Raw genomic sequence first — 72,089 nt, 5'->3', positions numbered from 1 at the left:
TACCCGATCCCGCGGATTGATGACCTCCTAGACCAACTAAAGGGGGCGAAATATTTCAGCAAGATCGATCTGAAGTCAGGATATCACCAGGTACCAATTGAACCCTCAAATGTGTGGAAGACTGCCTTCAAATCCAAGGAGGGCCTCTTCGAATGGTTGGTCATGCCTTTCGGATTGACGAATGCTCCTGCAACCTTTATGAGGCTAATGGATGACATCTTGCGGCCATTCACCAACTCCTTTGTAGTAGTATACTTGGATGACATTATGATCTTCAGCCAGAGTTGGGAAGAGCACCTCCACCACATCCGACAGGTTCTCCAAACACTGCGGCAACACAAGCTATGTGCCAATTTGGAGAAATGCACTTTTGGCATGACCGAGGTTCAGTATCTGGGATACATCATTGATGAACAGGGGGTGCATGTCGATCCAGCCAAGGTCCAAGTCATTCGGGATTGGCCCTCTCCAACCACTCTAACAGAGCTCCGCAGCTTTCTAGGTCTTGCCAACTTCTACCGCAGGTTTGTGTTGGGATTTTCTCATATTTCTTGGCCCTTGAGTCAAGTCACCAAGGGCGGGGCGAAAGCAAAATTCTTTTGGTCTGAATCTCAACAGAAGGCATTCAGGGAGTTGAAGGATCGCCTCTGCACAGCACCAGTGCTCGCGTTACCAGATTTACAACAACCATTTGAGGTCGAGACAGATGCCTCTGACTATGCTATTGGGGCAGTCCTTACTCAACATGGACATCCAGTGGCATATCACAGTGAAACACTTTCAGACACAGTCCGGAAGTACCCCACTTATGATAAAGAGATGTATTCCATTGTACAGGTCTGCCGACAATGGAAGCATTACATTTTGGGGAAGGAAACGGTCATCCACACAGACCACCGACCTCTGCAGTTCATACAGACCCAAGGGAAATTGCAGAATGATCGCCATCAGAAGTGGTCTACATACCTGCAACAGTTTCACTTGAATATCAAGTATAAAAAGGGCAGCACCAATAATGTTGCAGATTGCCTCAGTCGACCACCGATCATGGCGCTAACCACCGTGCTCAACTCTTGCGGGCACGAGACTTCTGATTGGCCACTTCTCTACAAAAGCGACCCAGAATTCGGCCACACATACAAGACACTCTTGGAGGGTCGGCAGGTTGCAGATTTTCACCTCCAGGATGCCCTATTATGCCACCTCAGTCACCTCTGTGTTCCTTCAAGCGAGCGTGCCAAGATGATTTGGGAAGCACACTACAGTCGGGCTGCTGGGCATTTTGGGGTCGAGAAAACAGTGGCAGTACTGCAAAACTATTTCTATTGGCTGAATCTTCGACAGGATGTTGGGAAGTACATCCGATCATGTACTGCCTGTGCCATTTCCAAACCGACCATTAAGAAGCAAGGCCTCTATACCCCGTTGCCTACCCCTAGTCGACCTTGGGAATCCATCTCCATGGATTACATGTCAGGCCTTCCTTCCACTAAGCATGGAAATGACTGTGTTTTTGTGGTCGTCGACAGGTTCTCAAAGATGGCCATTATGATGGCCTGCAAGAAGAATATCACAGCAGAAGCCACTGCTAAACTCTTCTTTGAACGAGTGTGGGTGCACTTTGGGATCCCACAGTCTATCATCTCAGATCGGGACAGTCGGTTTCTCAGCACCTTTTGGTCCAGTCTCTGGTCAATGCTGGACACCAAACTCACGAAGTCCACAGCCTTCCATCCTCAAACTGATGGCCAGACAGAGGTTGTCAATAGGATGATTGTGCACATTCTGCGCATGTATAACTCAAAGCATCCACGCACATGGGACGAGAGCCTCCCCTACGTTCAGCACAGCTACAACCGAGCTCTTCACAGCTCCACTGGCCATAGCCCTTTTCAGGTGGGTTTGGGATTCCAGCCACTATGCCCCATTGATGTGGCCATGCCACTTGCAGCTACTCACATGAATTCAGCTCATGTCCAGTCCGAAACAGATAAGGCCACCAGCTTCATTGAGCGCATCCAACATATTTGCCAGCAAGTCCATGACATTCTTGAGAAATCAAATGCCAAGTACAAGCAGCGACATGATCAACATCGGGTGCCACACAAGTTTCAGGTGGGCGACAAAGTCTGGTTGCATTTGCAAAAGGAACGCCTTATTGGAGCCTATCGGAAATTGAGACCACTTCGATATGGTCCTTACACCATTACTAAGGCTATGGGAGACAATGCATTTGAGCTCAGCATTCCCCCATTCCTTGGCCTGCACCCACTATTTAATGTGGACCGCCTTCGGCCATACTTTCCACCATTGCTAGACACATCCGACATTGCAGAACAACTCAAACCCACAGAATTAAATCCAGATTGCATGGAACAAGCTGCAACTGATCGGATCATGGACACACAGATCAAGAACACTCGCCAATAGAATATCCAACTGTATCGAGTTGTCAAAGCGGGCCAACTCCTTCAGCAAGGCAAGTGGCTCACCAGGGAACAAGTTTAGCAGAAGTTTCCTCATCTCATGGAGGAGCTCAACGCAATGGGGACCATTGCTTCCTAAAGGGGGAGGAATGATCTAGGTGGATATTGGTGGCCACCTGTCAAGTCCACCTGGACCCCCACCATTGTCTTTCTCAGCATTTTCAGTTTCCTTAATTGTAGCACAACTTACTATTTTTAGCAGTTTTTCGGGTCCTGAACTTCCGGAGCCATTTTGAGGCCCTAAACGACGTTTTTTGGGGAATCTGGGGGCAACACCTCCGTGGACTGGTGTTGCCCATTCCAACAATGATAGTGCTCGGATAGATCTTTATAATGAGCTATTGTACACGTCAAACGGAGATCATATGCCAAAGTTACGACCCCGGGAAGTTGATGTACCAACTTACCCCCAAACGGGGCCCACAGTTTGGCGTTTCATCTCCTAGGGTTAGGTTTTGGAATGTTAAGGGTTTTTCCATTGTTTCTCAACAATAAATAGGCCTTCGAGCCTCATTGTAACATAGTTCAGAGGCATGTAGCCATCACATCTCTTCTCAGAGATAAGCTACCATCGCCCTAGCTAGTTTATTGTCATTTCTGTTTGTAAGCATATTTCAGTATTTTCCATTAATGAAGTGAAGTATTATTTCCGCTGCATCTTTGTGTATATGGTTATCTCTATAATTTGTTGCGTTCCTGTTTAAATCCGGATCACATGACAAGTGAGTGGTCTAATGCTTTTCTCACCTCAAGATTTCCATCAAACATATGAATGGAGTGTCATTTCTCGCGGATGTGGACCAAGGAAAACACGTTTCTCCTCAGCTGTGGGAGATATAAAACATGATACAGAAGAAAGTCTGGAAGACCAGACAATTTAAGCCTGATTGTACCATGCCCTGATGGCTTGAATTTTGATTTGTCTACAAAGTATATTGATCCATCAACATTGTCAGTAAATTATTCAAAAAAATCTCTTCTAAAAGTCATATGGAAAGTTTCTCTTGAATCAAGCAACCAATCATTTTTCCAAGAAGCAAGTGAAGCATTAAATAAGTCTTCATTTACTCCAATATTACAGTGTGCCACAACATAGTGAGCGGATTTAGGTGCTATACCTTTCTCTTTGTCATTAAGTTTACCTTTGGTTTGGTTTCTTTGATGCTCAATTCTAGCCCAAGGCAACTTGCATGTGGATGCATCATGTGATCCATCTCTTTTGCAGCATATGCAATGTAAACCTGACTTTTCTCCTTGAGAGTGTCTACCCCCCTTGCCTCTGAAATTTCTTCCTCTTCATCTTCGACCACCTCTTCCTCTCAAATAATTTTTAGCAAGATTCTTCTCTCTATGTGCAAGGCACACAACCTCTTCAAAATATTGAGGAGCTGTCTTCTTCCAAAAAGCTTTCTCTATTTCAACAAATTTTTTCACAAGAGAGTCAAAGGTAATATCTTTGAGGTTTCCATTTCCTTGTAATGACTCAAGATAATTTGAGTAAGTGGGATAAAGTGCCTTGAGAAAAGCTATCAGAGGAATGCCCAATTCAACATTAGTGACTTTGATATCATGCATACTAGATTTTACTTCTGATGCAAGAAAAAAAGGATCATTATTTTGTAATTCAAGGGTGAACAATTTAATCATGAGTTGAACAAATTCAAGTGCAGAGTGTGAGTCATATATTTCCTTTAGTTTTTGTAAGGCTTCAAAAGCATTTGAAAATGGCGAAATATGGCAACTCACCTCTTCATTTACGGATGCTGCAACCAATGCATAAGCCTTGCTATTCTTATTTTCCCAAATGGCGAATTCCTTGTTTGAGGTAGGCTGTTTTGGCACTTTGTCTCCGTTTCCAACACACACCTTTCCAAAACTCATTAAAAATGAGAGTTTGATGGATTATCAGAGACCACTCAGGATAGTTCTCCTTCCCATTGAGAACCACTCCCACAACAAATATCAATGAGTGCATTTTAAAAATATGTACTGTGTAAAAAAAAATCGCTCTTCTACTGTGTATGAAAATGAGGTGGTAGTCTGTAATTCGACTACTGGTTAACTTTGTAACCTCATCAACAAAGCTGCATCTTTACACAATTTACGGACCTGTGGGTTATGGGCCCTCAACATTTTATTAATTTATTTATCACAGCTGGAATGAACACGATTTCTTTAACGTTTATGACCAGAACCCAAATAAATTTAATCTCCTTTATGATCATTTCGCATCCGCCAGAAATGTTAACCTATACGCATGTTGTGATGTGATTATCGTCTGATCAATCAACCAACGAATGGTTGTGATGGCTGAAACTCAATGAGGTTTTAATCCCATTGTATAAAACCTTATCACGTCCGAAATTTAAATTAACTCACATGCATCTTCCGATGCGATATGCGTCCGATTACCCACTAAACGGATGGTCTGATCACTCTGAACCAAAACGATTTTTAATGATTTTATCGGGTCCACTAGTCGAGGTAACTTACTTGCAAGTTCCCACGCGATCACCATGGATCTTCTTAAATCCAGTTTTGTACATGGATTTTCCCCTTGAGGGTCCCGCTTATCTAACCAATCGTTGTCGATCCCTCATTGACTTCTCCTTTTATCAAGTGCTTCAATTTGCATCATTGATCTCACTTCTCCAGATCAAATAGATATCGCGTCGTCCGCTCACCAACTAACCCAGATAATCTCTGCCGTTGATGTGACCCATCTAATCAAATGGCTGTTGTGCAATCTCGTGTGAAATCTTGCACGACTGATATCACGTCGAGAGCACGCGAGAAAAGTGGTTTTCTCGTGCCACATGTCGCCCACTAAGGTTAATCGCGTGAATTTTAGGAATACCATTTACAACCTTTAGGGCAGGCGAGATACTGCTTCCCACTTATCAATACCACCCACGTTCTTAATTAATACTTTTAATAAAGGTGCTTAAGGCAAGGTTTAGTGCTAAAACTCATTATTAACACTCAATACTAATTGACTGTGTTTTATAAATAAAATGTATGAATAGAGAAAAATACCTCGCATAACCAACCGAACGTCTATAGAAATTGCCAGAGAGGGGAAACAGTTGCGAGAGAGGGACAAACTTGTAGAATGGTTATCAAATTCTTGGGAGAGGCACACCTGTGGAGTGGTTGCAAGAGGTCAGTTCTGAAAAATAGGCAGAACATAGGCAGAAGGGAGTTACAAAGCAGAGAGAGAAGCCAAAAATGGCTCTGGCTTTGATACCATGTCAGACCAAGAGGTAACTCCTCAAATGTAATCGTATTATTCATTTAGGTTGTTCATTATTATATACAAGAGGGAGTGACTATTCAGTTCATCTCCTGATGACTCTTCATTTTATCTATTATTTATTTACACTAATTACAGTTGCTCACCCAATCCCTAGGATTAGGTGTCAACACTTTGAACTAAGAAACCTAGACCGATGATGTGAAGTGGTATCATAGTGCAACAACGCTCTTTTAGCATTAAATGATAGAGTAGGTGATTTGAAGTAAATTTCAGAAGACCAAGGGATTTAGGAAGACCGTTAGTGGAGGAGGGAGTAAGGAAAAGAACCAAGTGTTGTTTGAAGAGATTTTCAGCCAATTGAAGGCTAGAGGTTAGAACACAATATTCTATTGTGGTTGATTGAGAAGTGACTAGAAGAGAAAAGTTGCAGCCAACAAGAGGGGATATTAAAAAAAATACAGCTTGCGAAGAAGAGGTAATATAGAGAGAGGAGACCAAGGATAGATAGCTGCAGAGATAGAGATAGTAGAGAGTTAGTGGCAAAGAAGCTTGAGAAGAATTTTAGGCAAAGAAGCTTGAGCACACCAATACCCAAAACAAAGCCAATGGATTTGGAGCTAAGTTAAAGAAATACCAACAAAGAAGCAGATTTCAGAGAGTTGTTGAAGCAAGGAATTCATAAAGTTGAAGATCTCCATATTGAGAGACTTAGGGGGTGAAAAAAAGCGGCCTTATGTTTTTTATTTCAATCTAGCGAAAGAGATTGGTGATTGCAGGTAGCAGTAGGAGGAAAATGAGTTGTGGAATGGAACCCCTGCAATAGAGAGTAGAGGGATAAGTTGTTCAAGATAAGGTGGAAAGAGAGCAGAATACATAGGAAGTCCTCAAAGAAAGGTAAACAAAACAAGTTAATTTATTGAAAGGTTAGCATGGTGTAACAACTAGAGGAGAGAGGAAGCTTGAGAGGTTCCAGAGGAGGTGAACCCATGATACCAAAAGGCCAAGCCCAAAGGAGAGAAGCTTGGTGAGGTGTCTCATGGAGGCTTGTTTGAAGCTCATAGTGAGGATGGAAAAGCATAAGGAGAATGAGAAAAAAATAACCATTGATGGTCATTTCAATATTTCAAGTGAAAGCCACAAGAGAATGGAGAAAGATACAAAAGTAGATGGCACCAAGAGAAGGAATTTGAGCAATGACGAGTTTGAAGAAGAGAGGAATGAGTTAAAAGAGAAACTTGTTGTGATAAGAATGATGGTACAAGAGATGAAGAAAGACGAATAGGTGTGGATGAAATCTGAAGAAGATACATTGGTCTGTTAGATAGCTATATGCTAGGAAGCTAAAAGGAATTTGAGGAATATGTTTAGTGCTCAATTGAGAAATGGAGAACTCATAGTAACTAAGTATGGAGAGGAGGAAGTTCACTATTGTGAACAAGAGTATGGATAATTCCTTAGAGAAGAGGATAGGGAAAATGTTGAGGAGAGACTAGTTAAGAGTCTTATGGATTGCATGACGAGTCTAGATCAACAAAAGGAGATATTGATATAAGGTGTGGTGGTAGAGGCACCAAATAGGGTTGGACAAGCTCGTAGTTTTAAATCTAACAAATTTTGTGTGAATACAAGTATTTTATATTCTGAAGACAAAAAACCATTGAAAAATGCCATGAAGGAGGAAGAGCAAACATAATTGTCTTTAATAAACAAAGGCAAGGAGACTTTAGAAAATGAAATAAATAGAATCATATTTTTGACAATAAAAAGGAATGTGATTCATAGTGTACATATGTGGAATAAATTTTCAGATGTTAAGGTAATGGTTTTTCCTTTCGAAAATAATTTTTTTTTAATAGGTGGGGAGGAAAGGGGCTTCCTTGAAAACAATAATCGAGTTCTATAAATAAATGTGGAGGATGGAGATCACTCCAACAAGGAAAGTGGTGAATGAAATAAGCTCAAGGGTGTATTGAATGAGTGTAAAAGCTTCATTAAAGAGGGGAAAAATTCACTTGATAAAGTTCCAATAGTGGAGGAATTCATATTGTAAGAAACAAAGGGAAATTATGGATGAATATATAAATTGTTGAAGCATGTGGAAATTTCCTTGAAAGTCATAGAAGGGGATGAATGAGTTCTTTTCCAAGACATTGGAGGAGGAAAACTTTTATGAACTATCATACTAGAAGATGAGGCAACATTGTCTCATAAAGGGAATCAGGGGGAGATCCATAAAACCAAGAAAATTTGGTGATGAAGACACAGAAAGAGGCTAAAAGGCTTTGTGTTTCTAAAGATGAAAAATTGTATGCATGACACAAGGATGGATAGATTTTCCAAAAGAAATAATATGGTGTAGGATTTTCTTCTCAAACATTTAAGCAAGGAAAAACGATTTTTTTCCCAAGAACAATCTAACGAAGCCCTGCTGATAATTAACAAGGACATCCATTACAACAAACAAGAGTAGCCATGTTGAAATTGAAGAACAATTCTCGAAAGATGTTAAAAAATGGATAGAAGATGAGGAGGAAAACCTCATAAAAGGAAAGGGATAACATTCTACTTTAGTGTTGTCACTATATGAAAATGAATTGTAGTTCATAGATGACTAGTTGGATAGTATTGGGGTTGAAGGAGATTGTATAGAGGATGCATCCAATAAGTAGGAAGAAGTTGAGGTGATTCACACATTTGAGTATTTTGTTGATAAATTTCATTGCGTAAAGACTAATGGTAAGATTTTAGCTAAAGGAAAACAAGTGTAAGAAGATAAAAAGGAAGGAGATGAGATAATTTTATCTCATAAAAAAAGAAATTTCTCAGCATTTGAATATAGAGCTAAATGCTACAAAAGTGGAATTGCACCTTGTGTGGAGGAGAAAAATTTTCAACTAAGAATCTTCCAATAACAAGTGAATTCATATGAAAGGAAGACATATAGAATGTTGAAGAATAAATAAATTTCCATCGAAACTGAAGGGAAAGGCTAAATTATGTGCTAAAGAAAACAATAGGCATTATTGTGATAAATTAGTTTTATGTGAAAGATGAGAATTTATCTATCATAGAGTAGCCAAAAAAAAGTTTTCAAGGTGCTTAAACATCTTTTGGATGTCTAATAATGGAGAATGGAAGTAGCAAGGTCATGGAAATGAAGAAGTGGCAATTAAAGCCATGAAAATTTTGAAAACGTTGCAGTAGAAAAATAGTTTGGTTTATTAAGGAGATGGGGTGGACATCGAGATTCAGGAATTGAGGATTCCAATGAAGTAGGTACCTAAGAAATGGTATAGTGGAGAAGAGGAAGAAACCAACAACATAACATGGTTCATTGCAAGAGACTACATAAACAAAGAAAGAGGAAGGAGAGGAATAATATTTGCAGATTTTTGAGTATGAATGCCACCAAGGAGAGACAACAAGTGGGAAATTGTGGTTGCTTGAGAGGGATTGTTTCATCTAGGAAAATTAATAACAATATAATACATGGGATCTTGGAAATACAAGGAAATATACATGATGACCAAGAAATAAAGCTAATGATTAATGGAAATATAAAGTTTGTGATACTAGAGATGTAGTAGGCAAAATTACATGACCAAGAGGTCATGGAAATTTTCAACCTAGGGAGTCTGATGAAAAATATCCAACCCTAGGTAACCCAATTTTTATTAGAAAGGGGTCATGAAATATCCAAAAGGAAATACATTTCCCTCCAATCCAATATGTATAAAATTAGGCAATTTCATGAAAATTCAAGTGTTCAGAATCTAGAACAATCTAGTTTGTTAGGTTGTTAGCTTGTTTTTGTGAGATGGTATTATGGAAAAGTGGGCCTTTGTAAAAATGACATGTTCGAGGTTGAGGTGTTAGTAGGTTTGGACATATACCCAATTTAATTTTGTTTTGTAGGAAATTTTCTAGCTAGTAGTAAAATATACATCCATGTATAATTAGAGTTTGATAGGGTCTCTAGGGGATTAGAGAAGAGAAAATAACTTGAGACCAAAGCTCATGAAACTCAAGGAGAGGTAGCTTGAAAATGAGCATGAGAGCCTTGTAGTTGGAAAAAAAGGCTATAATATTCCTACGTAAATATGCCTTTATGAGTTTATAATAGAATATGAGTTTTTGTCTAGTTATTCCATAGGTTTAATTCCTTTTTCCCCAACATGTATTGATTCCTTGTGTAAGGTGGGTGTGTCTTTGTGTGTGAACATTCCTGAATTTAGATGAGAGGATAAAGAATTGTGAAATTAGGCTAGATATCGATTGTGGGGTTAGAGAACCAAATTGAAAATTGACTGGACCTTGGCAAGCGCCAGGCATATGTATTTTAGGGTTCATCTTGGGAAACTCATGAATCATAAGAAATATGAAGATCGATCTATATTTGGCTCAAACCTATGAGAGTATGAATGAATCAATGTAAGCATGAATGTATAGGGACCAACATTGAAGATCCGTAGAGAATAACTCACATTAGGACTAAATTCGAATTCCATTAAGTTGAGTACATTTGACATTGCCATCCTATTTGTGGTGCATGAAATTGATCATGAGTGTTGAGCAAGTTACAATCAGTTTATAGTAATTTTGTTGTCAGAGGTAAAAGTTTGAAAAGGTAGTAGAATCATGACTTTAGAATGCCTTGCTTGCTAGTGTTAGGGGTCAAACCCTTGCAATCAACAAGAGTCATTGAGTCACCTCCAATAAATTTTTGTCATTCAATAAATCACACTAAACATCAAGATGGAACTATGAGTTCACCCCACCACTGCCCCTCCCCCCCACCAAGTTGATGTCGCAGGGTGGAGACCCTTGCAATTCATATCCATAGTCAATCTTTTTTGTTGATCATAAAACTAGGATCAAGGACCCACAAGATGTGGAATTACACCATGTTTTGGGTCATAGACTAATGGGATTTGATCATGACTATTGAATCAAGGCTAATGTTGGTAGTGTACCCTATCAAAATTGTACCATGACATTCAGGTTAATCCCCAATCTCCAAATTATTGACCCGTAGGTGATGATTATGTGGGGAAAAGATAGGGGTTTTAACACCATTGCAAGTTTCCAAAAAATGTTATAAACCAGACAAATGAGAACATTCCAATGTTAGATTGAGAAACCTAGACCAACTATGTCATGATGTCATGACTTCAAGCCTAGTTTTTTAGAGTGAATGGTTCCTTTAGTACCTCAAGATGTATATTCCTCATATGGAAAATAAATATAATGGTATTTTTCATGTGAAAAAATATTGGTAAATCTTAATTTTAATTAAATAATAATGTATTTTATTTATTTATTTTTTTTAACTTGAAACTTGGGAATGTGATGATTCTAATCATTTTGTGGTTATATTGGAACAAATTTCCTCTCACGTCAGAATTGGAGGAATACCTTATCATATAAAAAATAGTGTCTCCTCACACTGACTTCATAACATATGCCCCCTCAATAGGTACACTTTCTATAAGAGGATTTGCTATTTCACACCTATAAACTATATATTTTATAATAAAAATGATCTAAGATAAGAATTTCCTTTATAATCACGTAGAGGAGGATATTCATAGTCTAAGGAATGAAGGTATTATCCCCTTGTTTTGAAACTTTAATTCTAGAACCACATATAATCAAACCATTCTTCTAAGTAATGATTCAAACCCTAGTCCTCTTTGGTTGCATAAGTACCTTGATTTAACTATCACATTTAAAGGAAACCCCTAAGATCTAATGGACAATTTAAACTCTATAGTTCTCAAGGCCTTATAACTTGAGATATAATTTGAAATGGCATAATTATGTAGCCAAACTCCAACTAAATGAGTTGTATTTATGGGTTTGGAAGTAATGTCATGGATAATATGATATTTGATATGAAACCAAAATGTAAAATATGACCTTTTAAATGACCATTAGCCATCAAAGATCGTTAATATTAACTCTAAAATTTGTCATGCAAAACAAGGATATGCATGAGAATTGTGAGAGTCAAAGCCACTTGCTTTTTTATAAGAGAAAAATGGATCTCTTATTAATGTATTTAAATAAGTATTTACACATATTAGATTATAAGGATAACAATAAAAAAATTTATTATAATTTTACTACAATCCTCTTTGCTACCATTAGCAAGTTCTCTACCAAGGTGTCATATGAAAAGAATAATAGAATTGTGAGCCCTTGGTATGATTATGATTGTAAAATTGCTAGAAACACTATCGAAAAAACTTAAAACTTGATAAGATAAATACATAAAATTTCTTATTGAAGGAAAAACATAGTTACTGATCAAACGAGAAAATTACTAGTACCCGTTTTTTTGAGGTAGCAAAAATCACTCGATTTTGAAAAGTGGTGATTCAGAATACACCTTGTTTTTAGAGTATATTTTTGGCACTTTAAATTTTCTTATGTATCAAGTATGAACATTTTTTTAAAATGTTAGTGATTTTCATGCTAATTTTGAGAAGTGTTGATGTAGCATCAACATATTTTTTTAGAGGACGTATTTTTGTTACTTTAGATCTTTTTGTGTATCAAGTATGAACATTTTTTTTTGTTAGTGATTTTCATCTTGATTTTGAAAAGAGTTGATGCAACATCAACCCATTTTATTTAGAGGACTTATTTTTTACACTTTAAATTTTATAATGTGTTAAGTGTGGATTTTTTTTTTAAATGTTGGTGACTTTTATGTTGGTTAAAAAAAAAAAAAAAAAAAAAAAACAAACAAACAAACAAACAAACAAAACAAACTTGTAAAAATAAAAAATTAAAATTAAAACTAAAAACAAATATCAAAAAATGAATAAAAAAATATTTCAAAAAGAACATATAATTTAAGGGCAAAAAAAATAAAAACAAAATCTAAAACAATTTTTTATAAGTTAAAAAAAAGGAAAAATAAAAACCTCATAATAGCAAAAAAATTTAAAATAATTACCAAAAAATTTAAAATAAAAGGTTAACATACAAAAAAAAAATTAAAAGAAAATATTAATTTAATAATAATAAAAAATCCCATTGGCCAATGGGCCCGGGGTGGCCAGGGGGTCGATTCCAAGAATCGGACCCTAGCCACCCCGGGTCGATTGGGCTGCAGGGTGTGCGGGGAGGCAATTGCATTTTATATATTCGATTTTTTTTTGTCATGTTTTTTAAAGTTTGTTTTATGTTTTAGTAGTTGTTATTATTTTAATTGTTTTTTTTTTTTCAATATTTGAATTTTTGTTTTCTATTGTATTATTTTATGTTATTTTTTAATTGTATTTCTTTCTTTCAATATTTGAATTTTTGTTTTCTATTGTATTATTTTGTGTTTATTTTATTGTATTTTTTCTTTCAATATTTAAATTTTAGTTTTATTTTGTATTTTTGAGTTTTTTTTTATTTATATATTTATTTATTTATTTTCTATAGGGTTTGTGTTGATGCTCGTCTAGCAACCCAATCCCATTATGTGCAATTTGATAGTTGATTTTAAAATTTTCGTTATAATGAATCGAGTCTGCCCCATAATGTGTCAATTTCATAGTTGGTCTTTAAGTTTTCATTACAATGGGTTGAGTTCACCTACACTACGTGTCAATTTGATGGTTGATTTTTAAATTTTTGTTGCAATGTATCAAGTTGTCTTAGGCTAAGATTTTAAAATCGTTATACATTTAACATTTAAAAAATAAATTTCTCTTCATATAATAACTCTTTCATTCAAGTGTTCATTTTTAAAGTTTTTTTAATCATAAAATTTTTCCATAATGTCATGCTTGAAATATTTTGAAAACTTAATATTTTTTTGTAGTCATAATCTTTGGTTTTAATTCCATGGTTGAAAAATTGTCGAGATTTTAATGTTTTTCTAAGTCATGATATTTTATCTTTAATGCTATGGTTGAAAACAGTAATAAGTATTTTTTCTTAGCAACATGCCTGAAAATTGTTGGAATTTTAAGGTTTTTCAAAGACGTGATATTTTAAATTTAATACCATGTCTAAAAATCGTTGGAATTTTAAGGCTTTTCAAAGAGATCTTTAATGTCATGCTTGAAAATTGTTGGAAATTTAAAGTTTTTTAGAGTCATGATATTTTATTTATAACATCATTATTAAACAATGTTGAAAATTTACTCTAAAAAATAGACGTTATTCCAACATCAACACATTTCATTTTTAGGGTGTTTTCTGTACAACAAATTTTGGTTTTGTTGTCATTTTTAAAAAATGTTCAAAATGTACCCTGAAAAAAATGTTATTCCAACATCAACACTTTTCATTTTTAGCCCATTTTTTCATTTTTTTGGGGGTTCTTGGGCTAGAGTAACCGTTTTGAGGTAATACCATTTGATCGGTAACTATGTTGAAAGAGAAGATACTATATAAGTTGAAATCAAGAGAAGTTATTGCACCTCTCTTAGTATAAATTTTAAAAAAATGGAGGAAAGTGATTAGGGATGCTCCTGACGAAACCTTAAAACTTGATCAGATAAATATGTATAAATCTCTTATTAGAGGAAAGAAAAAAAACTATAAAGGTTAAAAAAGAGTGTATTTATTTCCCCTCTCTAAGTCCGACCTTAGAAATTTTTGGATGAAAGTGATTAGGGATGCTCCTAACGAAACCTTAAAACTTGATAAGATAAATACATAGAAAAGTCCTATTAATTAGAAGAAAATACACTACATAAGAAAGAGCTATTATTGTGCCTCTCTAAGTTTAACCTTAGAAAATTTTGGAGGAAAGAAATTCGGGATGATCCTAATGAAAACATAAAATATGATAAGATAAATACATTCAAAGATATTCTTAAAGGTAAAAAGGATACTATATAAGTAGAAAGCAAAAGTTATTATTGCACATCTCAAATCTTAACCATAGAAAATTTTGGAGTGAAGAAATTAGGGATGCTCTTTATGAAATATGAATACTTGATAAGGTAAATACATGCTAATCTCTTATTAAAGGAAATAAAGATATTGTATAAGTAGAAAACAAGAGCAATTACTTCACTTTTCTAAGTATGACCCTAAAATGTTTTGGAGAAAAGTTATGACTCACAAAACTAAAGAACTACAATGTAAAATTTAGATAAAACTTATATTTTTAAATTTATTTAATTTCAATATTTAATAAATAAATTTAGATAACTTTGAATATATTTAAATATACAATTTTGAATTAAAAAAGATGAAGTAAAATATGGGCTTTGTATTTTTAACGTGAATCAACCTTAGGGTAGATTTGACTATCTAAACGAGTCGAAATATTTAATTTTACCACATGGTTACTGAGGTATGTGGAATTAGAGGTTATGGATTAGATGTGATGAATCGTTAAAATGTCTTGGATATTCCATCATAATTTGTCTAAGTCGAGAGGAGACATTCCGAAGTTCAACAGAGGGTTCACTTGGATGGGTTAAATGACTACCATATGATAATTATATATTTATTATTAATTGATATTTCACAATTCGATTTTTCAAGGGTAAATCATTATTTCTCTAAGGTTGTTTTATTTCCAATAGGGTTATTAAAACGAGATAGTGGTTGCACTTTCTAGCATTGAGGTTGAAATAAGTCAATGTGGAGTTGAGCATGGACTGCAATATCCTGTTTAGATCCATTACGAGTTTCATGTAGATGAATGCATGGAGAATGCAAGAAACCTCAAAGTAAATAGAGGTCCAACAGTGAGATGAAACCATGAAAACTAGAAGGTGTGTGTGACAACAATAACCCAAACAAAAAAATAATCCATGAAAACTAGAAGGTGTGCCTCACAAGAACCACCTCCCCCTACCTAAAAAATAAATTGGTTGTAATACTTTTTTAGTCATGCATACCAGGGGAGTACACCTAGGTGATAACTGAGCACATCATACAAATTTACATAGTCAAGTTTAAAGGAGGGATGTTAAGGTAAACTTTACTCAGTGAAAGAGTCAAATTTTTTAGGTACATAGTGATGGTTTAGTTACATGTTTTGGGGCCTAGTAGTATTAGATAACATGGATTACATGTGATAACTAATTTAAAAATCTTAGAGATTCTCTGTTGTAATGTAAATTTAACAAGAATTGTCTTGGTTGAGCTAAGATATTTTCTATGTTGATTGCTTTTAAGACAATGCATGGGTTCCTTTAATCCATACCATAATAATATATTTATTTTTGACTAATTTTTTTATAGATTATAACATACATGATTTATGTGTGTTATTAATATGTATGCAATTGTTAAGATTATTTGGCCCTTATATTTCTTTAGTTAAAAAAATTTAAACCCCTATTTTGTATTGATGCAATGGAGGATGGTGGTTCCCATTTACTTCCTCGTAGTTTCCTTTTCTAAAAATGTATGATTCACTAAATTGAGCTAGGGCCTCGACTACACATACTAAGCCCACATAGAGTTAGAGGTCGACACCTCAGGTTGGTTGGGGCTCAGGGTTCTTCTCGCTCACTAAACATGCTCACACCTCACTACACAAACTTGGCCCCACAACGTATATTTATGGCAGAGAACTCATGTCCAATAAAAGGAAAATGTTATATTCCAAGTATTTATTCAAAATATTTAGGAATTTGGGAAGTTAGTCCCTTTCATTTCAATTTTTGGAATCAAATCCCAACTAACGAATGAGTTCCACTATGGTCAAATTTCTCTGTTTAGGTCGATGGTCAACATGTTCAAAACTAAAATCATTCTAAGGTGCTGAATCTTATTAAGGTTTGATAGCTATAACTCAATTTTGGATTGTGGTGGAAAAAATTCTTCCAAGAAATCAATACATCAGTGAAATTGATCTTTCCTTTGCTCCCCAGTCAAGTCCTTATGTTCCTCACTGAGTGGATCTCATTCATCACCACGATATCAAGTGATATTAAGCCCAAAAGAGTTACATAATATTTACACTAGTGAAACCTAAAATTTGAACACACATAAAAGATGTACAAAGCCCAAATTCAATTATTGCTTGAACAATTCATTTTACAATAAACTATACAATCTCCTCCCAAGCTGCGATGGCTATGTTCCTTCGCTTTGACCTATCCACTTTTTCCCAAAATCTTGAGCTATATTTTGGTTCTATAATTCTCAATTCCTCCAAACCACCCACAAAAACTAATTACCCAAAAAATAGATACATATATAATGGACATCTAAATCATATAACAGGAGCTTGCCTACCTGCAAGGCCTCTCATATGCCATGCATTTTCTATTTTAGAACCTACCATAACAATCAAAATTACAACTGCCCCTACAAACAGGGACATTTTGACACACCGAAAGACTTATACCTGTCCCTATATTAACTCCCTGACAATTTGATTAAGACTAATTACACTTAGAAAGGCACAAATGGGACCAAATTATCAACTAAACCAACTACCCATAACCTTGAAATGAATACACTTGTCTCTACACAAAGATTTTACAAATATGAGGGAATTATGCAATCCCTCAAAAATTTTGTGGTTATTTCTTGAGTCTAAGGACAAATAATTTCTAGTGGATGATACTCCTGCATCATACTACCGAGGTGAAAAAATGATATGACCTCCTGGTCATATATCTTCAATTTTTGAAGCCTCCTAGATCCCAAATGAACTTTTTTTGTTGTCCACGTGTTAGGTTATATCTCTACTTCAATCTTCTAGGATCACATGCCTGTATTTGATTACTTGCAATCCTCTTTCTCCAATGTTCTTTGTTAACCATCTATATTTGATTTTGGTTGATCTATCTCCACTTGGGAATCATTGTCTTTAACTTTTCCCTTCTCATTTTTTGTGGCTATTGAAAACTACTTCTTTTAATTGGGCATTTTCCCTCCTTATAAGACAAATTACACTCATACCAAGGTTCAATTTGGGATTTAAGGAATTTGAAATACTACTCCATACAATATTTATCTCCTCTACCTTTTTCCTCCACCGTTCTTATCATTTTATACCTCCATCTCAAATGGTCTTGTGCATCAATCTCTAGTTCCTCATATTTCTTATTTGTAGTAGTTATAATGCATAACTCCTCAGCTATTTCCATCTCCCATATGTCCACTAGCTTAGGTGGAACTCTTCCATATTCAAGGATAGTCATCTCCTTGCTTGGTGTGAAAGAATGAAACTAGTTCTTTACATGTTTCTGAGTCTTTGATCCTTTCCAACTACTTCTTGCAGTCAAACTATCTTCAATTACATTTTCAAATTCCCTACCTTCCAAAATAATCCTTTTTCATTCACTTCTTCTTAGTCTTGAAATTATTTGTTTGTATGAAACAAATTTACATTCTCTGTAGCTCTCCATTTTCTTAAGACTTTTTTGTGTAAGAGTTGTAAGAACTCTTACTCTTTCATTCCAAGTCTCGTCTTGCTGAGGAAATTTCTTTCTAGTCATATTCATGGAAAAATATGTACATCTACTTATTTTGTGCAATCCAAAATCTTATCAATTGACACCTTTCCTTTGACTTTTCCCAATTGAAAAAATAATAAAAAATTTGTATTCCTTATGATTCTTAACTGTCTTCTCCTCTACACTAGTCTCCATAATTGCATCAATGTAGCTATGCATTAGCAATTTTAGAATTCTACAATTTGAATTACCTTAGATCCAGATAACTTTCCTTACGTCTTCACTCCTTTCAGGTTTCTTCTAGCCATCATCAACCTTTTCTTATTCTTGTTCCTCTATTGTATTTAGTCGATTCCCTAGATGCTTGCAAATCTATATAGAATCCTTGTTTTCATCAAACCGAGAGTTATACTAATCACCCACACATTTCTCCCATCACATCTTTTGTGCCCTTGAAGCACTTTCTTGCACTTGACTATCAACCCCTCAGTAATAAATTGCATGAGAGTTATAAGATCTCTTCCCTGATTTCTCTCTAGGGTATTTTGTTTCCATTTCCAACCTTCCACTAGTTTTATGGAAGGATGTCCATTGTTATTTCTAGAATTCTCAATTCTAGTTACACCTGCACATATAATAGGCATATTATAGAAAATAGTCTCTTCCAAACATCGCTTGGGTTCATTATTAATTACTAATATATTTCATCCTTCTCTCAAGCTATTCTTGGAAACTATATATTTTTTAATTCCATCATGCATATGGGCTTCTCCTTGAACTCTTTTCTCATCCCCGACAAGTTCCTGAATGACACTCTTGTCATTATTCAATAGAACAATTGTTAACTCTACATAATCCTTCTCATGGCTGTTCTCACCCATGCCTTGGTTTTCTCTTTCTTGAGGTACCTCTATGCACCCCTCTTTTGGATCATCTTCATAAGCTAGTCTTATTATTTTCATGGTTGTATTATATGATGAGGTACCCTCCTCCTTTATGAAAAAATCTTGGTTGTCTTTCCATCCTTTATTTATTTTTGCATCCCTTGGATTATTCAAAATTCATTGAACTGAGATTTTCTTGTCAAATACTCTTGTACTATATTCACATTGATCTAGTTTACATATTTGAAAAACATGTTGTTTCCTTTCTTTTCCCAATTTCCATAGGTTTTTAACCCATGAAAAAAAAATAAAAATAAACCATCCATAAAACATTCAGTAAGAGAAGAAAAAACCAGTCAAATATACCTCTGAGTGTACTCTTCCTCTTACATACTTGAAGAGTCTTGAACTTATGTCCTTTATGTTCTTCTTCCATGCTGTCTTCATGAGCTAACTTTGCATCCCCTTCCTTAGAGATAATTCTTCAAGACTGCCCATCTTTTGAATTAGTTTCCTCCCACTGTTCTTCATTAATGTAACCTAGCTTCTCTTGAGGTTATGGATCCTGCATAACTTATGGCACGCATTAAGCTTCATGACACTTTTATTTTGTCCTCAGACTCATGCAATCAATTATATAGAAATATTTTTATTTCTTCTTCCTCATATGATGTTATTGACATCCTCTCTTTGTGCGTCATCACTTCCCCTTCATCGTAATTCTCTCCTAGGTTTGATCTTTCTCTGGCTCAAAAGAGTGACAATTTTCACCCTCATACTCAGTCCATTTGAGTTCCTTCACCTTCAATGAAGTATCTAAGATATGCTTCAACCTCTTTTCCAACATAGGATATTTTACCTTCTTCTTCCTTAACACCCAACCTTCATTGTAGGCTTCTTCCCTCTCTTCTAGTAGCTGCAACATTATCTTGATTCACTCTGTTAAATCAACCATTTCATGGTCAAATTACTCTTGAATCATTCTTATCCCTATCACATTCATTTTTGCAGTTTTCTCCTCTTCACTATGGCGTGGAATTAGACCCTCTTTATTACTAACAATGGTCATCTTCATGTCTCTCTACATGAGTTTATCCTTTCTCATTATGAGTTGCCACCAAGTGTCCATAAGAAACCTCACCAAGTGATTTCCATCAAGACAACATTTTGGTATCACAGTCCTCCTTCTTTGGGACTTTTTGAGCCTCCCTAATCTCTTGGTTGTTGCTCCTCTATTCACTCCTCTTGGAAATTCTACCCACAATCATAGTTGTGGAATTCCCTTTGACAAATTATACCCAACTGTAGCTAGAACTTTTCCTCCTCTCTTTTCCAACCTTAGCTGGAATATAACTTTCTTTATGGAGCCTCTCTGCTACAGGTGCTCTGCCACATTCCTCTACCTTATTTTTGCTATCTGATACAAATCCTTATGATCAACTACTTGTTAAGGTCCTTCTATTTCTGTGATCTCTATACCTCAAATCCCTTCACTTGGTTGGGATTTATTCCTTGTATTCTATCCCTTTCCCTTGTTGGAATATCTTCCTCTATGCTCTGTTCTAAGCTTTATTCCTCAATATTGAACACTCTTCTCAGACATTTCTCTCACCAATGGTCTTGTGTATTATTTAAGACTTCCTTGTTCACCTCCACGAGCAACTCCTCCTACTCCTTTTTCAACTTCTCTCTGTTTCTACCTTTTTGTTCTAGAAAATTATTTCTTTTGCCTCACACCAACTCCTATGTTATGGTTAAATTGCACGTGACTCCACCTTCTCCATTGAACTCTTGTCTTAATAATTTCTTGTTGAAAAGGATTCTAAGATCTGCGCTCTGATACCACTTGACACAATGGAGGATGGAGGTTCCCCTTACTTCCTTGTAGTTTCCCCATCCAAAAATGTTTGATTTGATGACTTGAACTAGGTCCTCGAATGCACCTTCCAGGTCCCCAAGATTTTTTTGGTTTGCACTTTGGGTTGGTTGGGGGTTGGGGTTCTTCATGCTCACTAAACGTGTTCACACCTGACTACACCAGCATGGCACCAAAATGTAGATCTAGGACAATGAACTCATGTCCAATGGACGACATGCATTTTATTCTAGGTGTTTAAGTTGTCGGGAAATCAATTCCTTTCATTTTAATTTTGGGCATCAAAGCTCGACTAACAAATGAGTTCTGCTATTGTCAGAGTTCACTATATAGTTCAACGGTCAACCTATTCTAGTTCAAACTCATTATAAGGTGTCGACACTTATTCGGGTCTAAATATAACTCAATTTTGGACTCTAGTGGAAACGATTCTTCTAAGCAATCATGACTTAAGAAAAAATTGTCTTGCGACTACTCCCCAGTCAAGTCCTTATGTTCCTTGTTGAGGGGATCATGTTCATCACAATGATATCAAGTGATGTCGAGCCCAAATATCGCAATCCAGAGTTACAAAATATTTACACCAATGGAACCCAGAAATTGAACACACACAAATGATGTATGAAGTCGAAATTCAAATATTACTTGAACAATGCATTTTACACAGAACTGTACAATCTCTTCCTAAGCTGTTAAAGGTTTGTTCCTTTGCTTTGAATTCTCCTCTTTGGCCCAAAATCCTAAGCTATCTCTTGGTTCTCTAATTCTCAATTCCTCTTGACCAAAAACAACAACTAATTACCTCAAACAAATTTACATATACAATTGACATCTAAATTAGATAATGAGAGCTTGCCTGCTAGTAAGGCCTCCCAAATTCCATGCATTGTTTATTCTAGAACTTACCATAACAATCAAAATTATAGTTTCCCCAACAATGAGAGACACATAGAAACACTGAAAGGCTTACACATGTCCCTATGCTAACTCCCTAACAATTTGATGAAGACTAATTGCACTTAGAAAGGCCCAAATGGGACCAAATCATCAACTAAACCAACCACCCATAACCTTGGAATCCAGACACGTGTGTATACATTAATATTTTACAAATATGATGGAAATATGATATCCCTCATAAATTTACATGATTATTTCTCGAGTCTAAGGAAAATTAATTTGTAGGGATTGATGCTCCTGCATTATGTATTGTTGGATATATGGACGAAACCTCACACCATAAGGTATAAACCTCACGAACCACTAAGCATACATACTATATATATGTTAGCCATTGATCATAAATAAATAACTTACTTTTTAAGCACTATTAATATCATTTCCCGCACATATGTTTTTAAAATTTAATAAGGGAATAAAGAATTAAGTAAATTAGAATATGCACACATCTTGGTTGATTCCGTCTCAAAATGAAAATGACATATGTTTTAATTTTCGAGTCATCCCAGGACGACTAAAATATTTGGGTGATTAAATGGTGGAATCTATTGTCTAATGGAAATTAACTTCTAATTATTATATTAAAATTTTAAATTATTTATGATAATATTCTTCTCTTATTGTGAGATATTTTAAATCACTTGTGCATTCATGTCTCTTCTATATGATCTATTATAATAATGTATAAATATAAGTCGGGTACATGAAGATTATTAGTTTTTGTATTAGTGGCAATAGGAAAATGATAAAATGTTGAATCTAAAGAGACCATCAAACCATCATCGTGTTTTGGAGTTCATATCACATTAACATAACCACATTAGTAAATGTGGCTAATATATACCAAAGGCTTCATTTTCCATAATTTATATGTCAATCAACTTTTATCACTACAAGGAAAATACTTGCTAATGGAGGTTATAACGAACATTTTTTTGTGTTATAAAATTGGCAAAAATTGTCATTAAAACATCCACTAAAACATCTATTTGTGGGAACAAATGTTTTATTGGAGCTTATAACAGAACTTCATCACAACTAAAAAAATTTGGGCGGCTAAAGGTTTTAGCAAATTTTTTTTTCGGTGCGCTTTAATTCAAAGAGAACTGACACCTGAAATGTATACCACCCCGGTGCTTATGAAAAAAACCCCTACTGCATTCGACTCAAAGAGCGCCAGAACTTGAAATGTATATCGCATTGGTGCTTATATAAAAACATCCTCAATTATTCTTTGATGAAGGAATAGCTCTAGGGCACACAAAAAATAATTGCAGTACTGGTGCTTTCTCTTAAATACTAAACACCAACACATCTTGTTTGTATAAGTGCATCGGTGCATTTGTTATATAGATGTGTCAGTGCTAATTATTTAGATTGTGCACCAACAATGGAACTAACCGGGGTGTGTTAGTTCTATGAAAGCACTGGTGCGTTAAGAGTTACAATGCACCAGGGCATTAATTAAAAACAATACTGGTGCTTGAAGACTTGAAAGACCCAGTGTTGTAGTTTTCTATAAAGCACCAGTTATTCTAAAAGATGATGTCACAATACTTTTATTTAAAGTAAAACACCAATGCATTTTTATGTTATGGATGCACCAATGTTTTTGTATGATATTTTCTCTTTTTTGGAGACATTGACCTGCAACAATGCAATTATTGTAATTTTTAAAATCTGCCATTCATTGAAAAATTGACATATATGTTATAACAATATTCATATAAATTAATATTTGATTAGTGAATTTGTATATGATGTTTGCATTAATTTGTTATATTATTAGATTTCACATCTCTTCATTATAATATTTAAACATCCATAGATTTAATCAGTGGTGTAACATTTCATAGCGACATTGGATACCACAATAAAATAAGTCAAAATTTATTTTATTATATATCAATAAGAGGCTCTTTGTCATACAAAATGGGATTTCTATTTGTAACCCCTTGTCTTTGAATTGGGACACTATGTCCATGATTACATTAAACAAAATGTCTAATTTTCATAGACAATTATTTAAAAAAATACAATAGGTTTCATTCATATCCAAATAAATCATAATTCTTCACTGGAACTGTTATTAGTGCCCGAGCTACTTCCATGACTTGGGTTATTTGGAGGAATGTTTTTTATTGCATCGATTGTTTTCATGTTCTTGATATTTTTCCATCTGCAACCATAAAAATAAAGTGTAATGATTGTATCTACATTGGTGAGAGTAATGAAAATTGAAATAAATAATATACATCAATGTAAATCGAATAACATTGTACCAAAGCAATAAGTAACTCATAAAATATGCACATGCCGTCGAAGCCAAGTCTCATGCCTTGTTACAACAAGTCGTTAACTGGCGTAGTTCAATACTTTGTTTCCTGTATGTTTTAAACCCAATTATGAATCGTAGATTTAATATAAAGGAATTTTGTGTTCTATTAATTATAAACTCAAAGAAGTAAAACAACATAGATACTTACAAATTCCACAATTAATTTTTGATATGCGTATACTCACAACCCTTTTTTAACCCAGTGTCAATCAATTCTTCTGATGACACTTTTCTTTATATGTTAGCACCTATTCGAAGACATTCAAGGATGGTTATTGTAAAATGACTTAAAATATACAAAAATGAAACCTTGAGTTGTTATAAGGAAATATTAGCAATTAATCACAAAATTTGAAATCAACCTTTTTCTTCCTTGTCGTCCTGTTTTATGTGCTAAATGAGCCCCATCTTGTTTTCTTTCTGTAAGAAAACATTTGAAAATTAATATTTAAGGATAAATATTTTTTTATATTTACAAATCCAATCATGATTACATACATTTGAAGCATGTTTTTGTTGAGATGGCTCCTCTTGTGATGCAATTATGTCCATTTCTTTGACCATTTCCTTATACACTTTTTGGACATTCCTACTGGAATTTTTTACATATAAGCGCGTTGATTATTTGGGATTTTCACAATCTTCCCGAAAAATGTAATAAACTATTTTTTTAATGAAATATGAAAACTAAATATAAAAAAGTCGATATTAATAAATTAATGGTTTGTAGTAATATATACACATAATTCTAGAAAACCATTTTATACAATTATGAATATTACCTTTTGAATTATTATCTTTTGTTGTTGTATGTTTTTTCTATTGCAAGTATGACATGTCTCATTGACCACTGTTCTGAGAATCATTGCATTGATTTTTTAATTGTAAGTGGAATGTAGGTTTATATGTTTGTTCCACTAGATCCCTCATAGTTCTATAAAAATTCCTCCCCCCTTTCATTGACCTCCAACACCACTCTAGATGAACTAAGGAGTGATTCATCATCATTTACATGTTCCATAATTTTTATTTTCTTAGAACGACATTGATATTTTCTTTCATTGTTTCTCCTTGTACAAAATAAAACATATATGAATTAATAGATTGTTTGAAACATGTTATTTAATATTATTAATGAAAATTAAGAAAAAAAACTCATATTGAATAGTACTTTTTCATTCACCTGATTCATCATTTTGAATTTTTTCTATCAGTATTTTATGCTCTTCTGTAGTTAGATTATAAATAATCTTATCGACCTTGTTTAGTTTGTGGATTTGCATGACACACACCAACTAATACATATTATTTAAACTTACATATAGTTCAAACATATTAATTTTGTAAAGCATATACAAAGAACTTACCTTCTCTAATTTTTTTGATGTGCTATCATTGTGTTGATCAAAAATTTTGTAACTTAAGACCTTATGAGACATTCTTTATCAATATACAACATATACCATTCAATACAAAAGCCATTAGATATATTTTTCAAACAAATCAAATAATTTTCAGCCAAAAAAAAACTCTGCTAACTGGTGCATTATCTGAACAAACACACTGATGTGTTTATAAGATTAAATGAACCAAGCATTTAATTGTTCAACATCATGATGGAAAACAAATTTTAAATTAAGATATTGTGATTTTTAAGGATAAACACACCACTTTCACTTAACAATGTTATTAAGAACAAGCACGCTGGTGCGTTATATTACACTGAGAGCAACGATGAATAGACTATAAAAAATCAAAAGTCTTAGAGTATATCGGTGCATAGTATTACTCCGGTAGCCCCGGTGTGTTATATTATAGAGGGCACACTGTGAAACATATAGCCATTTTTTTAAAAAAGGAGAGGATTGATGGTTTGATTTGTAAGGGTAAACATAACGAAATGATTTAACAATGCTATTAAGAACACGCATGTTGCTGTGTGTTATTACACATGGAGCAATGACGAACATACTAGAAAAAATCAAAAGTGTTATAATATACTGGTGCATTTTGTTACTTAGGTAGCCTCGGTGCATTAAATTACATAGGGTGTACTGTGTGATGCTATTTGTAAGGATCAATGTATCGCAATGATTTAATTGTGTTATTAGGAACAGGAACTTCGATGCATTATATTATGCCAGTAGCAATGATGAACAAACTAGACATAATCGAAAGTGTAATAATTTAATGGTGTGTTGTGTTACTCAGGTAGCATCGGTGCATTATTTTACAAATGCTGCACCACACAACATATAATCGTTTAAAGAAAAATCACCCTATATATGGTAAGTAAACAAACCCATTAAATGTAAAATTGTTGTAGATCTAACCCGGAAATACTATAGATCTGATATAAAAATATAAGATAATGCAAATAAACCCAGAAATAATATGAAATGATTCTTTATTTTCAAAACCCTTATGGTAGGGCAACACCATACATTCACTCCTTAAGGAAGGAGAACACTCCACAAGCCATATGGCTACTCATACAATACTTCTTCACTATATCTCCATGTGGAGTCACTAGCCTCTATATAGGCCTCATACATACAATACCATGGGTCATTACCATGGTTCCCTCATACCATCAACTAATACCATGGGCCCATTACATTATTATTAACTACTTGTGGTCCCTTACATGATATGGGTTAACCACCTTATTTATTACTATGGCCCATCCAATTATTACATTATTACCTTGGGTACCTCCCTTGGTACCCCATATTATCCCCCCTAGGTATATAACATTCCACCCCCCTAAGCATGTTTCGTCCCCGAAACATGGGAAGAACACAAATAATAAGATCTACTCAAAAGAGTAGTCCACTGATACCATGCACGTGCATCTGGCCATCCAAGAGAAAGGTGAACCCTCGATCTCACTGGTGCCTCGCTCGCTTGAGATGGAAGTTGACCGTGGCAGCTCTTTTGTGTTGATGTGTAGTGGGTGGATCTTCTCTCCTCGCTATCCGTCATGTGACTACTTGGTTTCCATCTTGATGGTTGTCTTGCGGGGTGATGTGGGTGACGATATGTTGAAGTTTTAACCCACGATGTCTTTTTCTTTAATTCACCCTGCTATGGTGCCTGTTGTGGTGTCTTCTTTTCCAATATGACTTCAACCACTGAACCCTCATCAGATGTGTCAGCACCTGTTACCTTTTCGGCTTCAGCCTCTGTTTGTGTTTGATTGTCGACCATCATATGCTCATCATCTGATATGTCAGTCCCTGGAACATCTTCTGCGTCAACCTCCGTGGACTCTACCTGTTTATTGATGGAAATATCCTGTAATGTAATTTTCTTCTTTTTATACCAGAGCTTCAGGAATTTCTTTTGCACATTAATATTGACCGTACCCACAGATTCCATCCAAGGGTATCCCAAAACAACATCCCTATCATCCATCTCTGAAGTATAAAAATCACCATGCAACACATACTTATCCATAGAAAGCTTCAATTCTTTATAAATTTGAACAACCTCATCATCAACCTGTGTATTTTCAATTTGTTTTGCTGGAACTTGCAATTTTTTTACCAAATTAACATTGATAAAATTATGCTTGCAACTAGGATTTATAGAAACAATGATCTTCTCCTTCTGAATCAATCCATGAACCTGCAATAAGGATATACCAGTAGAACATAACCCCTGACGTGTCTCATTCTTTTTTCTAGCACAAGACCATTTGTCCATAAAGAGTTTTTCAAATTCTTTATCCGACAAGTCGTCCAACTGTTTGATGCCAAGTGAGTTCCACCATTTGTCAGCCTCTTCTGTCAAATTAAGCCGTACTATAGCTTTCCAACATATCCCATATTTGGACTTTATTCTTTGTATGAATTCTTCAATAGTAGGACCATTATCTTTTCCTGTAAAACATAGAGTCGCCATGAAGAGGGTTTTGAAAAAATTCACTTACTTGGAGAAAATTTGAAATTGTCACAGTTCTGTTAATATTGCTCAGAATCCCTATTATGACCTATTTTTGGAAATGGAACAACCATTCTGCATCTGCCCATGTGATAGAAATCCTGATCTAGGCACTAGAATTTCAGATCTGTGCTGCAACTCTCTCGCCGTCCCCAAAATTTCTGCAAAAAAAGAGCTGATTTTATATCAACGATATCTCCCTCATCCGGACTCCGATTCGACTGATTTTTTTTTTTGAAATTGGGTAATTTTTCTCAAATAATCCAGATCTACAATTAAATTTTGTAGATCTTCCACCAGGACGTCCAGATCTGCGCCGCAAACTCGCTGCCCTGAAAAATTGTCTACAACCCCACTGATTTTAAATCAACGATATCTCCTTCATCCGGACTCCGATTTGACCGATTTTTTTTTTGAAATCAGGTATTTTTTCACATAGAATCCAGATATGCAATTAGAATTTACAGATCTTGCACCAAAATGTACAGATATGATCTGTAAACTCGCTGCCCCCTAAACCTTGCAAAAAATAAAAAAAAAATTCTCCACGGTTTGCCCAAGAAAGTGCTCCAATACCACTTGTTGTAGATATGATATGAAAATATAAGACAATGAAAATAAACCCAAGAAATAACAAGATCTAAATATAGATAGAAATGATTCACTTTATTGATCAAACCCTTAAGGTAGGGCAACACCATATATTCACTCCTTAAGGAAGGAGAACACTCCACAAGCCATATGCCTGTTCATACAATCATCCTTCACTATATCTCTACGTGGAGTCTCTAGCCTCTATATAGGCCTCATACATACAATACCATGGGTCATTACCATGGTTCCCTCATACCATCAACTAATACCATGGGCCCATTACATTATTATTAACTACTTGTGGTCCCTTACATGATATGGGTTAACCACCTTATTTATTACTATGGCCCATCCCATTATTACATTATTACTTTGGGTACCTCCCTTGCTACCCCATATTATCCCCCCTAGGTATATAACAAAAATGCTAAAATTGAAACACCTTAATTATGAAGTGGTAGAGAAAGTTAAGAGCTAATGTGAAATTTTACACGAAGAAGCAAGGGTTTAAGGTAAGTATTGAATTTTTGTGGGATTTTTTTGAGTTTTAATTAAATTTAAATAGGAATAGAGATCGTAAAAAATTTTGATACTAAAATCCATAGTAACTTTTTTATATACAATCTATTTATTTATTTATTTAAATTTAATTTAATTAATTAATTATTTTTTCTTTCTTTCTGAATTGTGAATAAATCTAACAAAAATTGTAAAATATTTAATTGTAAAATTTAAGATTCTTTCTATGCATGGTTTTGAGTTAATCACCATACCTTTTAACTTCTGATCTTTCGACGAATCCAAAATATTTTGCAACTCCGATCTGATCTTCACTTGCAATTGATCTCTCTTTTAATTAAACCCTAACATAAATTGTAAATTTCTTTATTAGTAAAATAAACACTAAAATGTAAAATTTACTATGTAGGTTTTTGAGTGAATCACCATACCTTTAAGATTTTGATCTTCTGAATAGTTATGCTTCTCTAAAGTATTCCATTGCAGTTGCACAGTGATCCTAGTATATCTCTCTTGCAAATCACTCCCTTGAAATTTTGGGTAAAATAATGAAATGGTGAATAACTTTTTACTATTCAAAAGACTTTATGGAATTAGATTTCGAAAAATTATTACTGTTGTTTTTGAATTTTTTAAAAAGAAAATAAATGATGCCTTTTTTTTAATTCAATTTCTCTACACATCATTGCATTGGATAGTCAAGCACACTGGTGCCTTTATATAAAAAAAATACTGACATTTCAAGGGCACCATATTTTTTCAATGCACCGACATGATTCAATTATTTTCCATTTTCGAAATCCCGAAATGGTGCAATTTTTTTTAATGCAATGGTGCAAGTCTATATTTAAAAGAGCACTGAGATGGTTGAATTCATTTTCATTTTCCAAATTTGGGAAATAGTTGCGTACTAGTGATGTTTTTTATTTAAGGATACTGGTGTGTTTTTATGTAAAATAACACTGATATGATAACTTATTATATATTTTTTTGGAATGTTGGAAACCAATGTGGGTATTATTTAAATTCCCTGATGCTCTTATTATTTAAATGGACTAGTCTAGTTTGTTTTTACTGGTGCACTCGTGGGGTTTAAAATCTATCTAAAATTGTATTTTCACATAAAATGGCATATTAATCTCAAATTATCCTTTATGACACATCCACATGAATTACAGTAGTTCATATTATACATTTTTTCGCTTAAAGTCACCTTATTCTTGAAAAAAGATTTTAAAATTATATTGAAATTCAGATTGTGGCTATATGGTTCTCGAGATTAATTTTATATATTCACACAAAATTTTATTTCTATTTTTTCTCAAATACAGGGACAAAATCTCAATAATATCAAATGGTCAATTCTTCAAATTCCAACTCATTCCATATTGTTGATTAAAGTCCTTCGCAGAGTTCTCCCTTTCCATCTTGAGTAAGTTCAAAATTTATCTATACATCAATTATCTAATTGAATTTATTTATTTTAATAAATGTCAGTTTGAAGTAAAATGTATGAATTTTTTTTGCAAGATCCAGATTCGGAATCGAGATCAGGTGCAGAAAATATTACTTCATATTGTTTTCAAAAGCATTAGATGCTCTAATGAGGAGTAGTGTATCACAAGTAGTTGGTAGATGAAAATGGACAAGTTGTTCACCTTGCCATTTGGAACATGACATCTTCTAGCTGGAATATTAGATCAACGATGATAATAATTGTTTGGTATACTGAAATTTTAGCAAACCAATTGCATTGACATGCTTACTAATATCATTGATATTGTACTAATGACGATCAATATTTTTTGAAATTAGGATTCTAGTGATAATAAGCGACCCACCTACCATATTCCAGTGCACCCTACTACAACGTTAAATGAGAGAAGGTTGCATTAGAGCAAGACTTAAAGATGAAGCATACAAGTAATGGTTGAATCTACCACCTATTCAAGTACCACTACGTACATATTCACTAATTAGGAATGACTACAACAATAGTAGTTCTTCATCACAATTTGGCAATCTAGGTAATCAAATGAACGCTGGTATGGATGATTACTTACGGGATAACAATGTCATGAAGGTAATGTTTTTAGATGAATTCTAGAATGATGAGCTAGGGGATGATTCTCATAACACTTATACCTTATTCGAAAGCCTGAAATTTGCTTCCACCACCCCTCTCTTTCGACCTGCTGGAAAGTCAAAGTATACTCAGCTGGGGATAACGATGTTGTTGTACAACGTGACGAAAAATTTAGGCATGTTGAATGCATGCTTCTTGGTAATATTGAGGTAATTGAATTGTATGATCGATGAAGTTCCTTATATTTTTTCACTCAATCAAATTTAAAAATGGTCGATTTTATGAATGTTAAATATCGACGTTGTGTAATTATATTCCCCACCAACTGTAAGATATGAAAAGATAAGGTTCTTTTGAGTGATAATGTTTCGTTGGGTAGCTACAAAGAGATAATTTTTTTTTTTGAAAATGTTGGGTGTTGAGTACATATTATATCATGCATGTATGAATGATTGTATTCTATTTAGAGGAGAATATGTAGACAAAGAGGTATTCCGAAATGTGGGCATGATAGGTATCGTAATTAAAAAAATGGGAAAATCATATGGTCCTCCTCATAAGATATTTATGCACATGCCTATAATCCCAAGGTTTCAAATACTCTTTCGTTGCAAATAATTAGTTATGTTGCAAGGATGGCATGTCTCACATAGAAGTGATTCAAGAGTTATGAAAATCCCAATAGTTTCAATAGCCATGAAGCATATAGAGGATACCTGGCCTAAAAAATTCAAGGATGAAGTACGAAGTCTACGACTCAATATAGACATAGATGGCGTCAACCAATATTCCCTCCAAAACACCAACTATTATGTTTGGCCTGTAGTAGTGATCAATAATAATATCCCCCCATGGTTGTCCATGAAGAATGAACATCTTATGTTGTCTCTCATAGTCCATTTTAGAAGACAAGTGAAGAATATGGATGTCTACTTACATCCATTGGTAGATGAATTTAAGGAATTATGGGAAGGGACACATGTGTACGATATATAAAGACCCATCGCAACAGACAATATTTCTATGTTGTATGGCATATGTACTTACACCATACATGATGATCCGAGCTTAGGAGTTTTCTTTGGTAAATTACATTCTTATTGATTTTTTAGTAACAACATTTTTTCACATATTAATTTAATTTGTTGCAATTGTTCATATCTTCATGGTCGCTAACATGTCGGTATGTATATAATAATTTCACAGGTATTGTAACAAAAGGGTATCATGTATGTAAATTTTTTGGACATTCTCTAAAGGCTAGGTGGTCTGACCACCTACAAAAGCCAGTGTTTGAATACCCCAAGTTATTCCTCCCAAAAGAACACCCTTACATAAGAGAAATATATTCTGTCAATGGTAAACCAAAGTGAACCCAAAGGTCTGCAATAATGACACCAGATGGATGGCTTATAGAATATGAGATAGAGAAGGAGAAGGAGTTTGCAAAAAATTTAGATTCAAACAGGGAGCCTATGTTTGATGACCCATATTTCTTCGACACCTATGTTTAAAAATTACCCATTGGGATTAATAGGAAATCTGTCTTTTATTAGCTCCGATGTTGGGAGCATCTTAAGATTTCCCACTTACTAGATCCCATGCATATATTTAAAGATGTTTCATCTTATTTATAAAATCACATATCATTGAAAGAAAGTGACATATTGGATGTTAGGAGAGATCTTATTTCTTCAAAAGCTAAAAAGAAACATTGGCCAAGACAACAAACTAGAGGAGAGGTTGGTCCCTCTTGGCCTTTCAAAGAAGGTGATGCCCCATGGATTTTAAAGAAAGATGATCTTTCTTTGGAAAATGAATTTACCATTTAGCGTGAGGATTCCTTATTTATATGGGTCTTCACTATGGTGCTGCTTCACTATGGATGACTGTTTGTCAGGGTTGAAATCGCATGACCATTTGAACCTTCTAAGAGTACGTATGTCAAAATCATGGGTTTGTTTTTTTTTTAATGTAATGGGATATTTTATAATTAATTTTTGTATAATGTACTATTTAATATGCAATGTCATTATCCTTTTCTCATGTGTGGGTGTATGAACCATGAATTTCCCCAAAACTGACGATGTGACATATCTAAATTATCTGTATTTGTAGGTTGGATCACATCAAAGGATATTAATATGGATATCATTCCACAGTGGCATCAACAGATAGATGAGATTGTTTGTATGTTTGAGGAGTTGTTGACAAGTTTCATGGACTTGCAGGTTCTTCTTCTACTTCACCTAGTAGATGATGTTGAATTAGTTGGGTTTGGTTCTTATCATTGGATGCTCTTCTTAGAGAGGTACGTGAAGAAATTGAAAGGTTTTGTTCAAGAAAGGGAAATACCCGATGGGTCTATGGGAGAGTGGTATATATCATATGATTCTTTCGATTATGCCAGTGAGCACATGAAGAAAATCGACAACAAAGTAGGTGCAACGATTTGGGGTGATGAAAGGGATGAAGATAAAAGATAATGGGAACTTGTCGAAACGAATGGAAAGAGGTACATGATAAAAAGTAAGTGTAGGATTATAATTTCCTAAATTTATACATAATAACTATTCACACTGAACTTCATATTAATGTATATTTTGATCTCATACGTACTATATATATGCTGGTTTGATTTCATCAAAAAATTTAGAAATTGAAGCCATTAACAAATTCATTTTTTAGAATATGGAAGAAACACAACCATGGGTTGCATTGTACAAACAAAAGAGGAGGAAATGAGACAGTGAAAGGAAAAAATTCAAACAATTGAATGGTAGCAGAGTGAGTTATCTTGATCATTTAAAAGAAAATATGACAATGGCATGCCGTAATAGTTGGGTTGTTGATAAAGTCATAGGGAAATACAATGCATATGGTTGTTAATGGCATGCTGAAGAGGATGCACTAAACATAGGGACTGGGTGCAGCGACTCGGTAATTAGAATATCTTTATGTACAATTTTAACTTCATATTTCACCTTTGAATTGTAACATATATATGTATATATATGTATATATATATATATATATATATATATATATATATATATGTGTGTGTGTGTGTGTGTGTGTGTGTGTGTGTGTGTTTGGGTTATTAGACACATGATAGTGTGATTTTTTTCACTTTTTTATAAGTGCATTTGTTCCCATATATGTTTCCATATGGAAATAATTTTCACATGGAGGATGCTGATGATGGATGCATGCCACAAGACTATGGATTGAAAGTTGATTTCAACCAATATAGTCCTGCTAGCCACATTGATCAAAAGATAATGCAAGGGACACTAGGTTACATTGGAAAGATACAAGAGATCATTCAAATGGACTTCTCTTAATTCCAATATGTTATTTTTAGGTGCAAGTGGTGGGACACCTTTGATCAAAATAATGTAAAGGAAGATCGTGATAGTAGGATGATATCTATCAACTCTAGAAAGATGTGGCATGAAGTTATTGAGCCTTATGTTTTCCAAAAACACTACAATGAGGCTATCTTTTACCCAAATGTGTTAGATAGGGATTGGTAGTTCTCATTAATATATGACCCTAGATCAAAACATGTTTTTGAGAACAAGAGTGTTATTCGAATTCAAGCTTCTATGATCCATAATTTGTTAATTCATGAAAAGTTTTGGAGAAAATCACATATAGAATATTTTATCGGCGCGTTTTGAACTAGTCAGTGTGGTTCATCCTTAGGACAAGACGAAGAGACAGATCTTAACATGAGGATGAACCACACTAGCTGGTTCAAAACTCGTCGGCCAAATATTCTCTATGTGATTTTCTCTGAAAACTTTCATGAATTAACAAGATTGTTATCATGCAAAGTGCCAAGGAAGATAAGCAAGGTGATGATAATGGAGAGTGATATGTACTTAAGTTATTTCATCATTTATACTATTGTTTTATGTTTTTTTTTTCATTATTTCACTAAGTATTTCCAATTTTTGTTGTTACCTCTACTGACCTCTCAGATACATGATTTCCATATAAAATATAGCAGCCTCATATAAAAATACAAATTTTTTTATTGAATGAAAAATGTATTTATTAATATGGAAATGTAAACTTTTAATTAAAAAAACATTATCGATGTGCCAAAAGCACAATCATGCATCATCTTCGGTGCTCTGTAAAACACAACCACACCATAGAAGGTGGGCACATACCTATGACGCACCACTGTTGGTTCACAAATTTAAATTTTTGTATAGGTGCATCAAACATATGCACTAGTGCGCACACATAACGTATTTGCATGGGGATGGAATGTTCATGTTACAAATGCACATAGATATAGACATATTTTTAAATCTTATTTAGGCGGTGCGTTAGGTAAATATGATAGCACCGGTGCGAGAAGAACATACCAAGTGCATCAGATTTGGGATGGTGATTAAGAGGCATTTGTTTGGGTTTCAAATAGACTTGGTTATGCATTTTTGTTTCATGTTTAGATTATGTAAAATAAATATATATTTTTTATGTATTTGTAACTAAATTATTTAAAGTAAAATGTCTTTATCATTGTGAATATGTTGTAATATTAGCTAGGAGAAATGTGAAAAACATGAATTTTAGTGAATATATAGGGATAATTTAATTTGTACCATTTAACTCATTTATTATTAAAAATATTTAAATTTAAACCAGTGCAATAGAAAATAAATAACCAAAATAATATCACAATGTTATATCCTTATTACTAGAAAAAAGTTCACTTGCCTCTTTAAGGGAGGACTTCCAACAGAGAAAATCCCCAACTACAACTTGATCACAATCCTTATTTTACATTTCCTTATCCTCATCTTTAGAGAAATAAATTTTTAATTTAAATTGGTAAGAGTTGTTATAAATATTAAATTTAAATTGTTTGAAAATCTCATAACTTTAATAATAATATAAATTTTATAAAAATAGAATTTTTTAGGTTGTATTAAATCTAAAATTAATTGTGACAAGGCTCTACAACTCTGTATGGGAGAGATGTTGTCACATAACATTACATTTAAAAATAATAAAATAATAATTGAAATTAAAAAATTAAAAATAGAAATAAGAAAATAGCTTAATGTTGGCCATAATTACAATACTTTAATTTACACCTTAATTTTATATAAATTTATATAGAAATATAATGTAACCCAAAGTAAATAAAAATAAAAATTAGCTTTTATTATGAGGGATAAATTTAATGAGTAACAAAATATAATTTACTTTTTACTACAAGGATAAAATGTAATTTTTTCACATGACAAGAAATATTATTATTGATATTACATTATGTGTAATTCATTCTATCTTATATTTACATGTGATTTTTAAAACAAAAATATATTTATAACAAAAAATCTTTTACTCACAACCTTAAGTAAAATATTTCAATGTCCATATTAAATATTATATTTTTATAGATACTTTATATAGAGAAAAATAAAGTAATTTAATTTGAAAAAATTCTTATATTTTCACTGTAGTGAGAAAGATTGGGAGAATTCTTATTCCATTACTAGTTTTTTTGTAATTTAATGTATGAGGGATATTTGTAAAATTTTCAATGTTTAATATAGATTTGATATATAATATTTTAGATAATATTAATAATAAAAATACTTAAATGTATAAATATAGGAAAAAAATTATGAGGGGGCATATTGTAACATTTTAATATGGAGAACGTGAATTATAAATAAAATATTTGAATGTCGGCGACATATATATTAATATACCAGCTCCCTAGATCCACTAAGCGCCTAGAGGGAACATATTTACCTTCACTCAAAAAGATGTTTGCATCTCAAGAGATTTGATCACTATCGAAGCTTGGTAGATCCAGAGTTAAGATGGATCTAGGCTGCAAGTTGTAAAAAAATCTGATTTAAGTTTTTTAAATTTAACAATAGATTAAATTTTATAAACCAATATTGAATTAGTTAAATTATATTTTTGAATAATTTATTATTAATAATATTTTATATTAAAAATTGGATGATTTACACATTTTTGTCTTTTTAAGAACTAACTAAATTATTTTATCGTTGTGAGTATTGAAATATTTTAATAATTAAGTTAGATTGAATATCAATTAACTATCACCCACTATCAAGATGGTGTAATTTTGTTAGGGAACGAGAGGAAGATGGTGGGCGAGAAACTAGGGTTACAGACTAGTGCAGGGGTTGATTTCCATTAAAGGACGCAAAGGAGGGAGCTCCACTCCCTCCTATAAGCAGGCTGTGGCCAGAAGAGGCAAGAAACCACTAGAAAATGATAGAGGTACTTCTAAGGAAAGGAAAAGAAACATGGAAGAGGAGCTAGATGGCACCAAAATGAGGGAGAATAACAACACAAAAGACAAGGAGGAAGAAAACAAGAAATAGGGAACAAAAGAAAAAATACAAAAGGGACCTTGTAAACCCAAAGCTAAGATCACTCCCAGAGTAGTTTTAAATGATCCTGCTCTGCAGGCGCACAGGATCACATGCGGACATATGCTATCATTTGTAAATTCATGGGAGTATGGCCCACTGAAAAAGCTTTACAAATGTGGATTAAATACTACTGGAAACCTAAAGGAAGCATAGACCTACATCTTGGGTCAAAGGGATTCTTTACTGTGGTCTTCACAAATATTGAAGATAAAGACAGAGTGTTTGAAGGAAGGCCCTACTTCTATGCAGCAGCATGCCTCTATATACAACCATGGATGATGAATTTTGTCCTAGAGCATGAGACTTTTACTTCAGTCCCTGTTTGGGTAAGAATTTATTCTCTACCTCTTGATTACTGGAAAACTGAATAGTTAGCCGCCATAGGCAATAAATTGGGGCATTTTTTCAAAGCTTCTGAGGCCACCAGAAAAGGAAAATATACTTCCTTTGCAAGGATATGTGTAGAAATGGATCTCTCGGGAGCCCTTCCGGATGAGGTAATCTTGGAAGTTTTTGATGAAAAATGGGTGCAAACAGTAGACTATGAGCATATTCCATTCAGATGTCACAGATGCCATAAACATGGGCACCTATTCAGAGACTGCCCTCTTAGTAAAGCAGAGAACAAGAGCAAAGCTAATACAATGAAAGCCACTGACAGCTTCCACAAAGTGGTACATAAAGGAAAAGGGGGCAAAAGGGGGCCAAAGCAACATCAAAATGAAGGGCAATAGGCCAGTTAGAATACATTCCAAGTACTTGAAGAAGATGACGAGATAACAAAAGTAGATCAGGCAATGGAAGGAAATCCCAAGGAGAAGGAGGAGGAAGAAGACCGTGAGAAAACACAAAATAGTAATATACAAAAAGAAACTATGATGAGCGATGCAGAACTGGAGATGGACCAGGAAATGACCCAGAGTGAGATGGAACTGAAGGACCACGAGCTACAGGAGATTCTTGACAGGGAACACCTAGATTTGGAAGGGTTCTTGAAATAGGGAACCACGGGAGGGGTAGACTCGTTACCTCAAGAAGAGTTCAATAGAGTACAACAGTTGTTCTTATGGAAAACTCAGGCTAATGGGTTGGAGAGGCAAATAAACATTGAAAGGCAGGGTAACGAAGGTGTGAAAACTATGAAAACCACACCAGGATTAGCACCCAGAAACCCAGGAAAGAAGAGAGGCAGGAAAAAGCAGAATGAGCTACTGATGGAATGTGGAAAGCTAATGATAGATTCAGGTAAGATGAAAGATCTAACCAGCTACTCCTTTACAAATCTTTAATTATGAAGTTCACATCTTGGAATATCAGGGGTCTAGGTAGTAAAAGAAAACAGAGAATACTTAGTAATAGAATGAAACAAGCAACTTTGGATATGATATTTATCCAGGAAACTAAATGTTCCATTCAAAAGTTAAAATAAATACATAGCAAATGGCTCAGTAGATTTTAGTTTCTAGAAGTCAAAGCAGAGAATACAACAGGAGGCATACTCACTCTTTGGAACCCCCAAAATATTGGCATAATAGATGCTGAGGCATCTACGAATTATTTATCAGTGGTTATTAAGCCTATAGGAGATAGGGATATGTCATGCGGAAAGAGTCAATTTTGCGGACAAAACCGACCTCCCTAGAAGCTAAGGCTTTCTAGTGACAAACAAGACAAGTAAACACTACCTTTCTCTAAATATTCATTTAGAATACAAGTAATCAGGTGTTCATAACATACCTTTAGTCCAACGCTTTGTAGTAGTCCAGCCTCGCCGATCCGGATGAGCTCCTCCTTCTCTTCGAAACCTGCATTCACTAACAAGCCAAAAGATTACATAGCACCTGAATAACTTATAAAATAACACATATTCATCATACAGACCAAGGAGTATATGAAACAAATCATGTATAACAATCTGTTGAGAAAAGTGAGCTTAATTGTATTAAGTGGAAACAAAAGAAACCATTACAACCTGAGCCTTGGTGTTGTGTAGGTCCCTCCTAGGGTCCAGCAAGAGTTCTCCTTTACTTTGATCATCTCACCCACTTCCAAATAAGGCTAGGAAAGGATGGGAATATCTCCTCTCAAGCTCTATAAGGGAGTCCTAATTCCAGCAGCATCTACCCTTAGGAATGTTCAGCTTTCAACCTCCCCTCCCTCTGGCCCAATTCCTGTATTTATAGTGCTCTAGAGGAAGTTATTCAGGTCCACCATCAATGGGATAAGCCCCTCTTTGGATGGGATAGTTCCCCTCTTGATGGGATAAGTTCCTCTTTCATAGGGATACATGAACCATCTGGAGGCGCTCCATACACGTCAAACAAGCTTCTAGAATGCTCTGGAAATGACCACAAGTAACTTTTTTGGAGTGAAACTTGCACCTTTTGACCTTTACAGGAGTACACACCCAACCCTTTACAGACAGAGCATACAAGTACACAGGTATTGTGAACTTGGAGTGCGTACATGCAGGTAAGGCTAAGAGAAACTGCATACCCAGAGATATATAGATTTTTAAAGACTTTCTCTCTTTCTTGGAGTTTGACATGGAGAGCAGAGGTATGAGACTTGCCAAGGAGGATAGTATGACAGTTGATGGAGCCATACTAACTGCAAATAGTCATGGTGACAAATTTTAGGGTAACAGATTGCCCCCTAAAGTGCGAAGCCTGTAGTAGATTAGGGTTTCATATCATCTAGGAAGGGTGAAGTACTTCATCATTTCAAGGATTATCTTGTGGAGAGCCTAGTCGGAACCTGCAAGTATTCAACACAAAATACATATATATGATCATATCATCGCTGAGGTAGGCATTCCCATACTCAGATTGAAAATTTTAACTAACTAACTACTGCTCTGATACATGAATGATTTTATAATACATCATAATCATAGGCTTGTGTAGACACAGTATGGACGCAGCCATCTGTTTATAGTTTGTCTACTATATAATGAATACAAAACTCCTCGCAGCCTAGATGGTGGAAACTAGATCCAGGGTCTTCATTTCTATTTCCCGAACAGGTACGATTCTATCCATGCGAATAAATGAGTTGATGTCGAACATGGTAGAAACCACTTGATTACCAGTCAATGATGTAAACTGTTAACAAGTGTGAGAGAGACCACCAGTGATGTCAATGGTTCTCAAAGTACCCAGTACAATCCATGAGATGTGAATGAATGAGTTGATGTCGAACATTCCACGAAATCCTTCGATCGAAAGTCAATGATGTAAACCGTCATCAAAGGCGAGAAACCTGCCATTGATGCATGTAGATTTCAAGGTACTGACGATTTCTAGGTCATCTTTCTAGATAATGTGCTGATGTCGATAGAAAGCGACCCGTTGCAGGCAAGCCCACAACACGAAATCATAGATCAAGTTGAAGAAATGTAGCTATAAGGACTGACTCAGGGATGGTCAAGATGGATGACGGGTATTTTGCAGATGAATGGTTTATTTGCAGAGACCTCTTGAACACATAACGATAGAACAGATGGCTTGGTGACATTTGAACCAAAGTTAATACCCGGCTGAATACTTTCAATGTGGTTTGATCAACTGTGAGGCAAAGGATTTCCCAACCCAGGTGAATGCAAAGTGTCGTGTTCAAGAGTGGTGATAAGGCTTCTTTTGAGACAAAGGATAACAAATGGGCTCATTTTTCTCTCTTTTCCCCCACCATTTTTGGCAAGTACCTCTTTATTTTTTACAAGCTTGAGGAGGATAACATATGCTTGATTATAAGCTCATCCTTCGGATGAGTCCAACTTAGTTTTGATTCGAACCCTAAGAAGGAGTGGTCCGTTCCTTTTTGTAATCGAACAGGTCCTTTACTGTGAAATTTTAACGAGTCCAGTATAGGAGAAACTCGCTGTTTTTCAATTTTAGAGAGTCTGAAAAAACTTAAGAACACTCCAAGGTTGAACTTTTTCGTAAATTTGTGTCTCCCAAGCCCGAAAAAGTATAAAATAATACTTGAGAGAACCGCTTGATCTTCTGACCAAGGAGTACTTTCATGATTAGTGTCTTTGACCAGAAAAGTAAAAAGCGATCAAGGACACGTCATTTTATTTCTAGTATCGAATTTGAAACGACAAAAGTCCGGCAATCTTTTCCTGTTTTTACGGTCAGAAAAGGGCTATAAGGGGACCGTCTTTTAATTCTGATTTAACGAGTGTAAAAGAAATGCTCGGCAATATTTTCATGTTTTAGGAGTTAGAAAAGGGCTTAAAGATGACTCTGATGTTTCACTTTTTCGTAAGTTTTAACGAGTTCGAAAAAATGATAAAAATGTACTCATGGTTTTCACTTTTTCGTAAGTTTTAATGAGTTTGAAAAAATGATGAAAATGTACTCATATGGCCGACTTTCAATTTAATTTATGAGCAGGAAAAGACGGAAAGAACTCGGCATTTTCATTTGTTTTACGAGAATGAAAGATAGCAAAATAGTCTTGGGATTTTCATGAGTTTAACGAGTCTTGAAAATAACTGAAATTGACTCGAGATAGGTTTCATTTTTACAAAAGCTTGAAACAGAGAAAAAATATGCTTCAAAGTAGTTTCATTTTTAACAAGCTTGAAACAGAGATAAAACTGTGCTTGATGCCCCCTAAGCATAACTATTAGAGCGCATGCCCCCCAGCTTCATTTCATTCAACCAGTTGGATGAAATGAAGTTTGAGTTACGAGATCGTTTGAAAGACTCAACCTACGCAAAAAACTGAAATAACTAACCTAAATATACAACTTAACATTTATGAGATCTAGCCAAACACTCGACTCAAAACTGAAGGAGGATTTGTTTCATTTTTTAACGAGCTTGACACAGGAAAAGAACTATGCTCGGATTCGGTTTCATGGTTACGCAAGCTTGAAACGAAAAACTATGCTTGTTATAAGTTCACATGCCCCCAGCATAATGACGCAAAACGAGGTACATGCCCCCCAAGCTTCATTGCATTCAACTAGATGGATGGAATGAAGGTTTACTTTCAATATTTAACTTGAAAAGGGAGTTGTTTCATTTTTAAGGAGGTTGACACAAGAAAAGAACTATCCTCATACCTGATTCATTTTGAAACGAGGTTGACTCAGTAACAGGAACTATCCTCATACTTGATTCATTTTTTAACAAGGTTGACTCAGTAATAGGAACTATCCTCATACCTGATTCATTTTTTAACGAGGTTGACTCAGTAACAGGAACTATCCTCAAAATCCTACTTTCTACAATCTACCTACATATCCTAAAATCTACCTAATTCATTTTTTAATGAGGTTGACTCAGTAAAAGAACTATCCTCATGCTAGCCTGTTTCATTTTTTAGCGAGGTTGATACAGGAAAAAACTATCCTCGTGGACACCTGTTTCATTTTTTTAACGAGGTTGGCACAGGAAAAGGAACTGTCCTCGCACACACTGATTCATTTTTTAACGAGGTTGACACAGTAAAAGGAACTTTCCTCGTGGACACCTGTTTCATTTTTTAACGAGGTTGGCACAGGAAAAGGAACTGTCCTCGCACACACTGATTCATTTTTTAACGAGGTTGACACAGTAAAAGGAACTTTCCTCGTCTCATTGATCATGGCTTCCAATTGGAAGAAAGACATGTCAATGGACACACCTTCATCATGGCTTCCAAGAGGTCTTCATCAGAAGGAAGAATAGTTCTCTGGAAGGAACACATGTCTAGGGAGTCAATAGGGATAAGAACATCGTGTTCAAGTAATCCCATAGAGTTTTCCATGTCAATCACCAGATCTAAATCAAAGGAAGATGAGCAAATAGTGAGAGGCTCACTTACATCGGTAACTGAAAACATGGGACCAGTTTCCACATAATTAACCCGTGGCAGGGTAGATACCACTTTAAAATCAGGAACATTTAGGGGTGTCATATTATTGGTAGTTGAAACAAGACTAGGGAACGGAAGCTGGTCTACAGTCACAATACTGCCATTGTGAGGGAAAGACATCACGCGAAAGAGTGTCGATACGACAACTTTGATTGCATAAACATAGTCTCGGCCAAGGAGTAAATTGAAATCCAAGGGACCTCGAACTACCATAAGATCAATACAAACAGTTTTACCGTCCAAGGTAAGAGAAAAGTTAGGAAGGATATCTAAAGGTTCACTAATGGTTCTGTTAAAAGCTTTCAGATTCTGCGTAATAGGCACAAGCTGAGGGGAACCCAAAGCTTTCCAAACAGTTGAGGATAAAATACTAACAGAAGCACCTTCATCTACCTGAGTACGATGTATATCCCTACCACCAGCCTTGACAATGATTTGGAAAGGGATGGAGGAAGGAAGACGAGGTTCTGTCAGTCTATTCCAATCAAAGGAAAAGACCTTAGTACTTGGAGGGGGTTCTGTAGAAACAGGTGAAATGCCCCCCGGCATAGAAGAATCTGATGTAACAAGAAGAACCTCAGTGGTATGAAGTTCACTCTCTAAAGGGAAAGTGGGATCGACTGAATGTGAAATTGAGTCGACCACTTGATCAACTAATGGATCATCAACCTGAGTGACATGAGTTTCACTCTCCAACGGAAGAGTGTGATCGACTGTACTTGAATTTAGATCAATCACTCCGTTAGTTGACGGTAGGTTGGGAGAAAGTTTACGGTAACCAGTTGGAAATTCTTGTTGTGGAACAGTAAGATTTTCCAACAATGTCGAGGCTTCATCCATGTGAGGGCAAATGTGAGTTTGATGACTCCCTTTGCATAACTTACAAGGAAACCTAACTTTACCCTTTTTCCTAGGAACCTGACTATCACTGGTTGATGGATCAATGGAAAGTTGATGAGATTTTTCTGACCATACTTCCAAGACCTTTGGAATACCAGGACAATTGACAAGGAAGTGGTCACCCTTACAAAGCCTGCAAGGGTATTTTGGTTTACGATGCATGTCGGAGTTTTCCTCAACACAACTAACACTTACAGTCGTGGTTGGTTGGTTGACTTCTTTCTTATCTTGCTTCTTCTTCTTCTTGTTCGCTTTATTCTTCTTCTTAGCCTCCTGGTTACTAGCATCAAGGCTTTTACCAGGCGAAGAGGAAGAAATGGAGGAAGAAAAATTAGGCGAAGAAGGTAAAGGGTCAACAGAAGGTTGGTGATGTTGAGATGGTGAACTCTGTTGAGGTGAAGCATCCGGTTGAGATGGAACAATTGGAGCATTTTGGGGCAACGAAGTTGAAAATAACCATATCGGTAAACCTATTGTAAATCCAGGTAATGACAAAGTAGCCATATAAGGAGGACCAACATTTCCAAAGTAAGGAAAAGTACTAGGATTCTCGTTAGGATGGGTTCCTAGGTTGGTAAATTCTGGAACATTTGCCATTATATTCAACTTCAGTGAATTTTATTAACAATTTTTAAAACTTAAAATTAGCAATTCACAATTCACACCTAACAATTAAAATTCACAATTCACACCTATGGTCTCTAAAAGTAAAAACAAACAAATTAACACACACTATCAAATCTAGGAGTCAAACCACACACAAACAGTAGCCTTCCGGACCGAAAACACTAGTTGGTGATGAAATCCAACATCGCAGAATTCAGTACAGAAGTGGTGGGTGGAACAGTTACCCCGACAACCTGCTTAATGAATAGACTGGACCAAGTTCCTCCACTTTAACCGTCTCGAGTGAAGTGAACCCCCCAGAAAATCAAAGTGAGTCTAGCCGACGTCTACTCCAGGTACAGTGGGATCTTCCCTCCACCGTCACCTTGGGTAGAACCCTAAAGATAATGGTCACTAAGGTCACCAACAACAAAAAATATACCTGGGGGAACAGTCTACGATCCGATAGCACGCAAGGGCAGAGTAACAAGCTCAATCCCCTTGCCGGCTCCTTGACAATAATCCAAAGTTTACCGACAAGTGACCCCAGGCTCCTCGACAATGGTCAATCCGAGGTTTACTGTTTGTAGTACGTGCGTATCTGGCGTCGTTCCCAATGAAGGAGGATTGATCCCCTCACTGGTTCAGACACAATCTCGTGCTTCTCCTTTAAGAGGAGCTTTCCCAGAGCATAAATGTAACTATTGGATTTATCCTACCACAAGATGAGCTACTTGTTTGGTTTTTCTGTCTTGGAGAGTTAATTACTCTCCTACTCCAAGACACTAGCCTAAGCTATGTTGGTGTATCAGAGCCCTAGAAATGTAAAAATTACTAGATGAATTTTAATTAAGAGCTGTGTTATTAAGGCTATTACTACTCAAAGGGGTAAATGGATATGAAACCAATGGTGTTATGACCCGACTCAACTGAATGCAATCGAATATGATAATGTGATCTTTTCAATTCGATGAATCCTAATTAAAGTAAGGAAAGAGTTTCCATTCACTTCCGACAGTGCAAAAAAATTGATCACTAAGAGAAAATATAACAAATTCTCTAATGCACTAATTTTATCAAGAAAAACTAATGCAAATCAATTCCAAACCATTTTTTTTCATTTTTATTTTTTGTGTAAATTCAAATCAAAGAAAGCTGATCTAAATCTACGATTTATTTTTCAGAATGTAAACTATGCAATGGTAATCTAAGCACAATTCACTTGAAAAGTATGCAAATGTAATCTATGCACATTTTCATTCATATTCTGAAAATGAGAATTCTAATTATGCAAATGTGATCTATGCAAGAGAATTCCCAAACACAAGATGATTCTAATGTAATCTAAGAATCAATCAAGTGCAAGTCGATAAAATTGGGTGAAAGTTCCAAAGATCAAAAAATAAAAATACTCAAAGGCGATTAACACTCATACACAATTTAGCCCCCCCCCCCCAGCGAATGAGGGGGAAATGTTTTTGCAAAAACAAAAGCAAAAAGATGCAAAATTGTGAAAAGATTGAGACAAACCTCCAAGTAATGACCAAAGGAAATCAAATTAAGAATTTCTCAAAAAAGAGACTCAAAACACCCAATTGATGAAAGCTTAAAGCAGGAATGCCAATGAAATTAGCCAAGATGAAAGCTTCTGACAGGTGAACAGTGGATCTGGGCAGCAAAAACAAATTAAAAACAAAATCTAAGAGGCAAAAAAGGAGAAAATTGAAATTTTCTCAATTTTGACAGGGTACGCAGGCAACCTGTTTGCACAGGTGCGTGTACGCTCTGTGCACAAAGCTGCAGTGCGTACAGGTACGCACTGTGCTCAACTCAGAGGGTGCGTACTACTAGCAAAACTAAGAAAAACTAAAATCTAATTTAACCCTAAGCTAGCCCACCCAAATACACAGTCAAACAACCAAAAACCAGAAAACAAATGACTTTTCTCAGATAAAAGTTTCACACAAAGGAAAAATCATTCACATCAATGGATTCCCCAGCGGAGTCGCCATTTTGTCATGCGGAAAGAGTCAATTTTGCGGACAAAACCGACCTCCCTAGAAGCTAAGGCTTTCTAGTGACAAACAAGACAAGTAAACACTACCTTTCTCTAAATATGCATTTAGAATACAAGTAATCAGGTGTTCATAACATACCTTTAGTCCAACGCTTTGTAGTAGTCCAGCCTTGTCGATCCGGATGAGCTCCTCCTTCTCTTCGAAACCTGCATTCACTAACAAGCCAAAAGATTACATAGCACCTGAATAACTTATAAAATAACACATATTCATCATACAGACCAAGGAGTATATGAAACAAATCATGTATAACAATCTGTTGAGAAAAGTGAGCTTAATTGTATTAAGTGGAAACAAAAGAAACCATTACAACCTGAGCCTTGGTGTTGTGCAGGTCCCTCCTAGGGTCCAACAAGAATTCTCCTTTACTTTGATCAGCTCACCCACTTCCAAATAAGGCTAGGAAAGGATGGGAATCTCTCCTCTCAAGCTCTATAAGGGAGTCCTAATTCCAGCAGCATCTACCCTTAGGAATGTTAAGCTTTCAACCTCCCCTCCCTCTGGCCCAATGCCTGTATTTATAGTGCTCTAGAGGAAGTTATTCAGGCCCACCATCAATGGGATATGCCCCTCTTTGGATGGGATAGTTCCCCTCTTGATGGGATAAGTTCCTCTTTCATAGGGATACATGAACCTTCTGGAGGCGCTCCATACACATCAAACAAGCTTCTAGAATTCTCTAGAAATGACCACAAGTAACTTTTTTGGAGTGAAACTTGCGCCTTTTGACCTTTACAGGAGTACACACCCAACCCTTTACAGACAGAGCGTACAAGTACACAGGTATTGTGAACTTGGGGTGCGTACATGCAGGTAAGGCTAAGAGAAATTGCGTACCCAGAGATATATAGATTTTTAAAGACTTTCTCTCTTTCTTGGAGTTTGACATGGAGAGCAGAGGTATGAGACTTGCCAAGGAGGATAGTATGACAGTTGATGGAGCCATACTAACTGCAAATAGTCATGGTGACAAATTTTAGTGTAACAGGATACATATCTGGTCACAAATGTTTATGGTCCTCACAAAATGGATGACAATTAAGGTTTCTTAAGTCTCTTGTGGATCTCAGAGACAGACATGTAGGAATACCGTGGATCATAGGAGGGGAATTCAACATGATCAAATCAATCTCGGAGAAAAAAGGGGGAACCAGATCTCTTAGCAAAGACTCTTTAGCATTTCAAACCTTTATTGATAATATGAAGCTAGCTGACATTGGTATGAGCAATGGTCTCTTTACTTGGAACAATAAAAGAGAAGGAGAGTCTCATGTAGCCTCCAAGTTAGATAGATTCATTATCTCAGAGGACCTTATGCTCATAGACAAGGAAATAATAGCGAGAGTTCTCCCCTTTGGAGGATCAGATCACTGGCCGGTTCAACTGGAGGTCCAGGGCATTGGTACCCCCAGGAATAGACCTTTTAGATTTGAGAATATCTGGCTTACCCACCTAGAATTCATCAGTAACATTGAAAAATGGTGGTCAAAAGATTTTTAGATTTAGGGAACAAGAATGTTCCTTCTACACAAAAGATTAAAGCACATCAAACTCAAGCTCAAAGAATGGAACAAGAATGATTTTGGCAATATTTTTGTTGGAAAAAAATCTGTTGAAGACAAAATGCAGGAACTCAACCAGGCCTTTATTACGGATGGCTTTGATAAAGTAAAAAGTGATCAAGTAGATAAAAATCATCAAGATTGGGAAAATTTGTGTAAACAAGAGAAAATATTTTGGAGACAAAAATCTAGAGTTCAAAGGCTTAAAGAAGGAGAGCATAACACTAGATTTTTCCATAGATCCACCATGGCAAATAAAGCTTACAATAGGATCTCTTCAATCAAGGACAAGGATGGGAACCTTCTTAAATCCCATGGGGAAATAGAAGTTGTGTTAGTTCAGCACTTTCGAGGTATAACACAGGAAACCAATTCAAATAGAGAGCATTTTATTAGTGACTTAACTAGACAGATACCTAAGCTGGTGTCTAGAGAGGACAATTTCAACCTTAATAGGCCAATGATTGAAGAGGAGGTTAGTGAGGTCCTCAACAATATGCAGAATGGAAAAGTGCCAGTTCCTGATGGTTTCAATGCGGACTTCTTTAAAGCTTGCTGGAATATTGTTAACTAAGACATTATGAAAGTAGTAGAGGATTCTAGGACGAACATAACTATTTTGAAGGCACTCAATGCCTCCTTCATTTCCCTGATCCCTAAACAGGACAACGCTCAAACTCCAGACAGGTATAGACCCATAGCTTTATGCAATGTGGTATACAAGATAATATCCAAGGTAGTGGCTAATAGACTCAAACCTTTGCTTCCCACACTAGTTTTTGTGGAACAATCTGGTTATGTGGAAGGAAGACAAATTCTCAATGACATCATTCAAGCTCACGAGGTGGTGCATTCGTTGACTAGGAATAGGAAGGCTGGAATGATCATGCAATTGGACCTAGCCAAAGCTTATGATAAGTTGAATTGGACCTATATCATGAAAGTTCTTATTGCTTTTGGATTTGATCATAACTGGGTCAGATGGGTAATGGCCCTGGTTACTTCCTCTAGCTTTTAATATTGGTTAATGGATCTCCTTCCGAGACTTTTATTCCTTCAAGAGGCCTCAGGCAGGGAGATCCCCTCTCTCCCTTCCTCTTCATCCTCATTATGGAAGGACTTGGTCGGTCTATCAGGCATGCTAAAGCAGCGGGAAAGATTAAGGGCCTTCAACTAACTGAGAATGGATAGGCCTTGACTCATAAACAATTTGTTGATGATACCATGCTACAGGGAATCCCTACAGTCAAAGAAGCTCTAGCGTACAAACAAATCCTGAATGACTTTTCCATGGCCACAAGTATGGAAGTTAATCTCTCCAAATCAATTTTTTCTTTCTTTAACACCAATATTGCTATCCAAAGAAATATCTCTAGAATTCTTGGCTTTCAAAGGGATTCCCTCCCTTCAAAATATTTGGGAGTTCCTTTAACTGCTAAACCTCTGCACAAGAGCATTTGGGAGCCGGTGGTTAATAAGATGCAGGATAAAGTCAGGAAATGGACCATCAGATCTTTAAACTTGGCTGGTAGGTTGGTGCTTACAAAGGCTGTGCTTCAATCAATCCTATTTTTCATGCTATCAGCACTCCCAATACCAAGAAGAGTCTTACATCAATTCAGGACCATCCAAAGAGACATTCTTTGGGGTAAGGAGGAGACAAGAAAGAAATGGGCCTTAGTATCCTGGGAAAAGGTCTGTAGACCCAAGAACTTCGGGGGTCTTGGATTGGATGATCAAGAGATTCTCAGCAACGTTTTAGGGGCTAAACTATGGTGGTGTTGTGTAAAAGATCCAAGGGCTCAGTGCGCAAGTCTCTGGAAAGAAAAATATGCCGGATCTTGGCAAAATAATGATCACATAAGGATGACGAGAAATATAAAAGGCTCATATATATGGAATAAGGCCTGGGAGAACAAAGGATTAGTACAAAAAAATAGCTTCTGGGAAATCAGAGAAGGAGATATAGCTCTATTTTGGGAGGGTAAATGGCAACAAGAACCTACACTTTTAAAACAAGATTTTGTGGACCTCAAGTATGAGACAGACATCTAAGGATTATCTAAGGTTAAAGATTTTTGGGATCATACTAACAATGTAGGAAAATGGAGAACCTGGAGAAACTTAGATTGCAGGGATGATAGCCCATTGAAAACAAAAGCAGAGGTACTTATGAGAATGTTGGAACAAAGGAATATTTTAGTGACAGGGGGGCATGACCAACTTAGATGGGGCAACAATAATGAGGGAACCTTTAATCTTAAGGAAGAAAAAGAAATTCTCCTTGAGTTGGGTTCCCATGCTCCGAACAGGGTCTGTTAGAACCTATGGAGGCATCAAGGATGGATGAAGATTAAACTCTTCATGTGGCTGGTTCATCATAAGAAAATTTTAACTTGGGATAATATTAGGAAGAGGGGTGTCCTGGGGCCTTCTAGATGCCAGCTCTGTGAAGCCCAAGAGGATAAAATGGAACATATTCTCAATAGTTGCATCTTCACCTCTAGGTTGTGGAATACTTTTGCCACTATTTTCCAATAGAATGACATGGACAAAGGGAGTATCATTAATACCCTAACCAATTGGAGACAAAACTATTCTGATTAGAAATTTCTTGGCTCTGCTTGGGCTCTAACACCATGCTTCATTATATGGAATGTTTGGAAAGGAAGGAACAAAAGAATCTTCAAAAATGAAAAGAACCCCTCCCATTGCCTGTTTGAGCAGATCTTAAAGCAGCTTAGGGAGATGGTTGGCGCCACTGTGTGTAATCCCCCTAAGAATCCACCCTCAGTAGTTGAAATGAGAATTCTCAGTCAGCTGGGGATACAAGGGCTTATTCCTCAAGGCCTGGACAGGAAAGCAATGAAAATGGATACTGAGAAAGATTTCTGGCATCCTCCCCCTTAGGGTTTTTTGAAGTATAACATTGATGGGGCTTCAAAAGGAAACCTGGGAACTGCTGGTTTTGGAGGGGTTTTAAGGGATGAAGAAGGAAGTATTCTCTTCATCTTCCATTGCCATTTAGGAAGAGCCACTAACAACATGGTGGAATTAATGGCTATGGAGAAATTTTTAGATTTTCTGAAGCAAGATAATTGCCGAAATGTGATTATAGAAGCTGATTTTGAGTTAATCATTAACTCGGTCACGAGAATTAGTTGTGGAACAGTGTCAGAGAAAGTCTCAAACACTGGAGGCTGATCCAAGTTTTCCAAAGAATTCAGAGTCACCTCCAAGGCCTTCGTACAGATAGTTTCAACCATGTACGGAGAAAGGACAATAAATTGGCAGATATTCTAGCTAATCAAGGAGTGGGCTGTACTGACTGCAGGGTTTCGATGGGTTGGCAAGAGTTGCCTTAGAGTAGACTAAAGGCACTTTGTTATGACCAGGCAGATGAAGACAGGGAGATTTTTTGATACAGAGCCAAGGAGGCAAGGTCTAAATGATATGATTTCATTATGATTTGCTATTTTTTCCATAGTCTAGTTTATGATGGAAGGTAGGCCACTGTCAGCCCCAACAGCCCTGGTAAATACAAATTCAGAAACCCCTGGTGGAGGTTGTAGAAACCCCCGATGGAGGTTGCTCAGATTTATCTATTTATCAGTTGGTCGATCAATGGGAAAGTTTAGCACCTTCCATGGGTTCAGATACAGAAGTAGAGGAAATGATGTGAGGGGTCGGAATCCTAGCTTTCCTGATGGCTGTTTCACCCTCGATTTTCCTTTTTCGGGATGCAAAACTGCTGCCTTGGTGGTATTTGGTTTATCGCAAGCCTCTCAAGCGAGAAGTGGTTTTAACGATTTTGGAGCAATTCCACTCATCAACCTACATGTGGCATAGGGGCATGACCGAATACCACCCTCATTACATGCTAAAGTTTGGGGATTTAGACCTGTGCCATATCATCCTTAGCTGTCAGATTTCGCTGGATGGATCTATGGTTAGGATTGATCGTGCATGTTGGTGGGGCCTGATTGTTAAGCGCCGAGCATCTTTGTAGTGCAATATCTTCCTTTGCCATAGGATCAAGTGAGGAGAGTGGATGGTAGAGATTAAAGATGTTAGTTTGGTTGTGCAGATGCACCGGAGGAATTGTGGATTTTCACATGTTTGTCTAATCGTTCAGCCCAAGTATTGTTTGTATCCTGAGGGTTTTGAGGGCATGTTTGTAGGGTTAGGGGTTCATGCCTTTGGCAGATAGTGTTTAGATTTCCCATGGTCCAGAGTGACTTGTGGATGGTTGTACTTTATGTAAAATATTTGTTGTTTTAATGAAATAGAAGGATTGACTCTTACTTCAGCAAAAAAAAAAAATCAATTAACTATCTAAGGAATAGAAAAATATCTAAGGTAATTTTACAATAATAGTTTCAACCATACTAAACATTGTAATTTATAAAAATATCTTTGCATTTTTTTAAAGTAAGTTGTTTTACATGCAATTTCATATATAAAAGTTTAATATAATTCACCAATACATAATCTATAATAAAAATTATTTCATAAAAATAAACATCATGATAATAATCATCTATCAAAAATAAACATAATCTAAGATACACATTCAAATTCACTACAATCATCTAATTATATATACTTTTAGTAACACAATTAAATGTTGTTAGCTAGCACACAAATCTAATAATTTAATAGGGAATCATCATCGTGATAACATCTAACAAAACACAAAGGCTGTAATCTAAAATCATAACCACACACATCCAAAAATTAATATTAATCTCATGTCAAATAATTGTTATCACGTACACATCTATCTGTAGGCACATTAAAAGAACATATCTAACACGACCTAACAATATACACATCAAAACCAACATATAATTTAAGTACACAAACATGAATAAAACAAATGCACTATATATATATATATATATATATATATATATATATATATATATATATATATATCTATATATATATATATATATATATATATACAAAGAAGTCAAATAACTACATCATGAAGTCAAATAAGTACAATAAAAAATATGATATAGTAGATGTAGTAGTGCCTACAGCCTGGTATGCAGTATAAGAAAATGGATGGTCAAATACTTCCTAATCAAGTACATTTGTCGAACTCAGCGGAGGTGGAGGAATAAGAGGTGGCTGGACTACAGTAGAAGGTGGCTAGTTTGTAGGAGAAGGTGGTCAATTTGATATATCAGGAGAAACATATGACACATCCTATTTCTCTGACATCTCATCATCAAGTGATTGCTGAGCAGGTGTACTACCAGAAGGATCCCCGATACCCTGAAGGCCATGATCCAATGGGGTGGTACAACCAAAAGCATTATCATCACCATCCTTTTCATCATGATCATCATGATTACCCTCATCATCATCATGACACCCTCATCTGATGGATGTGTTGTTGCAAGTAGCTCTGCAACCCTCATCATTGCTAGTAAAGTACTAGCTCCGATGACATGTTGCATCAAAGACATCAAATCCTACAGACAGTCCTTGTAGATATCCACTAACATCATATCCACATGCATATCTCGAGGCCTTGCAAGGAAGACTCCCTGCCAAACCAAAAAATTGGCCAATTTATCACAGTAGTACATATGAAATTGCATAACAGCCCTCCGCCCCTAGACGCCCATGCCCACCTGAGGATGTGCCTCACCCTCTTGGTCCTTGCCCATCTCCTCCATCTAGTAGTGGGGGAGGAGGCATGTCCCCATTGTATGAGCCAATGTCTACAAAATTTATAGTACACAAAAATAATTAGACAATTTCATTAAAGAAGTTAAATAACGTGCTAGAATAAATTTTATTCTAATTCATTAAAAGAAGAAAATGAAACTAGATTAATTTAAGTAAAACACTAATATTACCTCTATCATCTACAAGCTCAGGTGCTATCAAGAAGATGTTGGGACACCCTCTCCAATAAATCCCCATGTATGGATATAACAACACGACAAACACATGGTCATCCACACTGGCCAATAGTGTCAGTGCCTCGTCCGAAATCCTGGTCAGAAACTCTCGCATGCCCCTCTTGGGAATCATCTACCCCCAAATACACATCTAGGCCTTAGTGATTGACCTAGGAAGCTGATGATCAAATGTTTCCCTTGTCTCTTGAAACCTCTCAAAAAATAGACAAAAGAACTCAAAAGCAAAATGGAAGATATCCCTCCCCTGCCTTGACAACACGATCTATCTAAATTCATGTAAAAATGGCTCGAAAAAATGGCAGACCATCTAATGATACGTAGAAAATGAATCAAATAATTAACATAATACAAAAGAGTGCAACTAATATATTTCCCATCACCATAAGAATGTGAAATGGTGTTGACTAATAACGAGAGGCACCTAGGTTCCTTTGTAGCAAAAGAAGAAATTTGTAGTTGTCCACCATAGACCCAAAAATATGATGGACAGACCGCATGCGGCCCAACATATCTTTGAGTGTATGCAAGATGACCCTCAACTTCAACACCATGGGGGAAATTTAGGAAATGGGGAAAATCCTTCCCTCTCCTATATAGGACAATGATAAAGTATATGTCCTCCTCAGTGGGCCTATACCACAACTTAGGACTGACATGGAAAGCCTACTCTTGGAAATTCCATCATCATATCATATGAGCCACTAAGACAAGGTGTGCCTCCAAGTATGTACCCTCCTCATAGTATTTGAGGAGGCCTACATTCCTCAAGAGAACTCGAGTTATTGCAATAATAGGGAGAGGGTATAAATCCCTCTCCCTCTCTTTGGATTTCCATGGTTGGACCATATTGTATGGGTTCACATGCTGCTCCTCCTCCTACTGCCACTCCCTCTGCTGATATCTTTGCTACATGTTTGACACATGAAATACATCATCCTCATAAATAAAATACAATTTTTATTTATTAAATAAAACATGTATTTATAACTATGGAAAAATAAATTTTGATTTAAAAAAAAAATTACCAGTGTGCTCAAAACATAGTCATGCACTCGAGTTGATGCACTTTCAATTATAACCACATTGGTAATAATGAGCACATAAGTGTGATGCACCACATGTGTTTTAGAAATTTAACTTTTCATAGCAGTGTGGCTTACTTGTGCAATAGTGCGCATGCATAACCTATTGGCACTGATATGGTACATTCAGGTTATCGAACTCTCTGAGCTATAGGAATATTTTTAAATATTTATTTGTGGTGTGTTTGGTAAATATAAATGCATCGGGAATGACCCACCAACATACAATTTTTCACATCTTCCCTGGTGCATTTTTTTATCTACAAAACACACTGCCACAATGGTGGTGCATTATGTTCATGCACTGAAATGTGGTGCACCTTGTAAATTTACAGGGCACATCACTCCAAGTGCGAGTTGAACATATCAAGCACAGTACACATTGAATTTTTTATTTTTTACCAAAAAATGAGAAATTCAACCTAAATTTCAATTAAAATTTACTTAAAACTTAAATTATAAAGAAACATAGACATTACCTAGACATTTGGTCATCGGGAAGGAATTGTGGACACATAATGGAGAAAAATATCTTTTCACACCATTTTAAAAAATTCGAAACTCAAATAGTGAGCATGATACTCAAAGGTAGTGAGAAAGAGAAGCATCAACGTGAGGGAACTTTCATGTGGCAAGAGTGGCACCCGTGCTTTAGAGCTCTCCTGCACTGTAGATGATAAACATAAAAATTACAAAAAAGATGGTTTTTTATATTTAATCCTCCTCTAGTACGTTTCATGAAACATACCGGGGTGGGATATATCCAAAAGCACTGTGTTTGGTTTTTAAATTTAAAATTACGACAGTGCTTTATCGAGACACCCTAAGGCTTTATGTTATTGGTAATGCACCGATGATGTGGCTTTACAATAACACTAGTCTTTTTTTAGAAATAAAAATAATTTATTGGTATGCTTTATAAGATGCCTTAGGGCGTTGTTATATGTTTATCGCATCGGGACATCATTGTCGAATAGCACCGAAACATTTTACTATATGGAGTCTGATGCTACAAAATATTCAAGCACCAATGTGTTTCGATATTTAGCGCACCGTGAACTTTTATTTTCAAAAACAAAATCCATGATGCACCATGTTATATGTAGCTCTAGTGCATGTATAGATGGTAAAGCACTGGTGTGCTTGAATAATTTAGACATACCATCAAAGAAACATTCGCCAAAACATGCACCTACACACCTCCGACAGTGACCTCCACTGCAAACAAATTTTTGGGCTATTTTTATAGGGGCCTCCATAAAAACCTCTACTAGAAGGTCTTTTCCTTATAGTGTATCAATGAGGCTAATCAACATAAATTAATATGATTTATTAGTATTAGTATTAGTATTAATATTATTTTTATTAATAACATTAATGTCATTAATAATATTAATGTTATCAATTAAATATTATTAATATTAAAGTAATATAAAACACAAAACCTAATTTCAATCTAATTCATAAACATCAATTACCCACATATCAATTAAAATATCAAAATATGAAATAACAAATATCATTTATCCATAAATGTAATATGACAATGTGGCCTTTTGCAAAATCGATTTCTCCCGGTCTCTCATAGTAGGGATATCAAGATATGGAGAAACCACAGTCTCCCCATGATCCATATTTATGAAAGAATGAAATGAAATACACATTTAAGCAAAAATAGGGGAACTAAATTTCAATTCATTGATAACAAGATACTAAAAACTGTTTACATGAAGAATGGAAATAAATTAGCTTGGGCAATGGTATCTTATCTCTAAGAAGAGATGTGGTGACTACATGCCTCTCAGTTGTGTTACAATGAGGTTTGAAGGCCTATTTATTATTGAGAAACAATGAAAAACCACAAAAATCTAAAAACCTAACCCTAGGAGATCAAAGGCCAAAATTTTGTGGGCCTCGTTGGGGTAAATTGGTACAACAACTTCCGGGGGTCATAACTTTGGCATACGATCTCTGTTTGACACATATGATACATCATTAGAAATATCTATCCAAGGAATACACATTTCAATTCAAAACGCATACCATAGCCCGTGGCTTTACCCTCTTTCCAAAAGAAACGTTGTTTAGGGCCTTGAAATGGCTCCGAAAGTCCCAGACCTGAAAAACTACCACAAATAGTAAAATTTGCTACAATTAAGTAAATTGAAAGAAATAGTTTGGAAGAAACAACGTTGGTGGTCCATGTGGAATAGGTGGATGGCCACCAATATCCACCTGGATTATTCCTACCCCCTTGGGAATTAATGGTCCCTGTTGCATTCAGTGCCTCCATGAGATGGGAAATTTCTGCTAAACTTTGTCCTTGGTTAGCTAGTTTCCTTGGTGTAAGATTTCGCTAGCTTTGACAACTTGATACATGTGGATCCTCTGTTTGTGAGTGTTCTTGATCTGTGTGTCCATGATATGAGTGGTTTTGGCTTGTTAAATGTAGTCTGGTTGATATCTGTTTGTGTCAACTGCTCAGCAATGTCGGATGTGTCCAACAATGGTAGAAAGTATGGCTAAAGGTGGTCCACATTGAATACAGGTTGTAAGTCAAGGAATGTGGGGATACTAAGCTTCAAATCATTGTCTCCCATAACATTGGTTATGTTGTAAGGCTCATACCAGAGTGGTTTAAGCTTATGATGGGCTATAGTCAGGCGCTCTTTCTATAGATGTAACCTTACTTTTTCACCCACCTGAAACTTATGGGGCACCCGATGTTGATCATGTCGTTTTTTGTATTTACCATTGGATTTCTCCTGGATGTCATGAACCTACTGGTAGATGCGCTGAATGCACTCAATAAACCTAGTGACTTTATCAACTTCAGATTGAACATGGGAAGATTATTTCTGTGTTATTGAAAAAGGAAATGCAGCATTAAGAGGACATAATGGTAGAAATCTGGACAGACCCACTTCAAAGGGGTTGTAGCTAGTTGAGCTACAGAGATCTCTATTATACATTTTCTGCAAATAAGGAAGACACTCATACCATGTTCAATGATGCTTAGAGTTTTACATCTGTAGTATGTGCATGATCATCTTGTTGACAACCTCTCTCTAGCCACCAGTCTGGGGATTTAATGTTGTTGACTTGGTGAGATTGGTGTCCAATAATGATCAACCAAAAAGAACTTAGGAACCTTCTATCCCTATCTAATATAATGGTCTATAAGACCCCAAATGTACCCACACTCATTCAAATAAGATTCTGGCAGTGGCCTTTATTGTGATACTCTTCTTGTTGGCAACCAATATGGGCATCTTAAAAAATCTATCGATGACCACACATAGTCGTTTCCATGCTTTCTATAAAAATACCGAGAGGGGCAGTGAATCAGTATTTTCAAACCACTAAAATTTTCAATTTCATATCCTGATTTATGTACACAAACTTAATGAAGGAAACTTGTGTGTACGTGATTGTTATTCATACAACTAGTGTATATCCAGTAGAACATATTTTTGAGCTAATTCATCTTCTGTTTATCTTAAGACAGTGCATCAATGCTTCAGCCAATATTATATAAACAATCATCATGTGTAGTAAGAAGAAAATAAACCATCACACATAATTAACACACATGAACGCCAGGATTTAAGGTGGAAACCCAACATGGGAAAAAACCATCATTGTTGTCATCTTCGTCTTATTTTTAATATAAAGAAAAAATTCTTACAGTTTTTTACCCATGCAAAATCATACCAGCATGCAGGCACCCACTTGTAGAAGGATACAACCTTCGTACGTTCTCCATCACCCACTGCAAGGGAGCTCTAACCCCCTGATCTTTTTTACCAACACCCACTGAAAGGGAGCTCCACCCCCTGATCTGATTTACTAGCTACCACCAGAAGGAATCTTCAAATCCCTCATTGAAGGATCCAACCCTCAACACCTTCAGGGAACACGTTTCAAAAAATTTCATACTGGATCCACCTGCTACAACACATCACATCTTGCAAGCTACATTTCATCAAAATTTTAGAGTGGACCCACTACCAACATTTAAGCCAAAAACCAATCATCAAAACTAAAAATTATCAATGTAACTCAACCATTGAATCAACGTAACCAACTAATCACTGAAACCTAATTGTTGATGGTTGAATTTGCATGTTTTTACCCACCTTTTTACCTTGTTTCCTGTATCCATTTTACACCATTGTTGGTCAATTTACATTTTAAACCGCATAGGTATACCTCTTGTCATGTCGTTATGAATCATTAATCAATGACGCATGGTCACAGGGGATTGTTGCCTTAGTGGCTTGCTAATTCGATTTTTCTTGCGGATTTGGAGGAAGTATGATCAAGACCGTGGTTCTACAATGGTGACCATCCAACTGATAGTGCTATCTTAAGACATCAGCTGCAATGGTGGATCAATATTTTAATCAACACACTGTTATCTTTATATTCTGTTTCGCTTAAGAAACCACTATGTAATTGTAGGCAGACAACTATCGTAATTCTAGGAGCTGTTAGTATTAACAAATTGTATAAGTAGAGTTACGGGATTGTGAAAGCCGGCAGTTAAGATCATAAAGAATTATGTTAACTTTGAGTCTGTAACAACATACATGTATTATCCTTTTGATTAATGAAATTCTAATCTTCTGAGCATTTCGTGACTTCTTGATCTCGCCATAGCCCTGATCAGGGAGTTGGGCCCACTCTCCTGACCAGGTGTTGTTGGATAGATGTGTGCATAGGCTTATTTCAATTAATTAATTTATCACTATAAATAATTATTAGTGTGTTGCTATGAGTCTGCTTTGTTGTTACTCTTGTTGTTGTTAGAATCATTACTATTGTTACTCTTATTTGTTGTTACAATTATCACTTGTTGTTACACATTGTTAAGTTTATAGTTGAATGTTTAGTATTGGGTAGGAAAACTGTGGCCTGCATATACTTTTCATGATAGCCTTGAAATACTCGTAGAGCAATGGGTTGAAAATTAATGTGGAATTGGGTGAATTGCATTACTCATATTTTAACACCAACATTTTGGTGCCATTGTCGGGGAGGCTATTAAGGGCGCGAAAGTATGACCATTATTGATCATAGGACTGATCTCTCATCCTGGGGAGGGAAATTTTCACCCTGCTCAGGTCCTAAGAATTAGATCATTTTTGTTACTTTGATTATCTTATTTTCTTTTTCATAGGAACCATTTTCTCATCCCAGGAAGGGAAGTTTTTACATCACCCTGTTTTAGGTCCTGAGCTTAATTTTGTGATTGATTTATTTTCTTTCTTTGCTTTCTTTTTAGGGGCCACTCTCTCGTCCCGGGGAGGAAATTTTGTACCCTACTCCAGGTCCTGATATTTTGATTTTCTTGAATTTTTTCCTTTTCTTTCCTAATTGTATGAACATAGATACAAATAAAAGGGGCAAAGGAAGACCCCCGAAAAAAAGAGGGAGAGATCTAGGTAGAAATACCTAGATACAAGAGATCATTTCAAGAGTTGAGTTAGGAGCATCGTCGCAAGTTGCTGTTATGGTGAGACCTCATACGAGATCTGGAGGGAAATCAATATCACAACTAGAACCTTCCCCATTAAGAGAAGTGCAATTCAGGGAAGAAGAAGTAACAAGTAGAGGATTTAAGGAACTACATATTGCAAGTTCAGAGGAAGAATATTTAAGGGAATTCCCTGTGCCATTTGATCAAGGGAGAATTGTTAAACAACTTCAACCACCTATTATAAAACAACCAAAGAGAGAACCTGTTGAGATTCCATGTGGGCATTGGTAGATATTCATGGATCCTGCAACCTCTTTAATCGAATTTCCAATTGGAGATATCAGAGGTGATGCACCTATGAAGCCTATTCCTTTGATAACATTACCTAATTTCCATGGTCTTTCTTATGGGCTCTGGACACATTCCTTTTTGAATTCGACACTGTTTGTCTAGGGTATGATTGTATTTCTAATGCTTAGAAATTGAAGATATTACTTGCTAATTTGAAGGGCACAAATGTGAGATGGTTTATGGGTTTAGGGGGAAAACCTATTGCTACATGGGATGATATGAAGATGATTTTCCTCCAGAAATATCAAGACTACTACAAATCACAAGATGTGAAGGAAGAATATTTAAGATTATGAAGAAAAAGGATGAGAACATGGAGGACTTTGTGGAGTGCTTTTAATATAGTTTGTAGAGATCAGGGCATTGTGATTCGGATAAGAATATTTTGAAAATAATCTTTCACCAAGCATTGAGGGAGGAATCTTTGGAACTATTGAATGTGGTAGGGAAAGGAGATAGTCCACAAGAGAAATTTGATGCCATTTGTCAATTAGGCATCAAGTGTTCACGAGGGGCTGCGAGGTATAAACAGGGGATCTAAACTCTCAAGGAATCTAGTGGTGGAGTTATAAAATTAGAGATTGGGAACTTACTGGATAATTTGAGAACCGATATCCTGAGCACATTGTCATCAAAACTAAATGTCTTACAGGCGAAACAAAAGAAGATAGAAGTAGAGAAGGCTATCTGCATTTTCTGTCGTCAATGCAGGAAGAAGCATCCACTGAAGGAATGCCCATTGAATTCAATTAAGATTGTGAAATATGTGAACATAGTCGTTCCATTAGCACATGCCCATTTATTCCTAGGTTAAAGGCAGTCTTTCAGGGAACAAATGAAGAAATGGATCAACTATATTTTATGGGATCAAAGAAACCATGGAAATGATAGGCACAAAACATGAATCAAGGTATGCCTTAAAAACCTTCTCAGTACTTTAATAATATAAATTTTGGTTCTCAGTCTGTACCATTTTCACCATCAAGCCCACAATCTTATCAATATCCAACGCCCTAGCAACCATGGTACCCTTAATCTGGTCCAAACCCTTCATGGTCCCAGCATTGGTGTGGACCTCCTCCTCCTCCTGTTAGTGTCAGTCTTTCCAGCCTTCTTCCAGTGATCAAACATGCTCTTACAAAGTGATTTTAAGGTGTCAAGGTCAAATTTTGTCATTTCAGTGAGTCTTCAAGAAAAATTTGGTCACTAGACATTAGGTCTAGGGTTTGCTTTTACTCCCGTCAAAGTTGTCCAAATGTCAGTCCATGTCACCATTCAGCTGAGTGTGTCATCATTCAGAGCATTTTCATCATCATGTTAAGTTCCACTGGGTCATTTTACACCTTGCTCATGCTTCAGTTGCGCCTAGGTAAGGTTCATTTCCCTCTCTTAGGGTTTTGAAGGCAATTTCTCTTGAATGGTCAAATCATCAGCAAAAATTGTATCTTTATGTTCATACACCTTCCCCTATCCTTAATATACCCTATTAAACACTTCCCATCACTTAGATCCCCCAAATTCCTCATTTTCGCTCAAACCCTAGTTTCTTGCTACAACTTGACAATTTTCGAGGCTAGGCCTGTGTTTTTCCCTTTTGGACCCCTTCCCCTTAGTCAATCTTTGCAATTCCACTTTCCCCTACTTCCTAACATTCTTCCCTACTTCCAAAAATTTCCTCAAGAATTTAGAAGCTCCTTATCCCCTTCATTTCGCTTCATTTAGACAAATCCCCTGTTCCACACATCGGGGTAGGTTTTACTCAAATGATGCTTCTGAGCAATAAAAGATGAATTTAGGAAAATTGAGAGAGGTTTTTTTACACACATTACCAAGGAAGAAACAAATGCTTCACTTTTTACACAGGTGTCATGGTTTTATAGAAATGTTAAAAATACAATTGCCTCGGGAGAATTGATGCACCTCTGAAGTGACCTTGGGAAAATCAAGTTTTCTCCTAGCTTGGTTGGCCAAATGACTTTTTTGATGAGTCAAATGATAACTAGACACAAATATATTTCCAATGAGCTATCATGAGCTCAATTTGGAGTTGAGTAAGGCATTTACAAGTTGACTGCAACAACACACTGCCTTGAGGCAGCCTCATTTGGCACATTTTTACCAGTCTTGGGAGATTTGATTTTTGAAAGGGCAAATGAACTCCAAATTGAAAAATTATAGTTGGGTTGGAAAGTAGACTCAAAGGCCTTTGCAAAACTCTATCCTGCACCCAATTTGGACACTGGGAAGGCCTCCAAAAGTTTCCTAGAAAAAGGTGAAGCACACTGGGGAGGCGCGACGCACTAGGAGAAATTTTCCAGTGTAAATTTACACTGGCGCGACACACTAGGGAGGTGAGGCACACTGGGCTAAAAGGCCTGAAATTCATTGAAATATTCCTCCAAATGGAAAATTATTCTTTCCACAAGTATTTAGAGCCTCCATTTGTGTGTTTCATCCAAGTTTGTGCTAGGGTAGGGTGGTTGATGGATGGTAATGGTTAAAACAAAAACATCAAACCCTATCTTTTAAAATACCTCAAGGAAACTTGTTGCTAGGATTTCAAATCACTATTTTGTCACCAATTTCACTCCCTAATCTCATTTTTCTTTTGATTTCATCATTCCCTAAGTTCCCCTATCTCCCTAAGTTCATCAATTCCTTCTCCTATATTCCCTTTCCCAAATTCTCAAACCCCACACCTCATACCCTACACAACAATTCCTAACCCTATTCATCAAATCCCTCAAAACCCTCCTACATTTCCATAATTCCTATAGTTCCAATAGTCCCTAATCCCTCACTACTTTTCCCTCCCCTTCCTTATTTCACTATTTTTCCTTGGTGGCAGAGGTTGCACAATCATTAAGACAGTCCAACACAGTTTGACACATCAATGCCACAGGTCCAGGATAAAGAAAAAAGAGGAAAAAAGAGCATGATCGACTCTAGATATTGGAAAAGTCATCCTTGGCCCACCATAGCTCTTGATGAAGAATCTCTAGCCCAAATTTCAAGAAATTTGGGGCATTTTTGGTATTTTGGCAAACTTTGGTACAAAAAACAGGGTTTTTCTCCGTGTGCTTTGCGCCACGTGGCGTGCGCTTTTGCTAGGGAGATCCAAATTGTAAAAAGTTGATATTTTTGGATTTTTCATGAAAAATCATGACTCCTGGTGCATGGCGAAGAATTTTCGGCAAGTGTTGAGTTCTCAGGAGGTCAAAAACACTCAAACAATGACCTCTCTGCCCCTATTTTGACACACAGGAACCAGTCTTGGGAGATTGAAGTTTTGGAGGGGAAAATGGGCACCAAATTCAGAAATTCCACTTGAGTTGGAAAGTAAATAGGTAGGGATTTCCAACAAGCACACTTTGGCTCAATTTGGACTTCGGGAAGTGCCTCAAAATCAGCTCCAAAGTGGCGCAATGCATACAGATTTTGGCGCGACGCATAGAGAATTTTGGCTTGTTTTTCACTGTTCAGCTCAACAATTCGCCTAGTTTTGACCAATTTTTCTTCTTGAAGTTATTATTTACTTTTCATGATGTAATTTGACAACCATGATGTAATATTGGCACATTTTTACTTGTTTTAGAATATTCAGTCACCAAAAGGTGAAATGTGAGTGAATGAATCAGTTCCCTAGCATATAGGGGTAAGTTGTTTGACTACCTAGTTTTCAGTTCCTTGTTTAGAATTGGTTCAAACAACTCCTAGAATGATGAGCTCGACCCCTAGAGGCAAGGGAATAGGTTTGGCTTGTCTATATCATGTAATTCCTAAGTCATTTTCAGGGTTGGACACTTGGGATTGCTTTGGAAAGACTAGGGTTTTGCAGCACTGTTTGGGATCCATGTGGCTTTATGTTTTGATGGTGTTCTTCTTTAAGTAATTGTAATTTCATTAGTGTTATGTGTATCATTTTACTCTCTTTCCTTATGAATTTGAACAAATGAGTGATTAAGGTGGAATCCATTAACTGTTATGCTTTGCCTTTGAATTTGTTTAAATTTCCATGTTTTCATCTGTTTAAGGAGAATTATTGAGACTCTCTTGCTCTCCTTAGCTCCTCACCAGTCCGATATATCCATTCACTCAATTTAAAGCATCAAAACGATTGCCTTCCTTGCCCCAATCAGAACTCTGCAGAAACTGTGCCTCATCCCCGAGCCCAATTTGCCTTTCCCTGTTTCCAACATAAAACCCCGAAAAACTCAAAACAAACCCTTGTAATTCATACCTAGCCTAAAATTAGCTTTTATTTCAGTCATCTCGAGCCCCATCGCTTGTCTTTTGCCGAGATCATGCCGGAGAGAGCCCTCTCCTGTCCTTGTAAGGCTAGCTATGAGGCTGAGCGTGGTTTGATGTGGACCTAGAACCTTGTCTTTTCAGCCTGAGGCAAATCTAGGCTCTAACATAGTGGCGACCATACTGGGGAAGAAAATGATTTGCGTGTTGATGTCATTTGTTTTATATGCTACAGACGGAGCCTTAAGTTATGCCAGGTAGCCTTCGAAACACTTTTGCTTTGCATTAGCGCAAGTAGATAAATGCTGCTTCAGTCAATCTCTGGTCTAGCTTGTAAACGTGACATCTAACTTGTTAATTGCCCCAGTACATGTATCAAGTTCAGATCTGATTGTTGATGGTGGACAATGATCAGACACTGGAAAGGCTGAAATCATTCACCTGGTGATTCCAAATCATTTTCGAGATCAGATCCAAAGACTCCACTGGATGATGAACCTGGCGAGCAGAAACATGAAAAGACAATATGGACAGATTAGGTATTCAAGTTGGAGTTTCATCCAAGACATTTTGTTCTTTGTTCTAAATTATTTCTTCTCTTTTCCCGAGAATGTTAACAAGGCTTTGCAAAGTATACTATGCTTGAGAAAAGATCCCAGGCCTGCATTTGATTCCTTCCCTTTGAAGATGGTAAATACCAAAGATTTGCATGCCTTTGAGCTTGATCAAGACCCTTCTTCTGAATCTTGTGATGACCCTCTTCAGAGTGATGAACCTAAAGAAAACAAAATTGGTCCTGTAGCTCTTGTACTCCTACACCTTTTATAGTCTCGGATAGGTATAAACCTCTTGTTTTACCTTCTGTTCTTCATGCTTTTCCCAAAAACTATGATCTATACTTGCCGAGGTTTGATGGTGAAAGTAAGAATGTCAATACTGAGCAACATGTGCAGAATGTTGAGACTTTTCTAGACCTTTTTGAGGTTGATGACGAAGATGTTAGTATAAGGCTTTTTGCTCTTTCTTTTCAAGGCAAAGTCAAGAGTTGGTTCAAAACCCTGCCTAGTGCAAGAATCTTAGATTTCCAGCAGTTCATCAAAGTTTTCCTCGACAGGTGGATGATCAGACAAAATCTTTTCCTTATTTTAGAAGAGTATAACCAGCTGAAAAGACTGCCAGGGGAGACAGTACAACAGTTTTCTGCCAGATTTAACCAAGTTTATTATTCAATGCCGGTTGATATAAGACCTCCTCCTAGATCTGCTCTCTTGCACTATCTGGGTGCCTTTGATCCGGAAATGGAGTTTTAGCTGAGAGAAAGGAATCTTGCAACACTTGAAGAGATACAGAACAATGCAGTAAATGTAGAGGCTCATCTGCTGATCCGAAGGGCAAGGTTGAAAGAAGAAGAGATGAAAAACATAGATCTAGAGAAATCGACATCTCTAGAAGTAAAGCTTGACATTTTGGTAAGTGCAGTGGAAGAGATGATGCAAAAGATCACCACAAGGAATGATTATGATGTTCAAGCCCATGGCTCGCTGATTGAAGAAGAACAAGTGGCTGATGCAAAACATCTTCTTTATTATCATGATGATGTGTTTTATACTGACGATGTGCCTCAGTTTGATTAGTGTGATGGTGATGATTATGTTCTCCAAACAGAAGCAAATCTCGCAGACAAATCAACAGCTAGTTTGTGGGAGGAAGAAGTTCACTTTCAGCAGCTCGAGTACAGTGATCAACCGATGCATATCAGCTTTGACAATGATGAGGAAAGTGCAGCAAATTTTGAAGTAAGTGAAGGATCTTTGCCTTTTTATTTTTCTTCGTTTCAGTTCATCCGAGACAACATTCACGTAATTAGAAATCAACTGTCAACAAGTCTTGATTTGGACCCTCTTGAGGGCGATGAACACTTTGTTCCAGACTTCTCATATTCAGATTTGCAGTCCCCGAAAGCCATTGATTGTCAAGTTGCACATGAAGACATGGAAGCTGTCACATGTGATCAAATGATACAAGATGATTCGATACCATTTTGTTTCGAATCATTTCGGTTTTTGAAGGGAAAATTGCATAGTAAATCTTCAAATGAGCAGCCGATAGAAAATCAACAATATCTCAGCTTTAATGTTGAGGTTGAAGATCAGATTATAGATGAAGGGGCTGAAATACATGATTTAATTATGCAAGAGGATTATGTACCCTTTTGTTTCGAAGCATTTCAGTTTATAAGGCAGCATCTTCGTAATATCTCTCAAGTAAAAGATGAACAACCAGTAAAATTTCATACAATTTTAATGGATACATCGTAGCAGTCTTCTCAAATTTTTGATGATCCTATTGCTGATGTATTGGATGATGTATGCAGTCAAAGTCCTTCTACATTAACTACATGTGAACTTGAAATGTGTGCTGATATAAACTCGATCCGGCAGCTAGTTTCTTTGTCATTTTCAGCAGGAGTCTCGTCAAAAAGCTCAGATAAAAGTTTGCATTCATGGTATGAAGAGAAGAGAGGTAATCCATTGGATGAGCTAAGTCCCAGAGTGCTTGAACTTCAAGATCCTTATGCAGTGTTTTTGGAGGTGGATAGAGAATCCATATCATTCAACGGATTTGTTTCTAAGTTGTGATGGGAGTTGCCTTTCAGTATTTCTCTCTTGTTGTTCTTAAGCGAACACTTGTGGAGAATTGAAATAGCAACTAGGATGCTTACATGGTTGCATTGGCTGTTTCATTTCACTTGATCGGGTGATGAAAAGAACAATTAGAGTAGGGTTTGATGAATAAGCTCAACCTTGAGCATCTTTTCTAGTTTTTCAGTTGTGTTCAAGTATCGAGTCAATTTTCAATTGATTGAGAGTCAGTTTGTGTCGTCAAGTCATCAGTTTTCAGTCATGCATTTTAGCTTGAGTTTTGACTCCATTGCCCAATGGATGAAGGCACGGTCCGCTCTCCCAAAGATCTTCCATTCTTGGCACCTCCAAGGAGCTACCATCCCCATTGGAGCCAATGTTAGTGTCAGTCTTTCCAGCCTCCCTCCAGTGATCAAACATGCTCTTACAAAGTGATTTTAAGGTGTCAAGGTCAAATTTTGTCATTTCAGTGAGTCTTCAAGCAAAATTTGGTCACTAGGCATTAGGTCTAGGGTTTGCTTTTACTCCTGTCAAAGTTGTCCAAATGTTGGTCCATGTCACCATTCAGCTGAGTGTGTCATCATTCAGAGTGTTTTCATCATCATGTTAAGTTCCACTGGGTCATTTTACACCTTGCTCATGCTTCAGTTGCGCCTAGGTAAGGTTCATTTCCCTCTCTTAGAGTTTTGAAGGAAATTTCTCTTAAATGGTCAAATCATCGGCAAAACTTGTATCCTGATGTTCATACGCCTTCCCCTATCCTTAATATACCCTATTAAACACTCCCCATCACTGAGATCCCCCAAATTCCTCATTTTCACTCAAACCCTAGTTTCTTGCTACAACTTGACAATTTTCGAGGCTAGGCCTGTGTTTTTCCCTTTTGGATCCCTTCCCCTCAGTCAATATTTGAAATTCCACTTTCCCTTGCTTTCTAACATCCTTCCCTACTTCCAAAAATTTCCTCAAGAATTTAGAAGCTCCTTATCCCCTTCATTTTGCTTCATTTCGACAAATCCCCTGTTCCACACATCGGGGTAGGTTTTACTCAAATGATGCTTCTCAGAAATAAAAGATGAATTTAGGAAAATTGAGAGAGTTTTTTTCCAAAACTTTGAAAGGAAGAAAAACCCCCTTCACGTTTTACACAAGTGTCATGGTTTTAGAGAAATGTCAAAAATACAATTGCCTCGGGAGAATTGATGCACCTCTGAAGTGACCTTGGAAAAATCAATTTTTCTCCTAGCTTGGTTGGCCAAATGACTTGCTTGATGAGTCAAATGATAACTATACACAAGGATATTTCCAATGCGCTATCATGAGCTCAATTTGGAGTTGAGCAAGGCATTCAAAAGTTGACAGCAACAGCACTCTGCCTTGAGGCAGCCTCATTTGGCACATTTTGAACAGTGTTGGGAGATTTTATTTTTGATAGGACAAATCAACTCCAAATTTAAAAATTCTAGTTGGGTTGGAAATTAGACTCAAATACCTTTCCAATGAGCTATCCTACACCCAATTTGAACACTGGGAAGGCCTCCAAAAGTTGCCTAGAAAACGGAGCGGTGCACTGGGGAGGCGCGGCGCACTGGGAGAAATTTTCTAGTGTAAATTTACACTGGCGTGACGCACTGGGGAGGCGCGGTGCACTGGGCTAAAAGGCCTGAAATTCATTGAAATCTTCCTCCAAATTGAAAATTCTTCTTTCCACAAGTAGTTAGAGCCTCCATTTGTGTGTTTCATCCAAGTTTGTGCTAGGGTAGGGTGGTTGATGGATGGTAATGGTTAAAACAAAAACATCAAACCCTATCTTTTAGAATACCTCAAGGAAACTTGTTGCTATGATTTCAAATCACTATTCTGTCACCAAGTTCAATCCCTCATCTCATTTGTCTTTTGATTTCATCATTCCCTAAGTTCCCCTATCTCCCTAAGTTCATCAATTCCTTCTCCTATATTCCCTTTCCCAAATTCTCAAACCCCACACCTCATACCCTACACAACAATTCCTAACCCTATTCATCAAATCCCTCAAAACCCTCCTACATTTCCCTAATTCCTATAGTCCCAATAGTCCATAATCCCTCACTACTTTTCCCTCCCCTTTTTTATTTCACTATTTTTCCTTGGTGGCAGAGGTTGCACAATCATTAAGACAATCCAACATAGTTTGACACATCAACGCCACAGGTCCAGGATAAAGACAAAAGAGGCAAAAAGAGCATGATCGACTCTAGATATTGGCCAAGTCATCCTTGGCCCACCATAGCTCTTGATGAAGAAGCTCCAGCCCAAATTTCAAGAAATTTGGAGCATTTTTGGTATTTTGGCAAATTTTGGTACAAAAAACAGGGTTTTTCATCCTATGCGCCGCGCCACGTGCCGCATGCTTTTGCTAGGGAGCTCTAAATTGCAAAATTTTTATATTTTTGGTTTTTTCATGCAAAATCATGACTTCTGGTGCATGGCCAAGAAGTTTGGGCAAGTTTTGAGTTCTCAGGAGGTCAGAAACACTCAAAAAATGACCTCTCTGCCCCTATTTTGACACACAGGAAGCAGTCTTCGGAGATTGAAGTTTGGAGGGGAAAATGGGCACCCAATTCAGAAATTCCACTTGGGTTGGAAAGTCCACAGGTAGGGCTTTCCAACACGCACACTTGGGATCAATGTGGACTTCGGGAAGTGCCTCAAAATCAGCTCCAAAGTGGCGCGATGCATACAGATTTTGGTGCGGCGCATAGTGAATTTTGGCTTGTTTTTCACTGTTCAGCTCAGTAAATCGCCCAGTTTTGACCAATTTTTCTTCTTGAAGTTATTATTGACTTTTAATAATGTTATTTGACAACCATGATGTAATATTGGCACATTTTTACTTGTTCGAGAAGATTCATTCACCAAAAGGTGAAATGTGAGTGAATGAATCAGTTCCCTAGCATATACGGGTAAGTTGTTTGACTACCTAGTTTTCAGTTCCTTGTTTAAAATTGGTTCAAACAACTCCTAGAATGATGAGCTCGACCCCTAGAGGCAATGGAATAGCTTTGGCTTGTCTATATCATGTAATTCCTAAGTCATTTTCAGGGTTGGACACTTGGGATTGCTTTGGCATATTATTGTACATTCTATCTCTGCATTTTTGGCTAAGGAAAGACCAGGGTTTTGCAGCACTGTTTGGGATCCATGTGGCTTTATGTTTTGATTGTGTTCTTCTCTAAGTAATTGTAAGTTCATTAGTGTTATGTGTATAATTTTACTCTCTTTCCTTCTGAATTTGAACAAATGAGTGATTAAGGTGGAATCCATTAACTGTTATGCTCTGCCTTTGAATTTTGTTTAAATTTCAATGTTTTCATCTGTTTAAAGAGAATTATTGAGACTCTCTTTCTATCCTTAGCTCCTCACCAGTCCGATCTATCCATTCACTCAATTTAAAGCATCAAAATGATTGCCTTCCTTGCCCCAATCAGAACTCTGCAGAAACTGTGCCTCATCCCTGAGCCCAATTTGAATTTCCATGTTTCCAACGTAAAACCCCGAAAAACTCAAAACAAACCCTTGTAC

The sequence above is a fragment of the Pinus tabuliformis genome, chromosome 1_2, assembly GCF_031772625.1.
Source record: "Pinus tabuliformis cultivar Carrire ecotype Pingquan chromosome 1_2, CPIR1, whole genome shotgun sequence".
In the NCBI taxonomy this organism is placed as follows: Eukaryota; Viridiplantae; Streptophyta; class Pinopsida; order Pinales; family Pinaceae; genus Pinus; species Pinus tabuliformis.
The sequence above is the reverse complement of the archived record's forward strand: the minus strand, read 5'-3'. Positions refer to the sequence as shown.